Source organism: Akebia trifoliata, unplaced genomic scaffold (assembly GCF_017979445.1).
Source record: "Akebia trifoliata isolate Shusen 1 unplaced genomic scaffold, ASM1797944v1 Contig00131_ERROPOS169462, whole genome shotgun sequence".
Classification (NCBI taxonomy): Eukaryota; Viridiplantae; Streptophyta; class Magnoliopsida; order Ranunculales; family Lardizabalaceae; genus Akebia; species Akebia trifoliata.
Genome location: NW_028236850.1, coordinates 1 through 72,089, shown reverse-complemented (window position 1 = coordinate 72,089; position 72,089 = coordinate 1). Strand labels below are relative to the sequence as shown.

The 72,089-nt window shown below is 35.7% G+C and overlaps 2 protein-coding genes and 1 pseudogene across 12 annotated transcripts; 2 read left to right on the top strand and 1 right to left on the bottom strand.

Annotated features, from left to right (window-relative positions):
* Window positions 1–4,897: 4,897 nt before the first annotated feature.
* Window positions 4,898–19,229, bottom strand: LOC147381937 (U3 snoRNP-associated protein-like EMB2271). 2 transcript variants are annotated; one of them, XM_086429782.1, is made up of 7 exons: window positions 18,575–19,229; window positions 16,630–16,972; window positions 15,148–15,372; window positions 13,446–13,674; window positions 12,667–12,845; window positions 7,746–7,811; window positions 4,898–5,242 (listed from the first exon to the last, which is right to left on the bottom strand). In XM_086429782.1, exons 1-7 carry the CDS (start codon window positions 18,994–18,996, stop codon window positions 5,162–5,164), a joined length of 1,545 nt encoding a protein of 514 aa, XP_086285908.1. In that variant the 5' UTR covers window positions 18,997–19,229; the 3' UTR covers window positions 4,898–5,161. The 2 variants fall into 2 exon arrangements, with proteins under 2 accessions (XP_086285908.1, XP_086285909.1); XM_086429783.1 differs by having other exon boundaries at window positions 12,667–12,842; window positions 18,575–19,228.
* Window positions 19,230–42,328: 23,099 nt separating this feature from the next.
* Window positions 42,329–72,089, top strand: LOC147381935 (uncharacterized). 9 transcript variants are annotated; one of them, XR_015174243.1, is made up of 6 exons: window positions 42,577–43,163; window positions 51,692–51,907; window positions 55,698–55,792; window positions 59,382–59,579; window positions 62,830–62,894; window positions 70,402–70,529. XR_015174243.1 is itself a non-coding variant. In XM_086429780.1 (5 exons), the coding sequence occupies exons 2-5, from the start codon at window positions 43,103–43,105 to the stop codon at window positions 58,130–58,132; spliced, it is 657 nt and encodes a 218-aa protein (XP_086285906.1). In that variant the 5' UTR covers window positions 42,329–42,565; window positions 42,972–43,102; the 3' UTR covers window positions 58,133–58,195. The 9 variants fall into 9 exon arrangements, 3 of the variants coding, with proteins under 3 accessions (XP_086285906.1, XP_086285905.1, XP_086285907.1); XM_086429780.1 differs by lacking the exons at window positions 59,382–59,579; window positions 62,830–62,894; window positions 70,402–70,529 and adding exons at window positions 42,329–42,565; window positions 57,848–58,195 and having other exon boundaries at window positions 42,972–43,163; XR_015174242.1 differs by lacking the exon at window positions 62,830–62,894 and having other exon boundaries at window positions 70,402–70,533.
* Window positions 56,330–57,393, top strand: LOC147381936 (uncharacterized; annotated as a pseudogene). The gene is made up of 3 exons (XR_015174247.1): window positions 56,330–56,388; window positions 56,502–56,816; window positions 56,912–57,393. The product of XR_015174247.1 is annotated as an uncharacterized LOC147381936 (transcript).

The following is a 72,089-nucleotide window of genomic DNA, read 5'->3' as shown; positions in this document are numbered from 1 at the left end:
TTCAAACCATTTTCTTGTTTTGGCAACAAAAATGTATGTATGGCATATTGTAACAAATCTTACTGTAAAAATCTTGGCTAGAATAGATGTTTCATTAAATTTACACGTGACATGATGCAAATTCAAATGAATTGTATTAGGCTTAAATAGCTATAAACTAAAGCAGGTTACATCATAATGAAGACTACATGTTACACCAAACGAATGGTACTTGGTTTAATAACATTGGGGGGAACAGATTATTCCCGAAACAGATAATAAACTAAATTGTTTTCTTCTTGACTTCTACTACACCAAATGGTCCACCTCCTCTTGTTACTTATGCATCTGTCTATATTATTTGCTTTTCAGCACGTACTCGGAGATACAGTCCTGCGAGGAGGACAATCCACAACCTATGGTTGATAGATTTTTGGATTTCCATGATGACCTTACCCACTCTAGATTGATAGTGCAGTCATTAGCAAATATTAGCCCTCTTAGAACATCTGATACTAATTCAATTAATCCAGGCTCAATAAAGGAAATAGTGAAACTCGCGATGGAAAGAAGAAATGTGCTGCTTCATGGATCAAAGCAGCTTTGGCAACAGATCTTTCCCCGTTCTCTGCCCCAAACAAATCAATCACTCAATCTGTTGAGGCCTTCAACACAGCTAAGAAAAATCCCACCACTCAATGTAGTAAACCAAAGGGTGCTTGTACTATTAGTAAACAAAGGAAAAATGGTGAGATCGGATTTGGACTGACAACGTTAAAGGACAATCCGACAGATTGGGTGAAGGGAAGTAGTTTATATGCATCTGCTGACTGGCGAATAACTTGCAGGGTGAATGTAGGAAATGGTTTTTGACTTATATTGAAAAATTCTTAGATGGAATTTCGAGTGAAACGATTTCCACTGCGTCCGACTCCGAGATTGCTGGTGTAATGTGTCAGATTAAGAGAGTTGATGCTTGGTTAGATGTGATCATCGGCAAAGAGGGTAATTTGATTAAGGATGGAAGCGAAGATAGCCCAATTTTAGAAGATGAAGAAATAGAAGCGTGTGGGAAGGTGAGAAACAAAATATATGGAGTTCTATTGAAGCAAGTAGAACGCAGTGCGATTGCTCTTGAAAGCATGAGTGCAACATCTCAAGCTTGAAGGATTCCAAAATTAAATGCAAGTAGTATATCAATGTGGCCATTCTTGGGATCATATATAACACTTTAATCAGTTTGGTTGTTTAGTTGGTTTCATAGCAGTCCTATTTGGGACTAGAGAGTGAATAGTGTACCTAACACAGTATTTTGTATGTAATTAGTGCATGGATGTTATTGTTTACAATGTTCTTTATCAAAACAATTTTGTTCCTTCGCTGCTTATCAAAAATACCTGTTCAAGTCAGACTTGATAAGCTAATCACTTTTAATCGAAAATACATGATACATGTATCATATTTTGCATTTAATTTCTTTCTATTCTTTTTATATAAAAAACAGTTGTTGGATGTGACCAAAGCATACCGATCAAATTAAGGGGAGCTATGCTTTATGGTTAAAGGTGGGATGAGGATGCTGAGTTGGATGAGCAGAAAGACAAAAACAGAAATCAGCAACTTTAGAAGAATCTAAGAATAACCTTAGAAGATTATGAAATAATGAAAACTTGATTGAGATGTTTAATGAAAAACACCCTTTTTTAAAAATTATTGTTGGGTGGAAAGGCCAAAATGAAGTTTTTTTTTTTTTTTTTGTGTGGCTGTTGTTGATAGATAAATAACTTATTTATTGAAATGAAAAGGTGGTTGATTGACCAACCTACTAGAAAACAAAACAAAAACAAGAAAGGAAAAGAGACAATAAAGAAGAAATGAAAAACAAATGATCTAATCAATATACTATTCCCTGTTGGATCCCACCACAGATTCCATCTCACTTAAAAATAAAATCCTCAAAGAAAAGTTATTCAAAATTCTTAGAAGGCCGAGTTGCAAAAGAAAAGAAACCACGTAGCATTAGTAATCACTTGTTGAATTGGGCCCTCTTTCCCTTCAAAGGTAAATCCAACGAAAAACGAATGGGGTCGTATTGTACAAGCTCTTTTCCTTTGAGAAGAATGCCACCGAGTGCCGTGAATGGAAAAGTGACCCAAGAAATTTTGAACGAGGATAGAGAATGGTACCAAATTCCCAATGAGAAAGGGCAATGCCTTGATAGAAGAGATACATGGTTCGCCACTAACCCCAAGGGGGTGGCTCAATGGCAATTTCGAATCCAATAAGCAGTGAGAGTCCGTAGGTTGTGTGTTCAATACACAGTATACGCAATATTTCCTCGGGTCCACCCGCAAGGGCTTTCCCTCACTTACTGTTGCGTGTAAGCGGGCGTTGCACGTGCCTGGGGGAGGGTCCCATATGCCTTGGTTCTGGCCCAGCTCGCCACCCCCCCCCCCCCCCTTCCTTGTCTGACGTAAGTCCGGATGCCCCCATTATCCAAAAAAAAAAAAAAAAAAAGCATGGTTTACCCCTAATAAGGACCATATAGACTAAAAAAGATAGCATAAAGTTCCAAAGCCTGCTGACACATCATGGAAAATCCAATACAAAAGCTTACCTTAAAAAAGGAAGATATACATATTTCTCAAAACAAATATCCCCAAAAAAATCAAGTCAGGTTGTTGCCTAGGAAACCCCGAGATAAGGGCATTCTCCCCACTCCAGCCCTAATTCAAATAACAAAATGTGCAGTCCACTCTGTAAATTTACTCACGATTCAAAGACAAAACAGATTTTAGGTTGAAACAGCTTGTTTGAAACCATGCAAAGCCCACTGTTCTTTATTCCAAGAATCGTGATAATCTGACTGTGGCAAACTCAATTGACTAACCCAGGTGACAAGTTCGGGAACTGTAGATCTGCGCTCCTTGGGATACAAGGCTGCACTTCCCCCAAAAAAGTGTATCTTGAGGGAACGGTGTATCCCGAGGAGTACAGATCTACAGTGCCCGAACTTGCCACATATGGTAGTCGATTGAGTATGCCACATGGGGTAGTCAGATTATCACGACTCTTTTTCCAAACCTCAAAAATGTATTACTTTCTGACACTAGAAATTTCATAACCATAAATTCCAATTGGGTGTAGAATGCCACGTGGGCAACTTTTTGAGTTGCACAGTCCTCGAGATATGTGATACAACAATTAAAGTTGCCTTCTACGATGAGTCTAGCAGTCAATCATCTTCTTAGATAATAAAAAAAAGAGTTAGCTCCAGTCGTCTTTTCATGTAAGATACCTCCATTGGGAACACCAATGTGGTGCTTGCAAAAGGAAATCTGATGATCAAGTTAGGAGAGAACAAGTTTTACAACAAATTAATCGATAGCTAGAATCAAATTCAGAATTCCCTTCTTCTTTAATTATGCAAGGTTGGCAATTACGAATTTGGATGACTTTATCCAAGTTCATAACCATCTATGCCACTATTATTTGAGGTGGCATATCCGCCCATTTATTAACTTTGTAACTAATCTCCATATTCAATTTTGTAACTGCTTGGTGCAGTAATGGTCCACATGTCATGCCACATAGTAACGCAATTATCAAGTTTGATCAGTGCAGTGATGGAAGGGGGGTGGCGGGGTTGGTCGTGCCATGCCCTTGCAAAGTTATTGATCGGAATCCCTCGTGGAATTTACGTTGGTTTGGTCCGAGTCAAATTAGGTAAGATACCTTTTACGTAGGCCATACTCCCTTTGTTGGTAGGGAACTGTCATCTTGGCCTCTTCGCACTTCTTCTAGCGATTACATGGTTCCCAATGCAACATGAAGCAAATCCCGATGTTGATAAATTTTTCAATTTTACAGTGCAGTGCCCCTTCTTAAAACCTTGGATCACAAGATCCGATGTGCCAAGAAGAGCTTTCAAGTAATGCTACCACTTGAGAGATACATTGACATCTTGAACTTTTTTATTATTATTAATTTGTGCATTATGGCTTGGCTGATGATTATTTAATTTCAATGTTTGGATTGTCGATCTAGATAAATATACTGATACTTAGCTTTGCACAGTATTCGCTGCCCTTACCTCAAGGTGGGAGAGATGCAATCACAAAAAATGTCATTTTACGCAAAGATCAACTTCCACACAAACTCCTGTGCCCCAAGACAAAGAAGAAAGTGACTAAACAGGATAGAGTTTCATCCTTGGGGGTAGTTACGATTTTCTTCTTTTCTGATTCTCACCAACTTTACATGAATCACTTACCTATCTTTCTATTAGATTTAACCTATGATTCTCTTGTTTCAGGGAGACGACATTTTCATTTCAGATGACGTCTTTTGCCACAGTTCTGATAAAAGAGTTCCATTGAAGCCTCCCATAAGAAAAGCATTAGCAGTTTCCAATGGAAAAAAGAAACCCTAAAGATAATCATTTCTCTTGTTCTAAGCATTAGAGTGTGTTTTTTAGTAGAAGCTTTGGCTTATGAGTTACTAGTGAATTTTGACCCTGTAGTTTTTGAGAAGCTGGGTGTTAAAGCTTGTAGTATGACATGGAGATTGCTCAATCAAACATACTTTTCAGAATTTTAACTTCTGACAGCACCTTCTTACAACGGAATCTGACAGCAAATTCAAACAGCCGTATCAAACTGACAGCAAATTCAAACAGCCGTATCAAACGGGGCCTTAATATTTATAATGACTTAAGGGCGAAAGATCATTTTTGAATTTGTTTTATTTTTTTATTTAAAAAGTCTATCCCAAACTTCAATTTTCACAAATTAATAATCTCTTTTGGATAATTTTTCGACATGAACCTATTATCAAATTTTCAAAAACATTTTCTAAGGAAAAATCTATTTTTAAGTGCCCAAGGTTATCAATCAAAATCTCTCGAGATATATAATGGATTTCTAAGACATTAGAGAAACAAGGTAATATTTTTTTACGTTTCAAAAAAATATAATTTACTTATACATGATTCACTAAAGAGGATCCCTAGCTGAAGATACGGATCATCATCAGCATCATCACAATGCCTCACCTCAACAAGGAAAGGATGAAAATAACTCTTTATCAATTCCTATAGTTACATATGATCCTACAAAATTGAGGAATTCCTCCGCTTAATTTCGCAACGTTGATTGTCAAAATTGAAACCATGTCAAATACCCTATTCAGATAGCCCAAGCAACTGTACTGCAACCCCATTCCGAGAAGCTGGAATATGACCCCACCGCCCTAATCGCGGTTCCTGGGAAAAAGGATAAACTTTCAAAATATTAGAAGACAACAAAAAAACTAAACGAATGATATCCACATTCTTGGTTTTAAAATATGACTGAATTAACCCCGAATTTTAAGAAGCTTAAATGAACAACCACGCGTATCCGAAAGCTTTAAAAAAAAATTCCACCAATTACTGCAATTTTTAATATAAAAGATTATGAAATTTTAATGTAGTACACTCTTTTTCACAACTTGAACTTGGCTTTAGGAGGGGAGGGATTCACTGAAAAAAGTATAATTGCTACATTATGATAAAAAACGACACCTAAAAGCCCCTCGAACCAATGTGAAAGGTTATATGGTTCCCATTCTTCAACCCAAAAACATTCACAAAAAACCCTATTTGTTATTTTGTTTCGCCCGAGGCGTTCATATGTAAAATAAGGCACCACTTGATATTTTTGGGCATGGGCATTTAAAAAGCAAATATATATTTTGAACTACTTTTTGTGCCCCCACTAATAAAATAATATTAAAAATGATTTTATATAAAAACTAGAGAAATATAATAGGAAAAAAAACACTTATTTCAACAATCAAGTTAATTATAATAATTATAAAATTCGAACATAACTGTACAAAAATTACAAATTAAGTAAAAAAGAACCCATTTAAGCACAATAACTACAAATAAGCCTAAGAATACCACAAATATGTTCACAATTAGGTGTAGTTGTATAAATAAAAAGCAACAGAAAGCAGTCAAGACAGAATTCTGAATAGAATATTTGGAATACATCTTTACTCTTCTTCGCTTTCTTAATAACTGTGGGTATTTTGGTAGGTAGTTTCCATTAAAGATCCTATTATTCTAAAATATTGAAGCGCCTTACAAGGGTTGGGCCTATTAACATTAGATGGGTCCCTCTTAGATGATCTCCCATGCTGAAAATATACTTTGATTGGATGATTATAACCATCTAATTAATTTGTTTAAAGTCATCTTCATAGTAAATCGACACTTGAGGGTATAGCCAGAATGTAAACTACATGTATAAATCCTACTACGTTGAGAATGTTATTCTTCACCCAACTAGGATCCAGCTCAGCTCAAATTTGCTAGTCCATATTTAATCAAACTCAGGTTTCTTAATCAATCCTAACTATGTTAACCCAACTACAAATCAAGAATAATTTGGAGTTGTTACACGGAGATCTTGTTGATTTCCAAACCCATGATAGTCTCACTTTTCCAGATTGGAACTCATTAAAATGCAAATCAATTGTCAACCGAACTGACTGACCAGGCTGGTCCAATTGTCAGGTCAAACCAGACTAACCCAAAAGTGAAATATTGAGTTAAATATGAGGTTATGCCTTGTTTCTCATCTTCCCTTTGTTCTCTTCTCAATTCTTGGAGGCCAATGGATTATGCGTTCAGGGACTTTAAGAGGACAATGTGATGTTTCTTTCAATCTGCAGTTCAAGACATAATCATCTTGATTTTAGGATTCCTGATCTTTGGGTGTAAAATTTTCAAGGAGTTTAGGGGAATAATTTTTTGGTACTTCCTTTGTAGATGGGAGTGTCTGTAATATTACTATGGAGAAGTGTGTCTCTCTATGGGGTATTGGAGTTTGTAATGTTGTTTTACTAGTCACCTCAACCAAGTTTCTTTTAATCTAAATTTTCTTTTACATCTAAAAAAAATGTTATTCCAGATTTGGTACGAAACATTGCAAAGCAACTTTGAGGTCGTGGGTTCAAGTCCAGCCTACCCATCAAAAAATAAAAAATGTTATTCCAGAATGACAGTGAAAAACTTCTAAAGCAATGGCAACTATGAACATTCTAAAATTTACCATTTTGTACAACCTAAGGCCATTTAAGTGGACTTTGTTGAGTCACTTCATCTGGTTCAACATTGATTTCAAGTTTGTTTCTTATTAAGTCAATTTGAGATATATTTTAATCAACTCAAAGAATCTCAGCATGGTAAAAGAAGAGAGCTGTCATGGCATCCCTACTTTTACTTATTACACCCCAATTTCTTAATTATTTATCACACACCAATTAAAGATTAAAACACACTCTTTAAACATTACAAGGGTTTGGCTCAGATTATAATCTCAACATACAAAACATTATAACACTCATTCAAACAATTTCAAAGTTGTTTATCATTATGATTAGGCTCGTATAAAATCCTGAACCCAAAAAATAGAAATCTACCAAAAAATTTCTATTGCCACCCCAACTTTTAATTGCTCTCAACCATTTAGTAATTTTCTTTATTTTTAATTGGGGTGTAATAAGTAAAAGTTGGGTTGCCAATACCAGCTCTCTAAAAGAAGAATGTAAACAACTAACCTCTTCTGCAATTACATGAATATCAAAAGCTTAAAAGAAAAAGGATCAAGAAGATTGAAATACAGAAGCATGATGATAACTGTAAATAACTGAGCATATAAATTGGTCAAAAAGTAGGAACCATATTATATTATGAAATAAAAGCAACAAAACCTCACCTGCCCAACTCCAGCCACAAGGAACCGTCCAGATTTAGCAAATGCTAGGGAATTTACAAACCCAACCTGAGTTTCATCAAGCATAATCAGATCAGTTTCAAAATAACAATAATGGAAGCAATTATGTATTCATTTAAACAGTAAACCTCAAGCTATATAATAGGAAAATCTCCGTTCTACATTTCCTGTGACTAACCAGATCGAGGCACCCAACACAGAATGAAGCAGCAAGTACCAATACTAATGACTTGTAAGTTTCCAAAACCATCAAGACCTTGAAGTTCAATCATTCTCTACATCTAACTCTCTTCAAAAGAAAATCTAAAGAACTCATAGGTGTATCCACTACGAAGCCAAGCAACTAAAGGAAGTGTATAAACCACACTAGGTCACAAGACGCATGAGACATGGAATTGTAAAATCTGCTTCTTACTCTTCCATGTCACAAAATTACCTTAACAATACAAGACCCAATGGTTGATCCTATTAGAAGGAGAACCAGTCTAATTTGAATCTGTAAACCCCTCCGTGTTATGACCATTGGCTTTGTAACCAGGCCAAAGAAGCCCTTCAAGCCTGATAATGCATTGTGTCGAATGGCAATGAGGCACTCTAGGGGCTCCATAACCAAACAGTAAGTGTAAAAAAGATATCTAATAGGGTAATAGTGAGATAATTCAATTTCCATACAAGTCTCCTACTCTTGCCTCGATCATCTAACAAGTCTCCCAAACCAAAAGTCAACTGCTATGTAGGACCACTAAATGCAATTCCTTCATTAAGTATGATGGAAATGGAAGTCATTTGAACCCCTACATGTTCTTGGGAAACCTCACTTAATTTATTTTTTATATTTAAATGATGCTTTTCCGACTTTTCCCGATTTTTTTTTGAAGTTTTTATTTACCGAGTTATTCTCGAACAGCGACTTTGTCACTATGCTCAAACCAAATTATTCTCGATTCATGGAAAACAAAACCTTCAAAAACTACGAGAACAACTTTTTTGGTGCTGCTGAAATTGCAGCTCCAAAAATTGACAGAATCCCTAATGACAAAAATTGAGAACTTTACATTAATCAAAAAAAAATTTAGAGAATTCTTTAATGAAATTGCTCCACTTAAAAAATGAGAGATACCCAGAAAACAACAACTATTTTTTTTTTTTTTTTTAAATAGATAAAGGGAAGAAATACAGGAAGAGGGGAGGTCAAGATGACCCACCCCAAAAAGACAAGAAAATAAAACAAACAAGAAGCTAAACAGAATAGAGATTACAAACACAGTCCCACCGGACCAAAAAATCCTCAAAGAACACTCCTTTGAACACTTTGAAGACTTCGCACTAATAGAAAGCAAACCAAGAATCGAAAGGACCAACTCATGTTTTAAATGCCAAATTCCTTCAAAAGTTCTATCAAAATAACCCAAGCCATCAAAGAGCGTAGCATATTGAATATTCTCAGTATTTAAATAAATGTTTTCAGATACTAAGGCGTGTGGCAAGGTGCTCGACTGGCCAACGCCTTGAAGCGTAAACCTTGTGGTAACAAAATATCACCGACACTGACTAAGGTACACAGGTTACCTCGATAGACGAGTCAATTTAGAAATAATCACATTTCTAATCTATCTAGGATTAATATGATTTATCTCAATTCAAAATCTCCTCGCCTACGTCAGATCAACAACTAGATAGCATATATTAAATCACCTCAGCCATATTTATTTATTTTATGAACTCCTTACAGACAAGGCTAAAATAGCTCACCCTAGATATCTAATTTAATAGATCTTCGTAGTATACCCAACATATATAATAATAGTTTAATGAAGACTTGGATTAAAAGTTCCACCCTTTTTAAGTTCCAAGTTATAACAACATTGATGTAGCTCGGCCAAAACTCATTATGCAAAAAAATTATAATCACCTTGGAAATGTCTGTTTTCACTAGCTACATCATAATCACCTCGGAAATGTCTATATTCCCAAGCAATATCATGATCACCTCGGAAATGTCTATTTTCCTAAGCTACATGAAAATCACCTATGGAATATCTATCTTTCCGAGCTACATCAAAATCACTTGCGCTATTTTCCAAGCACCTCAAGATGATGACACATGTAAAGTATCTTGGGTTAATTTCTGATGTAGGACATCTACAACTCTTAAGTACTTTTCTAATTCAATTAGATTTTTATTTATATTTCTATTTCTAATAAGATTTCTATTTCTACTTCTAGTAGGATTTCTATTTCATAGTTATGTTAGGAGTACAATTCCTTATTAGTTTTTAATTTGTTTTAAATTCGTTTTTATTATTTAGACTATACTTAGAAGTGCTTAGAAGTCTCCAATTTGAGTTCTAATAGAATTAAAAAGTTAGTATTATATTACAGATATGTTAGGAATATTAATTTTTAGTATTTAGTAGGATTACAAGTTGTTATGATGGAGTTATCTATTTAAGGAGCTCCAAATCCAAAAATTAAAAATCAATTCAATTATCTTTTCTCTTTTAATTACTTTTTAGTTTTATGTTTTATTTTCTTTCAAACTATTGCTTATTTATCAATTGAATCTATTGATTCAAATTGATTTTGAGTGTTCCATTGAACACAATCTATCGAATCTATTGATTCACACGCTTCCGCTACATCAATTTCTAATAAAATCGATTAAGGAATAAGATTGAAATACAAGCTCGAACAAGATAATATTTGACTAGATTGAATTAAATATTCATGAGAAGAAACAAAAGTATCATATTATTCGAAAAAATAAATAACCAAGCACATCAAATGGAAGGATAGTTGAAATAACAACAATTATATTTCATCTCGGCAGAATAGATCCCTTGAATAATTAGAAAGGAAATATTTGAATGAACAAATCTCCTTTGAAAATCAAATAAGCTCGGAAAGTAATGTAACTAACTAGAAATACAGACTAAACCAATGATAAAAATGAAATCAGCTCAGCATTAAGCAAGATGCCTATCAACAAAGCTCATATTATGGATTAGCTCGAAAATGACAAATAAACACCTATCAAAAGAGCTCAGATTATGGATTAGCTTGGAATTGACAAATTAACACCTATTAGAAGACTTGGATAATGAATTAGCTCAGAATTTACAAATGTCCAAAAAGCTTGAATTGTAGATCTTAGACCAAATAAAACAAAAGTCAGACACCACTTTGTGCTCTTACACTGTTTTCCGTTTGAAGAACTTTGAAAAAATAAAATTTTTGATACTTGACCAAATTTTCACAATTTTCCACAGCAATAACTATTTATTGTTTTATCGTGTTTTCTGAGGTTTTTCAATCTACCAAGACCATCATGCAGAATTGGTTGATATCTTAGAATCACAAAAAAATTCATGAAAGATGTATTGTTATAGATATATAAAAGACTAAGACGATAGATAACAAATTCACAACAAGATGAGAAATCGGCTTGAGCAAAAAAAGCTCAATGACTTAAGTGTTCGTGTAATAGAATCAAAGATTGCACGAAAGATTTTTACAGAGGAAAGGGGCAACCGGGGTTCTACGACCCCATCTCCCTTGATGAGCTTAATGAGAATCATCTATGGATTTTCAATGCAATGGGACGAGCAGTATTCGAAGGAGAAGATCTCACTTGAGCACAAGTTGAGCAAGTTGTTTTTGCACCGGCACCCGATGAGAGCTCAAGCCAAAGAAAAAGAGGTGGCCAAGCGAGTTAAAAACTTCTTATGAAGAAGGCGAAATACAAGAAGAAGAAAATGATGAAGGTCAAGAACCTTTAGAAGTAGATGAAGTTTTGGTAAGATCAAATGAAGATGAAATTGAAGAAGATGAAGAATACATTGAAGAAGATGGTGATGATTCGGACGATGATGGAAATAGCGACGACGATAATGGAGGCGGTGACATCGGAGATGTGCCAAAATGGAGTAGGTATGGTTGTGTGGAGTATATGACGGATTATCATCAACATAATTAGTTTTTCACTTGTTTTGTATTTTGAATATTTCTAATTTCTGTGTATGACTTTTATTAGATATTTCATATTTGGATGGATGCTTCATTCTTGTGTTTTTTAGTATCTATGTATTTTTAGACATCATTTCTAAGTTTATCAATATATATTTTGTTGTTTTTCAAATTTTTTCTAACTTTTCTGATTTTTTAATCAATTTTTTAAGTTGTTGCATATGCCACTGCATATGCGATATGCTAAATCGCATCTGCAATCTGACCAATGCAATCATATATAGTTGCATATTCCATTTGAAAACAATATAATTTAAAAAGGAAAAAGGGCTTTACTAAGGCTCGCCCACAATCAAAACAAAACCTCGAGATTTTTAACAATCTCGAGGATTGTTTTGACGGTGGATGAGCCTTAGTAAGGGTTTTTTTCCTGACTGAATTAGTCAGGTGTTTGTGAAACTTTAATGGTGCTTACAAATGAATGACACACTTCTAATTCTCCTTCCACATCTGGTGATGGATAAAATGTACCAACTGTAAGAATTTTGTTCAATCCAAATCGTCTCAACTGGAGACCTACCTTTAGCAACTCGTGGAAAGAGCAGATGGAAATAATTTTCCTTTTTAGTAGTATATTTCCCAAAGTTGTTGGCACTGAAAAAGATTTGACAATAATGGGAAAAAAATCATGACTCCCTTTGTCATGTTGGAACCATTCTCTATGCAATCAACAAACTAACTGGTTCCTTCTAATATCAAAAACAGAAAACCAAAGAGTTCTAGTTATGGCTAGGTGATGGAATAGATATGCCTATTATGGGGAAAAAATTAAAAAAAAAAACCCGTAACAGCTTTACTAGTACTAAGCAAGCATTCAGGTCCATCAGAAAAGAAAAACAGAAAACTTCTACTTAAGATAGTAGATGGTAGAGCTTACTAGGGGGAGATCATATAATGGTCGAATGCTTTTGGTGTCACTTTCAATTGCCCAAAGACGAACAACACCATTGCCAGCGCCTGATGCAGCAAGATCACTGTTTCTACATACAGCAACTGAACTAACCCATGAGAGTGTTGTCGAACAATTGCTTTCAGCTTTCACAATGCCATTTTCTGCTGGGAGAAGAGAACAACGGAAACAAAAGAAGCAAGATAGCTCAAAATTTTGTCCAAAGAATTAAAGAATATATCTTTACCATTATAATGAGAGTAGGCGGAGTACAAAGGTTCAACACAAAATTTTGGATTCCAAAAATGCCCCTACCTTAACATTAAATTTAATATAATCAGGGCCATTTTGGTCAAAATCAAGAAAATTGCAATTGCATGTCCCTAAAGTCACATTGGTAAGTTTTGAAAATTACAAAATACCCTTACTACTATATAATCTTCAAAATGACCCTTTAATTAATATTTTAAATTATAAATAAGCCCTTTAGATACATGTGCATTTGTATATGCCACCTTCTAGCATGAAATAAAGCTCTATATAATTAAATATTTTTTTTCCTTCTTTTTCACTTCATGAACGAATCAAATAATAAACACAAAAGTAAAACAGAGGCTTGAAAAAAGATCAACTTTAACTTAAATAAAATTCATAGATTGATAATGATGATAGAAAATATCATTTTAAATTTCAGTAGCACCACAAGTTACACAAATGTTATGCAACAATTCCCAGCAATAATGAAAAAAATAAACAAATAAAAATACCTGTTTTATCACCATTAGGAATTCTATTATCATTTGTATCAAACTCTTTGTTAGGAGACAATATAGAATGCGCATTTTTTATAATGTATGCAGGCTTCTTCTTCAACATGGTCCAGAGCTCAATATTTCCATCATCCGATCCAGATAGGAATTCATCGTTGCTAATAAAACAACTACACTCTAAAGATGTCGACGGAGCACGGAAAACTAACTGTGATTCCTCCGGTACCTACAATTATTAGCAAGTGGAACTGTGAACTACACATTACGCATTAATGGAGAAAGAGTTCATAGCCTACAATACTACAATAAAAATAAATAAATAAATAAAAATGGGTACTCATATTAAAACAAATTGATATTGTATGGCATCCATCTCGGATGATTCAATCATAAAGCACAAATTGTTTTTTAAATAACTAAAAAATAAATAAATTGTGATACTAAGTTACAAACCATGTAACTAAATACCAGTATCTTGAAAATTTAGGGTCAAGCAAGTGCAGCCCTTGGCATACCTGTAATTGACACTCGCACCATTGAATAACATGCAAGCTCACACCGATCAAAAAAAAAAAAAAACATGCGAGCTCACAAAAAAAATGAGGAGATAGACTGTGTGTGTGTGTGTGTGTGTGTGTGTGTGTGTGTGTATGTTTGAAAGAGAGATTGTCAATGCATGCATTGTTTAACATATCCGCCTTAGGGCTTGTTAGACATAAGCTTATAAGAGATTAATGCCTCACCCAATTGAGACTTGTGGGATGGGGACATTAGAGTTCATGGGCCTAAACTATTTGGGTCATATTTTAGTTTTAGGATTATATCTTATTTTAACTATTGGACTTTTGTTATGGGTCTATTTCATTGTGGCAGAGGCTGGCCATAGAAGAATCAGGAATTAACGGTAGGGTTCCACACTGGTGAAGTATTGGAATAATCGTATTTTGACTGAGATGTTCACATCAGTCGTGACCCTCAATTCTCTATTATAGTACTCTATTATTTGATGTTATATCATGAACAATTGTTTCTTCAGATTTTTAATTGTGTTTCAATTTCCGGCTAGATTTTATGACATCGGTGTTCAATTATTTTCAATTATGTGTTGAATATCAAACATGCATGATTTACGAATTCCTAAAATGTTTAAACTGCATATAGGGTGTTATTATTTAGAATTGTAAGATTCCCCTACTGGGTAACTCCCCTGTTACTCACCCCTATGACATCACAAATTTCAGGCGCACCTAGTTTAAGTGATCCTTCCGAGAAGGCTCAGTACCATGGCCTTATAGATGATCAGTTCAAGCTTCCAAGAGTGGAGCATGGGTATTACTAGTAATGAGTCTTAAACTAGAGTTAGGTTTAAGTCTTTAACTGTTGTTTTATTGTCATGTAATTATGAACACCGTATTATGTCATTACTATTTTATGTATATATGTCAAGTGTACTGATGTTTGAGGATATGTATCTGTTCTGTTGAACAATGATCAGGTATGACATAGTTATTTATTTGTTGTTTATGCTTATATATTGACTGTCATGATATGGGTTTTATATCATGCCTCTGGATTCAACTTGGGAATCATGGGGATTCGGGTTGAGTTTTTGGGGTGTGACAATAATCATCTGTTATTTACAATTCCAAAACATGATTTTAAACAATGGGTATAACTCATAAAAGAATATGGCTCTCACCTTCCAGAGGCGCATTGTACGATCACGCCCAACAGTCAACAACCGTTCTTTCCGTAGGCAATCAATCGTCAATACTTCACCTTGATGGCCAAATAATGTGTCCATATAAGCTCTATCTTCAGCATTCCATAACTTTATAGTTCGGTCAAAGGAACCAGAAATAAGTTCTAAAGTTCCCTGTCTAAAAGTCAAACATGACACAGGTCCTCTATGACCAGGAAATGCCTATTAAATCAAAAGATAGGTGAGTAAGGTCATCATACAAGAACAATAAATCTAGACAGTTTTAATATGATAGTTAGGTGTAAAAGAGTTCATCTTAGTGTCTGCATGTGTACAATTGTAAAGGGCATATATGCCACTACCCTATAATGATGAAATCTAAGCTACTCAATGCTAGAATTAAAACATGAGGGCAATCTTCAAACAGTTTGCCAATATCCAGAAATATAGGGAAGACGAGTAGTTTGATGTGTTCATTCTTAGGTCTCCTATGACATAAGATGTCCAAAACAGTAATATACATTACAGATTTAACAAGGTCAGAAGATAGATATAGCAAAAAGCCCAAGGAATGGCCCATGATTTCCCAATCCTGTCAATTTTCTCTGCAGTAGAACCAGATATCTCAAATGGTGCAACCAGCACCCTACAGGTACACCCATGGTAACAAAATTTGAATTCAGCTATTTTTTCGGCGAGACCTCAATTCGGTTAATTCAGAAAATTTTTGCCAAAATTCAGGAAATTTTTTAGTGTATTTTAAAATAGGTGCATTTTCTAATACACAACAAATTAAATCCATATTAAAGAAAATGAATAAATAGTAAGATACATTTGAATGGTTCCAACCTTGAGGATTTGAGTTTCAACGTTTTATGGGGGCATCAAGGAAGAAATATTTATATGGGGTTGTTAAGAAAGAAAGATTTTTATAGGTTGTGAGAGCATTAAGAAAGAAAGGTGAGGGAAAAAAAAAATAGATTTTTTACCAACTATGTTGCTCAGACACCGCTCGAGAATCAAGTTACATTTAGAAACAAGTCCCACATCACGTCAAATTAGAAAGAAATCCTTAGCACAGGACTATTAAGTAAACTTCGGTAAGATTTATACCAAGGGAGATGTGTAGGACCGTATGGGAGTAACTTTACGAGCCAAATTAATCGGCTTTTCCCATTACAATCGGCGAATTTTCGATTTAATCGGTGATTCATCAATTTATGCGATTAATCGCCAATTAAATCGGCAGACCCTCAAATCAGTGAATTTTGTGACTATGGCTACACCAAGGGGTACAAGGTATATGTTAATCAGATATCTTTGTGTTCAACACCAGGAGTACACTATCCTTCACTGCAGTTGCACACATTCACAATGGCACCAAACAAATGCTCTTGACAAATAATATATGTTAAGCATGGCACTTGAAATTTATCTTACGTGTTGCATCCTCTTATGTAAAAAATAAATAAGATTAACCTGAATATGTTGTCGCGTACGTGCATCCCATAAATGAATGTGACGGTCTAGGCCTCCAGTTGCCAAATACCGACCATCAGAGCTAGCAGTTATTCCCAAAACATGTTTACTCCACTTTGTCGATGGATTTTGTGAATTTTTTGCACCATGTGAGCTCAGTATTTCCTTATCAGGCCATAAGTATTTTTCGTTTTTCCCACTCTCTACATCCCACTGAATAATAGTTCCATCTTTTGAAGCTGAAAAACCTTTCAAGTCGTCCTCAGCTAAAGCTACAGCAGTAACAGATTGTCTGTGCTTCACTAAAATTCGAAATCCGTCAAGAGTTTCTGGCTTCTGAATCCTAGAATATTTAAATAACCACATAAGAATCCAGATCCAATTAATGCATCTAAGCATGTATAAAAAATAAAATACAAAAGTATCATGTAGTTTACATACAATGCCCTCCCTATGAACAATATGCTGGCAAACTTGGTCACCAACCAAACCATTGAACTTGTAGAACAAAAATTGAATGGTCAAACTCAAGATGATGAACAAGTTTGCCATGTGGAATTCGTCCATGTCATATATTGCAAATCTTGAATTTAACAATTTTTGGCAAGTTAGCATAAATGCACCTCCTAGTAAACATAAGCATAGATGATTAATGGTGAGTACGAAAATCTAGATTTTTGTATAAGAAAATTTCATTGAAGCACTAAAAAAAGGAAGTTGAAATGAACAACCAGGAACGAACAAGGATTCAAATGCCCAAAAATACCCCAATAACTAAGCACTTGAAAATTGAAATGCTACACACCCAAACCACCTCCCTCAAAAGTCATCCAAAAATTACTTCTAAACATCTTGAAAATATTTCATCAAAAAAGAGAAAATCCATAAGATCCTAATTCTCCTACTGAACCACTTGCTTGCCTATGGTAAAAAATATAAACGATATTCAAAAATAGCTTTTGATGTGCAAGCACCACCCAATTGGATTGAAATGTGAACTACCCAATCACCTCGTCATCATCCATGGAATGGATAATTCTGAGTTATTCCTAGACTAGACACTCGTTTGGCCTTACACCAACTAACGTTCCCAACCTCCATCAAAATTCAGGAAGAAAAAGATCTAATGTTAAAGTCCAACTGGCAATCACTAACTTGGCAATGTATCCTATGGTTTTAAAAATCTTTCAAGACCAAGATGACTTGACCGAGTCATCTCAATATCATTCACGAATGAGCGAGATATTCAATGAGAATCATCCTTCACATTGACTCATTTGAGATTTAATGACTTATCCAATATTTTGAAAATATTGTCCGAGTCAAAAGGTTTTTGTATTTTTTTTATAAAATTAATTAATTTTTAATATTGTAAATACTTATTATCTTAACAAAATATGAAATCGTGACTAAGCAGTTTCTAGTCCACCTTATTTGACAAAATACATGGGTTCTGTTCGGCAGCCAATGTTAGGGAGCCAAAATTTGTCCTAAATGGGTTAGAAGTTTCGGAATGGGCTGATTTTTTGTGAGGCTGATCTCTATGGTGAGGAGATCATCGTCACAAAAAATCAGCCCGTTCCAAAACTTTTAACCCCATCAAAAGTGATTTACAAGTTGAAGAATTGTGGACCATCAATTTTTACCATTAATTTGTAAATCACTTTTGATGGGGTTTCGGAATGGGCTGATTTTTTTTGTGACAATGATCTCCTCACCATAGAGATCATCCTCACAAAAAATTGCCTAATCCGTAACGTTTAACCCCTATAGAACAAGTGAAGAAATAATTGTAAACCGAGTTAAACAGTTTAATAATCTCATCTAAGATGACACAAGGGCATCAACTCTGTATCCAATTGAGTCAGATTCAGTTATACCATGAGGGTTTAAGTCCACATTCATAGGAATTTGGAAATAAAATAATAAACGTGAACGTTACTACCTAGATGCAATCAATCTCCGGACTCGACCACTCTCCTCGAGCTGCTCTTGTTGTAGCATTTCTGCAACAAGTGAATCGCGCCTACCAATCTTCTCATCATCATCATCATCCATTTCATCATCCTCTTCCAGTTCCTCTCTCTTAGCCATCTCTCTATATTTCTCCAAATACGTCTTGGCGACTCTATGTCTCTTCTCGCCAACGGTTTCGGCTGCAAATTCTGATTCCTCTTCTTCTTTTGCTTCTCCTCCATTGGATAGATAAATTCTAGCTTCTTCATCATCCTCGCTTTCATCACTAACGATTTCCTCATCGTTCTTACATCTCCTCTTAGAATCGCGAATTTCTAGAGAAAATTTAGTGTTTTTTCTGATTTCCTTCGCGTTTGAAGTCTTCTTCTTAACGATTCTGTTCCTCATCATCTTCGACAGAGAGAGAGAGAGATGCTGTTTGTACGAAGGCGCCTGAGAGATCGATAGCTCAGAGATTTATCGAAGCTTTTTGAATTAGAGAGAGAGAGAGAGAGAGAGTTCAGTCTTCGTTTTCCAATGAGTTGGCGAGGCGGTGAGGTGAGGTGAGTGAGAGAGACGACTGAGATTGAGCAGCGGCTAGGGTTCTGTTTTCAGACTTCTTCGAACAGGAAGAAGAAGAAAGATATAAAAAATCGAATTTTTTATTTTTTAAATAATTATATATATATATATATAATTGGTTCGGTTTTCGGATTGGTTTGGTTCTATTATATCCTAATCCGGAACCGAACCAAATTAACCGGATTTTTTTCTTCGATTCGTACCCGAACCGTGAGTGTGTTTAATCTGAACCAATCCAATCCAAAAGCTTCGGATTGATTCGGATCTCGGATTTACCCAATCCAATGTTCACCCCTATGTAGGACGGACCAAACTGTAAAAATAATGTTAAAAGAAAATATATTTTAAGGTTACTTGGGCCCTATAATACAATTGGTAGCTTCTGCAACTGGACTATACTGTTAAAAAAATTTTGATTTTACCGTTGTTAAAAACTGCAATTGAGAACGAATTATTTGATATAACGGTGCAGAATTGTTATGTTGTTTACCAAAATCTGATAATTTATTATATAATAAAACATCAGATCGTCGTAAAATGAATTTTAATTAACAGAATCATCTTATAAATATAATAAAATATTAATATTTAATATTTAATTATTTTAAAATAAATAATAAATAATAAAATAGAACATAAATAATATAAAATTTACCAAAATTTCAATGGCATCTCCTTTAAAAAACGAACTTATGAAAATTTACCTAATAAAAACAAAATTACATAAATGATATCTTTAAGATCAATCAGTTTGGGATTTAATCACCAGTTATTATTAATTTCAAGAAGTTGAGTGGGGGCTATAGCCCCCACTGGTCCCTATGTGGCTTCGCCCATCTAGAAGACAATAATTTCTATTATGTGATCCTAACCATCTGATGTCGATTGTAAATGTAAGATGGCAACGATCAATAACACGGTTAATAGATTGTGTGCATAGGTTCACCAACTATGTTGGTCTTTGTCCTATGCAGCCATGTAGACGGCACACACTACGTCAAATTGCGATTTTCGCGACACCACACTTGTGCTAAAAACGACTGCTAAAGACTGTCGTTAATTGCGATAGTTTTTAGCTGTCAATTAATCGTCGTTTCTACTTTATTAAGTTACATCAACACCACTAAATCAAATCTCTCTCTCTCTCGTTCGCACTCAAATCTCTCGATCACACTCTTTGTCTCTCACTCTCAAATTAATGGAGTCTTACTATGAATCTCGTAAGTGGAAACCCTAACGTTATTCAGGTCATTAACGTTTACGAAGACGAGGATTATCTCCATATGGTTATTCAGCTCTGTGAGTCGTTCGATCTCTACGATCGCATCTCCAAACGGATATGCTAGAGAGATATTTGAGGCTATTCTCCGTGCACATCTTTGGTTTCCAAATCCAATCTTTCATTCTGTGTCTTCGTCAGTGAAAGATCTTTTGCGGAGGATTCTCTGTAAGGATGTTTCGAGGAGATTCTCAGTAGAAAAAGTTCTCAGTAATTAATTCTTGATGAAACCTTATTTACTCTGTTTAAATTTCCTTAAATGCCTTCAATGAGAGTCTTTCAAAGAGATTTCTCAATTTCTTGCTAGTTTTTAGGGTTTTGGTCACTATTTTACTCTTATAATTCAAGGTTTTTAAAGTGTTTTTTGTTTGCTTCTTTAAATTTTCCCTAATTTAGATTTGCAGTAGTTTTGGTTAAACTCGGTGAACCTAGGGTAAATGAACTCTTAGAGAATATTTAAGGACATCCACCAATGCAGGATATTTGACTTGTAATTAAAATAGTTTTAACTTTGTATTATAACGTTGTTTCTTGTGTCTTCTGTGACTTTTTAATTGGTTTGTCTTCAAGAAAACTGTTTTGTATTTTTGAATTTGTTCAAAATGAAAAATAATAACAATAATGATAGGTCCCAGTCAAAGCTGTTATAGTTGTTATGTAAATAGGATTCTACTTAGGGTGAAAATAAACCACAGCAATTTGTTAATGAATGAACTTACTTATTACTGCATAATACTAGAGTTTAAATACATAAGGAAATAACAAACTCTTCCTAAAACTAAGGGCACAACTACATGAAATCAGGACTCTAACAACTGATTCCAACTAAATAGCTAGCATTTATTCAAATAACAAAACACTAACTTATTCAAATAACAAAACACTAACTAACAAGACTTGACTCAGTCTTCTACTTGCATGTGCAGGACACCACCCACAGTGGACTAATTCAACTCCATTAAATCCTCCACAACTCCATGAACTTTGGATTCTTGATAGGCACACGTTGAGATCTTTTTGGTGGCTTATCAATACTCCCCCCATTTAAAGGAACCTTGTCCTCAAGGTTCAAGTTTATAAACCTCTCCCGGAACTCTTGAGTGTTTTCCCAAGTGGCATCATCCTTTGGAAGCTGTTTCCATTTGACAAAACTTTCTTCAACAAACCTTGACCCTTTTTTGATCCAACATGTGTTCAAGATGGCTTCGGGTTGTATGAGAATTTCTCCATCATCAGCAGTAGGTGGTAAGTCAACAGTAGTGGGGTTGGGGTCTCCCAGTTTCTTTTTAAGCAATGAAATGTGGAAGACGGGATCTTTCAGGAAGCTTGAGCTTATACGCCACCTTACCAATCTTTTGTTCAATCTGATAGGGACCATAAAAACGGCTTGCCAATTTCTGAAATGCTTGTTTAAAGACTATTTGTTGGCGATAGGGATGAAGTTTAAGGAAAACCGCTCTCCTTTTTGAAATTCAAGATCACGCCTTTTTGAATTAGCAACTTGCTGCATACGGTTATTAGCTGCATGTAAATTCGCCTTGAGCTGACGCAATATTTCATCCCGTGTGGCAAGCTGTTGATCTACTTCGTTCACTGGAGACATGCCCACTTGGTAGTCTATTGGTGGTAAGAGCCCATATAGAACTTGAAAGGGTGTCATTCCCGTGGATGAGTGATATGCCGTGTTATACCAAAACTCAGCCCATGGAAGGAGGGAACTCCATTGGCGAGGCTGCTGATGGACAAAGCATCGAAGATATTGTTCGACACATCTATTGACGACTTCTGACTGGCCATCCGTTTGTGGACGATATGCGGAACTAATTTTCAGTTGTGTGCCGGACAATTTGAAAAACACACGCCAAAAATGACTGATAAATATTGGGTCCCGATCACTAATGATAGATCTTGGCATACCATGGAGTTTCACTACACCTTCAACATTCAGCCACCATTTTTGCAGTGTAGGGATGAGCCAATGCCAAGAAATGTGCTGACTTACTAAGGCGATCAACTACAACTAGAATGGTAGTCTTCCCGCTGGATTGTGGAAGACCCTCAATGAAGTCCATTGTGATGTTGTCCCATACTTGACATGGGATGGGCAACGGCTGCAAGATTCCGACTAGAGATTGTGTTTCTGATTTAGCTCGTTGGGATACATCACAGGAAGAGATATATTCTTGCACCCTCCGATGCATTGATGGCCAATAGAACTGTTGGGCAAGCCATTTGTAAGTTCGTAGCACCCCTGAATGGCCACCAAGCTGTGAGTCATGGAATTCTCGCAATAACTGATGAATAATGTTGGATTTAGGAAGTACCACCACCCGGTTCTTGTAACAAACCAGTCCATTTCGCAAAGTATATGGGCCGCCCGGATTCTCAGTGGCCAACTTGCCAATTTTCTGCATGTAAGGATGATTATTAGCCTCTTCTTTGATATTATCCCAGATCTGAGCTTGTGAAACAAATAAAGCATCAAGACATGGGCTGCCTGTCATGCGTGAATGTGCATCTGCAGCTGAATTCTCCTTGCCCGGCTTGTAAATTATCTCATACTCATACCCAAATAACTTGGACACCCATTTTTGTTGTTCTGGAGTAGTGATGCGCTGCTCCAAGAGATATTTAAGGCTGCGCTGGTCTGTTTGGATAAAGAATTTTTGGCCCATCAAGTATGGTCTCCAAGTTTGGACAAAAACCACAATGGCCAGCATTTCTCTAGCATACGTTGACCATGATCTTTTTGACATCCCCAAACCTCGGCTCATGAAGGCTATGGGCTTTCCTTGTTGAGTTAGAACCGCACCAATTCCGTCCCCTGAAGCATCAGACTCAATAACAAAAGGCTCATTAAAGTTAGGCATTGCAAGTGTAGGTGTGGAAGTCATCGCTTGTTTAAGGCCATCAAAGGCAGTTTCGGCTTCATCATTCCAACCGAATTGTCCCTTTCTTAACAAAGTGGTGAGTGGCCGAGCCAAAATTCCATAATTGCGAACAAACTTCCTGTAGTAACCTGTAAGGCCTAAGAATCCACGCAAGTCAGAAATATTAGTAGGCCTTGGCCAATTTAACATTGCTTGTATTTTTCCTTGATCCACCTTTACTCCTCGAGGAGTAATAATATGACTCAAGTATTCCAATTCCTGTTGGCCAAATGCATATTTCTTGAGTTTGACAAAAAATTTGTGTTGCCTTAAAATTTCAAAAGCCTTTCGAACATGTTCAAGATGCATGGTCCAATTGGGACTATAAATCAATATGTCATCAAAAAATACTAACATAAATTTGCGAAGATAAGGGCAAAATATGGAATTCATAATGGCTTGAAATGTGGAAGGAGCATTACAAAGACCAAAGGGCATGACTAAATATTCATAATGACCATTCGAAATGCCGTTTTATGAATATCGGGTGAATGTACCTAAACCTGATGGTATCCGGCTGTCAAATCTAATTTAGTGAAGAAGGCTGCCCGATGAAGTTCGTCTAACATGTCATCTACAATAGGGATTGGGAATCGGTCTTTGATGGTTACAACATTAAGGGCTCTATAGTCGGTGCAAAAGCGCCATGTGCCGTCTTTCTTTTTAACCAATAAGACAGGAGATGAAAAAGGACTAGTACTTGATCTTTTAAGTCCCAATTTGAGCATGTTATGAACTTGTTTTTCAATTTTAGTTTTTTGAAAATAAGCATACCTGTAGGGTCTCACATTGATAGGCTCGGTTCCTTCTTTAAGAGTGATGTGGTGGTCAATCTCTCTTATTGGAGGTATTGGTTTTGGCTCTTGAAAAATGTCTTCAAAAGCCTTCAACAACTGCTGCATATCTGACTCAACCCCATTTTGAGGCATCTCAGCTTCGGTTTGTAAACAAATAGCAAACATGGAATTCTTTTGAAACAGCTTTCATGGATGCAGATTGAATGGGCTGAACATCTATCCCTTGCAACTTCTGAGCTTGATTATTCCATTGGAACTCCATGGTCATTTTTTTCCAATCACAAGTCACTGTCCCCAATTGCTCTAACCATTGAACTCGTAAAACCAAATCCAACCCGATCAGTGGTAAAGCATAAAGAGTAAGGGAGAATGGAATACCTTGAAGCGAGTCATGGATGTTTTCAAATCTTCCTTGGCATTTTAATGGATTCCCATTCGCCACCTTCACATTGAATGGCTCGGTTGGTACCACTGGAAGTTGCAGCCAATTAGCTATTCGTTCGCTAATAAAATTGTGAGTGGATCCGCTATCAATAAGGACAGTCAATTCATGATTCCCAATTTTGGCTGTGAGTCTCATGGTCCTCGAAGTTGACCACCCAGTTAGAGCATGTAGTGATATCTTGGGTTCATTGGCTATGGTGTCCTCGTCATCTTCATCGCTTGAACCACAATCCCCTTCTAGTAACAAAAGCTGGGGTCTTCGACACTTGTGAGCTGGTGTGAATTTGTCATCGCAATTAAAGCAGAGGCCTTGAGCTCGCTTTTTTTGTATTTCATCCCAAGTAAGGCGTTTCATGGGCATGGCGGTTGTTGCCTTTGACGGAGAAGCAAAGTCGAGTTGGTTGTGACTGAATTGTAATGGCTTTGTGATTTTCCATTGGGATTTGATTTTGTTATTCTGATTTTGTTGTCTATAATTTGAATTGTTGATCACGATGATAATCGTTGGAATGTTGAGATCGCAGAATGTAACTAATTCAATCTTAACAATTTGAACGTTGATCTTGATAATTTATGTTTAAATGTTGAGATCGATGATTTATAATTTTTTGTTTTCGATGATTGTAAAAGGTGATCTTGATGATTGGCATACACGTTAATCACAATGATTTGAACATTTAAGAAAGAAAAAGTTTACTACCACTTTTTATTATCTAGTTCAACATTTAATAACTATCGAGTTCAACAATATTTTCTTTAAAAAAACATCAATCTCAACAGTAATTAAATATTGAACTAAACAATAAAAAGTGGTGAATTAGACAATAAAAATGTTAAAATGGACAATAAAAAGCGGTGAACTCAACATTGTAAATGCGACCGAGATTTTTCGTTTTCTCTTTTTCTTTTTTTGTTTGATACTGGGTAAACCTCATCGAAAGTCGAAATATCCAAAATGCTAAATAACGGTTGCAAACAAAACATTCCAACATAATCACCAAAAATTCTAGAATACCAACTTCATTCTTAATATATATATATATATATGTTTAAATGTTAAAATTAAGAATATCATTCTTCATTCATCATTCATGATCAAATATCATTGAAAATTATCGTCATTGGAAAATCTAATTATGTGAAAAAGTGAGAAAATGGTAGTTTGAGTATTTTAAAGACATTATAAACATGAGATGAAGTAGGGGGACTATTAAGAAAAGAAATAAAATTTACAAAGTGAACTATCAAGAGACCGCCCAAAACTAAGGGATTATTTAGAAAAAAATCCTTCCATTAAGGTCTTTTATGTGATTTTTTATTTTAAATATTAACCATTATTTTGAAGATTACACAATAAAAAGATGTTTTATAATTAAAAAAAAGTAATAGCAAAATCCAAAGTGTTCTAAGTTAGAAAGATTATATATACCTAGAGGTGCGGTTAGATTGACCGAAGGGCCATGTTGAGCCTGGATCGAACAAATAAGGATGCGACACATGGATTCTAATTAACTAGAGACAAACCTACATTTGAAAATTTTCTCTTTACGTTTATAAATCACATTAAAAAGAAACCTCAGAGAAAAACCCCAACAGGTACCACAACCCAGTTAGTCTCTTAAAAAACATTTCCTAAAAATTTCATATTCTTTTGAAAAATGCAACCACTACTCTTTTTCATGCCTCTCAAAAGAGTTGTGTTGGAGTGATCTCAGCAGGGGACACTTGACGTGGTGGTGCGTGCATGTCAGTAAATGCATTTTACTCGTATCTCGGAGAAATGCATCTACGGGCATGCACGCACCACCACATCAAGGTGTTCCTCATTGAGGTCACTCCAACGTTAATCTATCCAAAAGTTTCAAATTTGAATTCGAATATATTTTTAGTATTCAAATATATTTCATATACAATATAATTGATACATCCAATCCAATCCAATCAAATTGGATCTAATTCACAATAAAATACTAATAATAAAGGGTGTTGTTAACTTGTGCCCTAACGACACACATTAATATGAATTAAATACACCTCCATAATTTATTTTACTACCAAGACTATCCTAATTCTTTTAGTTTATAAGAATTAATATTATATTAAAGTATTATAAGAAAAGTTTTTTAAAAACATAAAAATTTAATTTTCAAAGTAATATATCATTGGCATCCAGGCAAATATAAAGATATATCCATATCCAATTCAGATCAAGGGCATCAACACATATTTGACCCATTTTTATTCGGATATATTCTAAGGGTCCAAACCATTACATTTGGGTTCGGAACACTCGGTTTCGGTTAAATGCCAAACCATTTGTGCCCTATTAGGTCACAAGTTAAAACAGCCCCCATCAAATTTTTTATCTACCAAAAATACCCTTAAATGCATATTTCTCTAAAATTATAAAAGTTTATCCTCTCCTCTTTGGTTCTGATTCTCTCTCTTCCTTTTCTGCTCTCATCAAATTAGGTCTTGCGAGACCATCTTCTCCGCACAAGTTATTGAGGCAAGTCCTCTCAATCTCATCTTTAATCTCAAGCCAAAACCCTTTATTTTTCTCCCAAAAATCCGTCATCTTTCAGTTCTTCTAGGGTTCTAGGTTTTGCATTGAGGTTTGAGTGTTGGAATTAGATAAAATATTGTGATTGAAGATGACTAGTTTTTAAATTGAAAATCAAGTGGTTAAGATGACTTTAAAAATTAGGAAAAAATTTTAAAAATAATTTTTTTTCTTATAAAATTTATTTTTCAAAGAGGGTTTGAGATTTTATCCTTGTTTGTTCATGAAAGTAGCAATTTAATCCGTTTGTGCTTACTTTTTCTCTGCTTTGATCTTTATTACTTAGCCCACGAAAGTTGATGTTTCTCTAAGTTTTGGCGGAATTTTTTTTTTGGAAAAAACAACTTTTCGATTAGTCATTGTTGATCACGATGATAATTGTTGGAATGTTGAGATCGTAGAATGTAGCTAGTTCAATCTTAACAATTTGAATGTTGATCTTGATAATTTATGTTTAAATGTTGAGATTGACGATTTATAATTTTTTATTTCGATGATTGTAAAAGGTGATCTTGATGATTGGCATACACGTTAATCACAATGATTTGAACAATTAAAGAAAAAAAAACTTTACTACCACTTTTTATTGTCTAGTTCAACATTTAATTACTATCGAGTTTGACAATATTTTCTTTAAAAAAACATTGATCTCGACAGTAATTAAATATTGAACTAAACAATAATAAGTGGTGAATTGGACAATAAAAATGTTAAAATGGACAATAAAAAGTGGTGAACTCAACATTGTAAATGTGACCGAGATTTTTCGTTTTCTCTTTTTCTTTTTTTGTTTGATACTAGGTAAACCTCATCGAAAGTCGAAATATCCAAAATGCTAAATAACGGTTGCAAACAAAAAATTACAACATAATCACCAAAAATTCTAGAATATCAACTTCATTCTTAGTATATATATATGTTTAAATGTTAAAATTAAGAGAATATCATTCTCCATTCATCATTCATGATCAAACATCATTGAGAATTATCATCATTGGAAAACCTAACTATGTGAAGAAGGTGAGAAAATGGTAGTTTGGGTATTTTAAAGACATTATAAACATGAGATGAGGTAGAGGGACTGTTAAGAAAAGAAATAAAATTTACAAAGTGAACTATCAAGAGACCGCCCAAAACTTAGGGATTATTTACAAAAAAAAATCACTCAGTTAAGGTAATTTATGTAATTTTTCATTTTAAATATTATCGATTATTTTGAAGATTACACAATAAAAAGATGTTTTATAATTAAAAAAAATGTAATGGCAAAATCCGAATTGTTCTAAGTTAGAAAGATTATATATACCTAAAGGTGCAGTTAAATTGACCAAAGGACTATGTTGAGACTAGATTGAACAAATGAGGATGTGACACATGGATTCTAATTAACTAGAGACAACCCTACATTTGGAAATTTTCTCTCTATGTTTAGAAATCACATTAAAAAGAAATCTTAAAGAAAAACCCAACAGGTACCACAACTCGGTTAGTCTCTATAAAAAAATATTTTCTAAAAATTTCATATTCTTGAAACATGCAACCACTACTCTTTCTCATGCCTCTCAAAAGAGTCGTGTTGGAGTGATCTTAGTAGGGGACACCTTGATGTGGTGGTGCGTGCATGTCAGTAGATGCGTTTCATTCGTATCTTGGATAAATGAATCTACTGATTAAACGAATATACCCCAAGGGTCCAAACCATTAAATTCGTGTTCAGATCACTAGGTTTCGTATAAAAACCAAACCATTTATGCCCTAGTAGGGCACAAATTAAAATAGTGAAAGCGCCCTCGATCCGCGGGGTGCGCGGATCCGCTTTTGACTCTTGAGGTTTGGGAGTCGCCACCTAGTTATTGTGGTCTAGGAACCAAACTGACTCTAACATGGATAAAAAGAACTAATCTACCACAAAAAATCTGAATTCGGGGATCATGTTACGGGGTTGGAAGGTGTTAGGCACCAACCCCGCCCGGCCAAAGCCGGTCTCTACTAACTTCCCAAATATATCACATTGCTAAAAACCTAGATAAAAATAAAAAAATTACATACCTTTCCGATAGCAAGGATTTTGTTCCCTCAGATCTGACAAAAAGAGCTCCTTGTACTGTACTCCCTTGCTTCGTTCTGTCTCCGGATTTGACTTCGGATCTCCTAGATCAAGGTATCTCCTTGTTTTTTGATCTGAACTCTTCAAGTTTGTTGCGGATTTGGGGGTATTTTCGGAGGGATTTTAGGTGTTTTCTAGACTAAAAATTGAAGGAGGGATGTTAGGTAAGGAGTTGGGGCTCCAAAACTAGGATTTATAGGGGGTTAGGGGAGCTTCTAGACCTACTTCTCTTAGGATTTATGATTTTATTCGAAAATAGGGTGTGAGCACCTCTATTTATAGAATTTTTTTAAGGTTGATTTGGATAGAGTTAGTGTTTAATTAGAGATCTTTTAATTAGAGTTGTGTTTTAGTTAAAATTGTTTTAGGTAGAATTGTGTTTTAATTAGAATTGTTTTAGGTAGAATTATAAGTTAAGAACTCTATTAGATAGAGTTATTATTTAATTAGAATTCTATTATGACTTTTGGTCTTATTTGATTGACTTTTAATGTTTTGACTTTAGTCTTAATTGATTGACTTTTAATATTTTGACTTCAGTCTTGCTTAATTGACTTTAGTCTCACTTGATTGACTTTAATACTTTGACTACAGTCTTGCTTGATTGACTTTAAATTTTGGAGAACCCCCTTCCATTATTTCTTTAATTCTTTGGACCCCCAAATGGAGGGGTCCTTAAAGAAATATCCCACGAACCCTCAACAATTTTACCCGAAAGTTCGATTGATCGATTTTTTAGGTTCAAATTCTTAAATTAATTTCATCAATGTTTCACTTTAATTATTTAATATTTTATTTATTAATTTCGAATTTTTTAATTATGAAAATTGTGAAATTACCGTTTTGCCCCCGGAGAGGACTTTTCACGTTTCAAGTCAGTTTTTAATGTTCTAGGATGTTTTAGAATCGGTTTTTCGTAAAGAATTCAATGAGAATGTTGGTTTGTGCCATTTATGAAATTTTTTATGTGAAATGATTGTGAACTTTATGAGGGGCATTTTCGTAATTTCAAATTCTGTTAAAATTGGTGAAATGATTTATTTGGTTCCGATTTGTTATTTTATGTGTTCGAGAGAGTTTTTCTAAGCGTAACGTAGGCTCTAGGGTTGTTTTGAGGTTAGGGGTATTTTGGTAATTTGGTAATTTTTTAGTGATTTTTATCGTGAAGTTTCTTTTTGGTCTGCAATGATGATTTCTATGTTTCTGGGGTCGTATTTTTAGCGTAGCGTGGTTTCTAAGGTTTTGTCAATTCGAGATACCTCATCCGGATTTCTAAAGCAATGGAATACACATCCATCATTGGGAATCATTGCAATCGGATTGACGAGTTGATTAATCAGGCGAGTGCAAAAATAGGGTGTCTACAGATGCCCCTCTTTGGCAGAGGGTTGAAGCAAACTAGATAGCAAATCTATTTTGGTAGATAGTGCGATATCTGAATGCCAAAGCTAGTGACAGTTCATTTTGCAGCCTGATTTAGCAATTCGTCGGGGTGTTCGGATCCTTGAGGGTAAAGCTCTCCCCGAATTAAAAGATTGTCAGGTCCTTGAGCGAGAGCTCTCACTGACAGTATCAGATCCTTGAATTTTAGAGAATTCTCCCTGACTAAAAAAGTGCAAGTGTGTGCACTGTGTGAAATTGAGTAAAATCTGAGTAAAACAAAACTCGAGAAAATTTGAATGATATTTGAGACAAATCTGAGCAAAAGTTGGGAGAAAGTTAAATGTCCTACTTTACCTACTCTAGGTGAAAAATAATAAATTTATATTTTTTTTGAGAGTCTTATTCTACCTACTCAGAGTGAAAGAGTAATGCACTAAATTTTTTTTTGGGAAGTTCTACTCTACCTACCTGGAGTGAAAGAGTAATGAACTATTTTTGTTTTTTTTTTTTTTGAAGTTCTACTCTACCTACTCGGAGTGAAGAGTAATGAACTAAGCTTTTTAGAAGTCCTACTCTACCTGCCCAGGGTGAAAGAGTAATGAACTAATTTTTTAGGAGTCCTACTCTACCTGCCCAGGGTGAAAGAGTAATGAACTAATTTTTTTTTTGGAAAGTTCTACTCTTCTCTACCTACTCGGAGTGAAAGAGTAATGAACTAATTTTTTTTTTGGGAAGTTCTACTCTTCCTACCCGGAGTGAAAGAGTAATGAATTAAGCTTTTTAGAAGTCCTACTCTACTCGCCCAGGGTGAAAGAGTAATGAACTAATTTTTTTGGGAAGTTCTACTCTACCTACTCGGAGTGAAAGAGTAATGAACTAATTTTTTAGGAGTCCTACTCTACCTGCCCAGGGTGAAAGAGTAATGAACTAATTTTTTTTGGAAAGTTCTACTCTACCTACTCGGAGTGAAAGAGTAATGAACCAAGCTTTTTGAGAGTCCTACTCTACCTGCCCAGGGTGAAAGAGTAATGAACTAATTATTTTGGGAAGTTCTACTCTACCTACTCGGAGTGAAAGAGTAATGAACTAATTGTTTTGGGAATCCTACTCTACCTGCCCAGGGTGAAAGAGTAATGAATTAATTATTTTGGGAAGTTCTACTCTACCTACTCTCGGAGTGAAAGAGTAATGAACTAATTATTTTGGGAGTCCTACTCTACCTGCCCAGGGTGAAAGAGTAATGAACTAATTTTTTTTTTGGAAGTTCTACTCTACCTACTCGGAGTGAAAGAGTAATGAACTAATTTTTTTTTTGGAAGTTCTACTCTACCTACTCGAAGTGAAAGAGTAATGAACTAATTTTTTCTGGGAAGTTCTACTCTACCTACTACTCGGAGTGAAAGAGTAATGAACTAATTTTTTTCTTTTTTAGGAAGTTCTATTCTACTACCTGCCCAGGGTGCAAGAATAATGAACTAAGCTTTGAGGGAACAAACGGGGGATTAACCTCGCATTTGATTTTTTTTTTTAATAAAAAGTTGGATTTTATGAAGGTCTGGTAAATATTTTAACTCTCTTTGAATCTGAGGAGTTTTCAAAATTGCTATCAAGAGGGTAACCTTTAATGCAAAGTTAACCTTATCCTTTGGGGTTGAAATTGACCAGGCATCAGAACAAAAATGCCCCTAGTTTGACAAGGAACATTGCACTAGGGATAATTGAATATAATTTGAAAATAAATGCCCCTAGTGTAAGGGGGGAAACTGTACTCTTTAGAAAAAAGGAAGTGCCCTTGTTATGAAAGTTTGAAATCCTTGATTACCGCAAGCGCAATAAAGGTTTAACTTTTAATTTTGACTTTTTATATTGAAGATTTTGAGTCAGGCTCAAAGACATTGGAACAAAATATTTCTTTCTGAAATTCATCATAGAATTTGTTCTTTCTCCCCGTCGGTTCGCTTAGGGACATGAAACTCTTCAGATCAATCATAGACGAGATACTTGTATCCACTGAGTCTATATTTGGTTCAAACTGGGTATTGAAACTTGATCATTCGGACTTCTGATATTTCGGCTCGGGCTACCTTTTCAGCTTCTCAACTCAACGGAGATTTTCTTTTATTTTTTGATAGCTCTAAGTTTTGCCTAGATTGCCTATCCAGGTTTTCAATCTAGCGAGCATGCTCTAGCTTTTGCCTAGATCGCCTTTTTAGGTTTTCGATCTAGCGAGCTTACAATTTTTTTCTTTTTTCCTTGCTTTGATTGTTGCCAAGGTCATCCTTTCAGATCTTCAACCTTGCGAGCTTACCTTAATTTTTGCCTAAGCCGCCCTTTTTGGGTTTTCAACTTAGCAGATTTTTTTCTTCTTCTTCCCTTCTGAACTTCTGGAGTTGCTGTCTGATCATGCTTTGCTATCTTCCTTGACTTCTCGCACGGTACTTAGGAGGACTTTCATGGGTAAGCTTAGGACTAGGTATAAAAAAGAAGGGATTTTGAGGCTCAAAAACCCAAATGCCCCTTGTGTGACATTTCCTTTTAAATTATTTTCTTTTTCCTTGAATTTTCTTCCCCACTTTGACAATTTTTTTCTTTTGAATTTTTTTTTTTAGATTTTTTCTTTGTCGGGGAATCTATTTTTATTTTTTTTTTGATATGGTCGGGCCTGAAGTAACTTCTCAGGTTGCCTACGTACCCCAGAATTTTGGGATCAGACCAAAACGTAGTTCGAATATTTTTCCTCCCTTAGGTTAGGTGATCGGGCTAAGAAAGAAGAAGGCATAATTTTTTTCTTTTGAAAAGGCTGCGAAAGGGTTGAGAAAGGATATATTGAACTGGGTAATAAGAGAATTGATTCGGCCAAAGATGGCCTCCTTAAATGTAGTACCGTTTGATTTGTCAAGGTTGGTTGATTCTGGTAATTCGATTCCATCATGATCTTGAAGTCTAACAGTTTTTCCAGATAATATTTCCTTGATGATTGAATCTCTCCAATTGAGTTCAAACTTTCTATGATCGAGAAGAATACTCAAAAAAATTTTTGGGTAGTCTGATGCTTAGATCTTTGACTTATAAGTGATGAACTTTGACTTTCTTGTCAAACATGCAAGTGACTCCTCTCCATTGACAGACCCAATCTGTTTCTAACAATTAACTTCTATCAAGACCTTGAGATACAGGATTTTCCCTTTTAACCGGTAAGATTGCTTCCATATCATACTAGAGTGACTCTAGTAGAAGACTGTATTGAAGTGTAATATGTCCATAATGCGAATGGTAACTTTTCTGGCCAATCCCGGTGTGATATGTGATTGACACATTTTCACGATGATTGTCTTGAGATTTTTACTGGCTGCTTCAACTATTCCATTGATTTTAAAATTCCAGCACTGATACATTTTATAATCCCTCTTCTGACTATGTTAGTCAATTCTGGTTTGTATATGTGGTGTTCTCATAGGATGGGTATATATTTCATGTTGAACAACACTCCAAATTTAACTGACATATCCTCATAGGACCATGTAAGCAAGTCTTTTGAATTTTCTGAATCAATTCATCATCTCTGTGTGATCCTCTGGGGATAAGTTAGTTCCAATATGAATTTTTGTTCCGAGGTCAATGACCTTTAGTTCCTCGAGCAAGACAGTTATCTTCTCATTCAAGAGGGGGTTCCTTATTAGAGGAATTTCTCTTTGAAGCCAGTTATTAGTTAACTCGTTAATGCGCTCAAGGTATTCAAAATTTTTTCTTTATTCAATTAAATTTAGATGGGGCGACTGACACTATTGCAGACTCAACAAACTAACTTGACTAGAACAAAATAAGAAATAAAAAGACATATTTGATTACTAACTTGATAGAAAAAAACCGGACTCAAGACTCATAAACAACTAAAGACAATTACCTACAACGGGCTTGATTACAGACTAAGAATTCGAGAAACTATTTCCAAGCGGTTAGACTGAGTTTTCTTCTTCAGATTCTTTGCATTCTTCAGACTTACTTCTTCTCTCTTGGCCAAGACTGCATTTGGTGGTGAAAACCTCATTAGGGACCGTCACTTTGGTAAAAGGAGGGCTAGGAGGTTTATGATTGACTGATCGGATGAGAAGGATTGGGTCAAAACAGAGTTGAGTATTGGATACCATGTTCAAAGTCTGAGGAGGTTGGTAACTGGGTAGAGGGTTGGTAGTAACATTCGGTTGCTCAGGGGCAGGGACAGTAATTTTTTTGGCGTCGATGAGGTCTTGAACTGTTGACGAAGAGCGACACAACGATCAGTAAGATGACGGGATTTTGGTGAAACTCACAAAATAGGTTGGGATTGTGAGAAGTGGGGAGTGGATTTGGTAAAGGTCGAGGTTGGAGAGGTGCAATGAGCCCTTTACTTAATAGTTTTTGAAGGACAATGCTCAAAGGCATCCAAGATTGGTGAATTTCCTACGCGGTCGAGGTTGATTAGGGTTAACTTGGTTACTAGGCAAGATAGTAGATTGGACGGGTGTAGTAGACGTATTGGCTACATAGGCGTGATCAGTACTAGACTTAGAATTGGTAAAAGGCTTTTTGAACTTGTTGTCAGAAGGATTGGAAAGGATTCCGGAAGCGAAAGCATCTTCCAATTGGCTACCAGCTTGCAATAGAGACTCGAATGTAGGAAGGTATTGGGAAACTAGATGTCGGGCATACCCTTGCGAGAGGTTTTTTAAGATAATAGCCACTTGTTCTTTCTCTGAAGGTCTATCCCACATTTGTGCAGCCTTGGCCCTCCAACGACCAATGAAATCAGTGAATGTCTCCCCATTTTTCTGTTTAGTTGCTTCCAAATCCCTTCTTAAGGTCTCAATCTCAGTACTGTATTTATACTGATGCCAGAAGGCCTTTGACATGTTTTCCCATGTACCCACAGTAACTGGATCTTGAGACATTAACCAACGTAGTGCTGATCCCGATATAGTTCTTTAGAACAACAATGTCATTTGTTCGTCGCTGAGCCCCATAGTGCGCATGTTGGTAACATACACCTTAAGATGTGTTTTTACACACCCTGTCCTACTGAACTTGTCCATTTCAGGCATCACAAACTTCTCTTGCAAATGGATTATAGGGATGCGATTTAAAGCTTCAATGCCTGCTGCAATTTCATCAATACCCTTTATACTTTTCATCGATGACTCCAATTGAGACATTTTATTAGATAATGCCGGATTCTCATCAACATACTCTTCATCTCTGTCGAGCTCGAAGACTTCACGTGGACGTTTCTCTTCAACCTTTTTCCCCTTTAGGTCATCTAGGGGAATTCCCGTTGATTCCGAGGTCTGTTCTAACATTTCCACTTTGCCTTTTATATTGCTGATATCATTGGCAAAGGCTGCCAAGATCTTACGGATCTCTGTGAGCTCAGATTCTGAAGCCATCTCTGCTTGTTGACTTGGTACTGTGATTCTTTCTAACCGACTGGACTTACGACTCCAAGTAGGAGGTGGACGCTCGAGTTTGGGCGCAATGATAATCCTATATGACCCATCAAAGGTAGATTTAGTCAATTTCGGTATTAACCCCTTGATAACATTTTTAAGAATCCTGAGATTTTATTGAATATATCATTTGTAAATCATTTTTCCTTCATTCTCTTTTCTTCTAGAAAACATTTTTTTTTTTGAAAAATCTTTTTCTTATGGAAACACTTTTTTTATGGAAAATATATATATGTTTTAGAGAACATTTCTTCTAGAAAATACTTTCCTTTTGTAAACCATTTCTCTTCTTTAAAATGGGTTGAAACCCAATTTAGAAAAGAATTTGATTTCCATTTTGATTTAAATGGCCCGACCATCATGATTATTGGATCGAGATGGACTGGGTCATTATAAATTATTGCAAAAAATGGATTCTTTATTGGGTCGGTGCACCCATTTTAATTTTCAAAAAGAAATTTTTTATCCTTGAGGACAACCATACATTCTTGATTCATCATTCACATCACACATACATTCATCAATCACATGCATTCATTCAATAAACAACCCGGGAACACCCCGATAAGTTTGAGTCGTGACCTACTGGGAAGGTTTCTACTCTAAGCTTACTACGTGCAATGCATTTTTATCTAGTCCACCCTTGCCCAAGCACACCTATATACCTTTCGATACGTGGTGACTTGGTTTGATATACCGTATAGGTGATAATCTAAAACCTCAATTCACTCTTCTCTCTGAAGCCAAAAACAGCCAGTTTGATCTCCAGTTGAGGTGGCGTACAATGCTGAGCAAGGGCCCACTTAAATACCTCTCGTCTAGAATAGACGTAGTCTATCCCCCTCGTACAGTAGGGTACAGCGGGGCAAGATCTTGCTTAGGCACCGGTTTTGACCAAGAAGTGCAATTGATATACTTAGATTATCTTTTATACCTACGGGTACGAGTCAAGAGTTGTAGCTTTCATAAATGGTTGGCATCCCACGAGGGGACCGACCACGTACTAGTACTACGTTGGCAATCGGGACATGTGACTGTGTGGCTTACAATAGGTCAAAGGCTCAGGTCGCTCCAGCCTGGGTGCATCAACATACTTCTCAGAATCACCTGATCAGATGGTATTGATGCCCCCAGTTTGATATACCCTAAGGTACGTGACTGGAGTTGTGAGTTTCATGAATGACGTCGCATCTCCGAAGAGACCGGGCCACGCACTAGTGCCACGTTGGCTAAATGGGACGTGTAAGTGAGTAAAACAGTAAACGTGCATGTGGTGTGGTGCAAAACAGGGTGGGGTTGGCCCGGGACCTTTTTCAAACAAATGGGCCCATGCTCCAATCAAACCAATCATACATTTAATCAAACCAAAATCATTCAAATCATATGAATATTCAATTAAGATCACATTATTCATCCCTCACATAAGCACATTAACATTACGATCAACATCAATCATGTATTTCAAGCAAGATCATGGTAAATTAATCAATAAATATGGCATATGATAATGATCAAACAAACATTGCAATAGGCATAATTTTTATAATTTTTAAGGTCCAATCAATGATCACTTTTGGGTGATCCAAAATAAATCGAGATTCCAATAGGTGTCATTGATGATAGAATGACAATGGTTGAGATGAGCTCACTCTCAAGAACATTAATTGTGCCAACATTAGATAATTTAGATTTTCTGTGAATTAGGAAAATACAATCTGAACTTGCATCGATGATATCTAAGGCTCTCGATAACGAAATCGAGTGAACTCAAGTTCTAAATTAATCTACTCGATGAGATCTACATTTTATTAATAGGTGTCCAGACTTAGTTCTCACCAGAATGTTCTGTAAAAACGTTTTTAACGTTGCTATCCCAACTTTCATTCAGAAATAATTCTAGATTTATAGATTGAACTTGCATCGATGATATCTAAGGCTTCCGATAACGAAATTGAGTGAACTCAGATTCTAAATTAATCTACTCGACGAGATCTATATTTTATTAATAGGCTCCCAGACTTAATTCTCACTAGAATATTCTCTAAAAAAGTTTTAACATTGCTGTCCCAACTTTCATTCAGAAATAATTCCAGATTTACAGATTGAACTTGCATCGATGATATCTAAGGCTTCCGATAACGAAATTGAGTGAACTCAGATTCTAAATTAATCTACTCGACGAGATCTATGTTTTATTAAGAGGCTCCCAGACTTAATTCTCATTAGAATATTCTCTAAAAATGTTTTAATATTTCTGTCCAACCTTCATCATTCCATCATTTTCATAGGTCAATTTGAATCTTTTTTTATTTAGGGGTCATCAAAAAGTGATCCTTAATTGGAAAAAAAAATGTAATACCCAAAATCATTTACAATCAAGACAAAAAATAAATAACAAAAAAATAAATAAAATAAATCCAACTAAATAATAAAAAATATAGGTCATCTTGGCAATGCTCCCATACTTGGGGTTTTTCAAGTTTGATCCTCAATAGTCTCCAGCGGAGTCGCCACTGAAAGCGCCCTCGATCCGCGGGGTGCGCGGATCCACTTTTGACTCTTGAGGTTTGGGAGTCGCCACCTAGTTATTGTGGTCTAGGAACCAAACTGACTCTAACATGGATAAAAAACTAACTAATCTACCACAAAAAATCTGAATTCGGGGATCATGTTACGGGGTTGGAAGGTGTTAGGCACCAACCCCGCCCAAAGCCGGTCTCTACTAACTTCCCAAATATATCACATTGCTAAAAACCTAGATAAAAATAAAAAAATTACATACCTTTCCGATAGCAAGGATTTTGTTCCCTCAGATCTGACAAAAAGAGCTCCTTGTACTGTATTCCCTTGCTTCGTTCTGTCTCCGGATTTGACTTCGGATCTCCTAGATCAAGGTATCTCCTTGTTTTTTGATCTGAACTCTTCAAGTTTGTTGCGGATTTGGGGGTGTTTTCGGAGGGATTTTAGGTGTTTTCTAGACTAAAATTGAAGGAGGGATGTTAGGTAAGGAGTTGGGGCTCCAAAACTAGGGTTTATAGGGGGTTAGGGGAGCTTCTAGACCTACTTCTCTTAGGGTTTATGATTTTATTCGAAAATAGGGTGTGAGCACCTCTATTTATAGAATTTTTTTTAAGGTTGATTTGGATAGAGTTAGTGTTTAATTAGAGATCTTTTAATTAGAGTTGTGTTTTTAGTTAAAATTGTTTTATGTAGAATTGTAGTTTTAATTAGAATTGTTTTAGGTAGAATTGTTTTTTAAGTTAGAACTCTATTAGATAGAGTTATTATTTAATTAGAATTCTATTATGACTTTTGGTCTTATTTGATTGACTTTTAATGTTTTGACTTTAGTCTTAATTGATTGACTTTTAATATTTTGACTTCAGTCTTGCTTAATTGACTTTATTTTGACTTTAGTCTCACTTGATTGACTTTAATACTTTGACTACAGTCTTGTTTGATTGACTTTAAATTTTTGGAGAACCCCCTTCCATTATTTCTTTAATTCTTTGGACCCCCAAATGGAGGGGTCCTTAAAGAAATATCCCACGAACCCTCAACAATTTTATCCGAAAGTCCGATTGATCGATTTTTTAGGTTCAAATTTTTAAATTAATTTCATCAATGTTTCACTTTAATTATTTAATATTTTATTTATTAATTTAAAATTTTTTAATTATGAAAATTGTGAAATTACCGTTTTGCCCCCGGAGAGGACTTTTCACGTTTCAAGTCGGTTTTTAATGTTCTAGGATGTTTTAGAATCGGTTTTCGTAAGGAATTCAATGAGAATGTTGGTTTGTGTCATTTATGAAATTTTTTATGTGAAATGATTGTGAACTTTATGAGGGGCATTTTCGTAATTTGTCAAATTCTGTTAAAATTGGTGAAATGATTTATTTGGTTCCGATTTGTTATTTTATGTGTTCGAGAGAGTTTTTCTAAGCGTAACGTAGGCTCTAGGGTTGTTTTGAGGTTAGGGGTATTTTGGTAATTTGATAATTTTTTAGTGATTTTTATAATGAAGTTTCTTTTTGGTCTGCAAGATGATGATTTCTATGTTTCTGGGGTCGTATTTTCCTAGCGTAGCGTGGTTTATAAGGTTTTGTCAATTCGATATACCTCATCCGGATTTCTGAAACACATCTGGTAACAAAATAAAGCAATGGAATACACATCCATCATTGGGAATCATTGCAATCGGATTGACGAGTTGATTAATCAGGCGAGTGCAAAAATGGGGTGTCTACAAATAGCCCCCATCAAAAAAAATTCCTACCAAAAATACCCTCAAATGCTTATTTCTCTAAAATTCTATAGGGTCTGTTTGGTCATAATAAAAATTAGTCTACATATCCTGAATATAATTTTCCTTGATATTGCAGTGGAAATCCTTGGCATATTAGCTTCCATGCCATTTGTCTGACACTAATCTTGATATGGGTATAGTCTACATATTCTTTGTCTAATAGTGGTGGATCTCATTGGATTAGCAGTAATGCTATTCTTTCTAATATATATATATATATAGGGAAATGTTCAGCAACAAACATTTTGACAAACATTTTGGCAAAACATTTTTCAAAATATGGGTTAGAGGTTTTGGAATGGGCTGATTTTTGGTGAGGATGATCTCTACGGTGAGGAGATCATCATCACCAAAAATCAGCCCATTCCAAAACCTCTTACCCATCAAAAATGGCTTACAAAAAATGGACGGTCCACGATTTCCCAACTTATAAACATGGGGTTAGAAGTTTTGGAATGGGCTGATTTTTGATGAGGATGATCTCCTCACCATAGAGATCATCCTCACCAAAAATCAGCCCATTCCAAAACCTCTAACCCATGTTTTGAAAAATGTTTTGTCAAAATGTTTGCCAAAATGTTTGTTGCTGAAAGGGACCCATATATATATATATATATATATATATTATATATATATATGGGTCGGGTTCTTGCGACACACATATAGACAACGTGTTTGTCTTATATGGGCAAAAATGTTTGGAATGGGCTGATTTTTTTGTGAGGATGATCTCTGTGATGAGGGGATCATCCTGGCAAAAAATCATCCCATTCCAAAACTTGTAACCCCATCAAAATTGATTTACAAAAATTGGACGGTCTATAATTTTTCAACAAAAATTGGACGGTCTAGAAGTTTCATAATGAGCTGATTTTTGGCAAGGATGATCTCCTCACCACAGAGATCATCCTCACAAAAAATCAGCCCATTCCAAACATTTTTTCCTATATAAGACAAAACACGTTGTCTATATGTGTGTTGAAATGGTTGTCGTTTGAACCTGATCCTATATATATATATATATATATATGTATATTTGAAATTACAATTGAAATATATAAATAAATGAAAATGAAACGGAAGCTCAACTAAGTATATTTGAGACACTTAAAGATATCTTAAGGTTAAAAATAATGATTTAATTTGGATGGATTAGTGTGAAAAATGGAGATGAGCTAGGTTACTTTGACTAATTTAGTAAGATTTCAAATCTTAGTAGGCATCATGAGTTCATATTATGGCATCCGAATAATATGATTCGTTGTTACAAGGACTTAGAGGACAAAATTAATTTTAAGAATTTTGAAAAAAAAATGGAGTTATTTCTCACCATTGAATTATAATTTTAAATTTCATAAATTAAATATTGGGAGAGGGGGGGGGGGGGGGGGAACATGTTGGAAAATATTATGTCATCCCTTTAGAGTTCATGGCATCTATCAAATTTTAAAAAACAATTAAGAAAAAACTTGATCCAAGGTGAAAAAATAATATTTTTTAGTTTCACATTGTAACATAAACAAATATGATACGATACCACATGGATGTAGAGGACAACATTTTAAGGATTTGGAAGTTATTTTTCATCATTGAATTTTGATTTTAAATTTGGGAATTTGGTAGCCGTACAATTTAACACCTTGATGAAGTTCAAAACAAATTTTTCTTGTTGATTTTTTTATTTAAATATGAGTTTTTCGATGAAATCTAGAATGCTACAATGTTGGATTGTCAATGTAGTAATCCATGTCAGCCCAACGACCCTTAGTAATATTTAAAATCTTACTAAATTAGTGAGGAAAGTGTTTCTCAAATGAAACCGGTATGATAAGAGAAAGAGAGAGAGAGAGAGAGACATTATGTTGAAATTCCACTTTCTCAGATTTTATTCTCATGTGGGATACACAATTCTAATTACATTTGAAAACGTGTGAGACGAACAATAAAACAGCCGTTTAGCCAATCCGACCCTAGGGTGGTTAATTGTAATACCGTCTCACAAACACAGCCATAAGGCTGTACTCCTCTCCTCTCTGGGTTCTCTCTCTTCCTTTGCCCTCATCAAATTAGGTCTTGTGAGACCATCATCTCCGCCCATGCTATCCAGTTAAGTCCTCTCAATCTCATCTCTAATCTCAAGCCAAAAACCCTTTATTTTTCTCCCAAAAGGGTTTTCGGTTTTGCGTTGAGGTTTGAGTGTTGAAATTAGATAAAATATTGTGATTGAAGATGACTGGTTTTCAAATTGAAAATCAAGGGTTGAAGATGACATTGAAAATCAGGAAAAAATTTAAAAAATAATTTTTTTTTCTCATATAATTTATTTTTCGAAGAGAGTTTGAGATTTTATCCTTGTTTGTTCATGAAAGTAGCAATCAGTTATTTTTAATCTACTTCCTGATTTAGGGTTTTACAGATTCTAAGCTTAAGGTTTTGTTCTCCCTGGCCTTTCTAGGTTAGGGTTCTTCTTCTATGTATTTATCATTTATATGATTTTTGTGGAGTATTGCAGAATCTTTAAGGAGCAAAGCAATGAGGCCAATTCTGATGATAGGCCTCTGACATTTCTGAAGTGCAACAGAGAAGGCGATCTTCTCTTCTCTTGTGCAAAAGATCATACTCCAACGGTATGGTTTGCTGATAATGGTGAGAGATTGGGGACCTACAGAGGTCATAATGGCGCCGTTTGGTGTCGATGTTTCAAGTTTCAAGTAAGTTCGGTTTTTTTCTTATTTGTTTAAACTAAGTTTCATCTTTCTTATAGGGTAGTGAGATTGGATACAATTCCATTGCTATCGGTGAAGCACTTAAGGGCATTTTACATTTTAAACATCCCCCCCACAAAAAAAAGAAAAAAAGTATGCAGGCTCATGATTAATTTTTGTGGTCTTAGGGTTGTTTGTGATTTGGTTCATTAATAATATATTTGATGATAATGTCTTGATGTTGATTTTTTATTTGCATAATTTTTAATATATTTTTTATTTTATAAATTTTTTTTCTTTTTTTCTAATTTCTTTTCATTCTCCAAAGTTTTCCCTTGTTGTTTTAAACCCGTATTCCAACATAGTGACTATGCACCCATGTTACGTTGTGGCAACCCTCTCAGCAATCAGCATAGGAGGAAGTAAAAGAAAGCTGACCAAAAAAGAGACCTAGTTCATGGAGTCGGTTAAATTAGCGTTTTATTTCTCAAGTGTTCTATTTCTTTTCTGAAATAGGATTCGTTTAGGAGTAGTCTACCTATATGAGTCATTGTTTTCACTTTTAGAGAGACTTGGGCTAGAGTTCTCTAAAAATAAGGTTCATTGCATGATGTAAATATGAAATTATGGAGAAGTTATATTGTTGAGTTGAGTAGTTTGATTTGAGTGTAGATGATTTTTCTCCTTTGGTTAGTCTTCCTGAAGTTGATCTTCGAGACTTGTGCAGGATCAACCCGTGGTGGTTGCTCTGCATCAATTGGCATGTACTAGCCCGTGTTACTGGGTATGCTGATATAGTGCTGAACCACAAACCAGTTCGAGTGGGTTCATAAAAAACGGCAAAGTTGATTAACTCCCTTGTGTTGGTGAATTTTAGAGATGCCCCTCCAATTTGGTCAATACTAAAAATAACCCTTATTTGGGAAATCCCAAGATTTGGTCAATATTAAAGATACCCCTTTGTTTTCAAACTAATGATGTGCCCCCTTTGACCCAGGTCTCCTTCTATGAGATTTTTTTTTTGATAAGTGTAATATATTGAAAAAGAGAGAAAACAAAGTACAAGGAGGCCGAGAAGGCCTCTCAAAGAACAACAAAGCAAAGGAAAGCTAAAACATCAATCATTACAAAGAGAGTTCCATCTAAACACAAAGTCATCAAAAGAAGTCCCCTTGAAAACTATGTTCTGTTTTGACCAAAGATACAAGAGGCCCAAAATCTCGAAGAAACTGCCGTGAGCGCTTTTCATCTTATTCTTGAACACCCTGTTATTTCTCACTCCACACCCCCCAAGCAATAGCTGAGGGAAGAATAGCCCAAAGGAATCTTTTTCTTGAAGAGAAAACATTACTGGCCCACCCTTCAACCAACAAGGAGAACTTACGACGAAACACCCAATGAATGCAAAAAAGACCAAGAAACATTGACCAAATGTGATGAGAATAAGAACAATGAATTAAAATATGATCGACAGACTCCCCATCTTTTAAACATAGGGGACAACAATTAGGTGTGATCAAACTCCGAACAATCAAGTTGTCCATCGTAAGAATTTTCTGAAGGGAGGCTAACTAAACAAAGAAGGAGATTTTAGAGGGAACTGAACTGGATCAAATAATGGATCTTAGGAAGGATCGCTCGGCATAAGGGTTGAGCCACTTATGGAAAGAACTGACTGAGAATCTCAAATCCTTAGCCCTCATCTATTCCTACCTGTCCTGTACCCTTTCATCGAGAAGACGCAAATACAGGAGATCAAGGAAAGATGTTACGTCTGTTAGCTCCCAATCATTAAAGTTTCTCTTGAATCCCAAATCCCAAGTAGAGGTGGTATCGTTGTGTCTCAAACACTGCTGAATCGATTCATTTTTTTTCAGAGAACAAGCATACAAGGACGGAAATTGAGCCGCTAGAGGCGATGTGCCACACCAACTGTCTTCCCAGAATCTGATCTTATCGCCTATGCCCGCTTTGAATTTAATCACTTTCTCAAACGCCTCTCTCACTTTAAGAATTCCCTTCAAGACACTACACCCACACAAACCTTTCGCCCCGTTACTATACCATCCTAGTCCCTCTTCCCCATACTTTGCCTTAATAACCCTTTTCCACAGACTATCCCTTCCCTCCCCAAACCTCCACAACCATTTCCCTAAAAGTGCTCTATTCGCTAGTCTAAGACCCCTAATCCCTAGTCCCCCGTTCTTTTTAGGTTTGCAGATAACCTTCCACCTGACTAGGTGATACTTCCTTCTTCCATTCTTGTCATTCCACAAAAAATTTCTCATATGCCTTTCCAATCTGATTTCGATGGATCTAGGGAGCGTGAACAAAGAAAGAAAGTAAACTGAGATACTAGTCAAGGTACTTTTAATCAAGATTACTCTCCCTCCTTTAGACAGATACTTGGCCTTCCACGTACTCAATCTTTTTTCCAATTTCTTAGTCACCCCCTCCCAAATTTTTATACTCTTATAGGGTGCTCCCATAGGTAAGTTCAAATATGACGTGGGTAAAGTATCATGCCCACAACCCAAAATAGCAGCCATTAAATGAATATCACTCACATCTCCTACCCAAAAAAGTTTACTCTTTTGCAGATTGATATGTAACCCAGAAATAGTCTCAAAGTAACACAATAACACTCGACACGCCCTCACCTGATCCCTGGAATGCTCTAGGAAGACCAATGTATCATCCGCAAATTGCAAGTGAGAAATCAACGGGCCATCATTCACCCTAAACCCCGAAAGCTTTCCTAATTCCACTGCTCTTATGAACAATCTACCCAAAGTTTCTGCTACAATAAGGAACAAGAACGGAGAGAGCGGATCTCCTTGTCTTAACCCTCTCGACCCCCTAAAAAAGCCAGCTGGACTACCATTGACAAGAATCGAGTAGGAAATCGTTGTAACACATTTCATAATCCAACTGATCCACCTTTTCCCAAAGCCCATTCTCCCCATCATATACTCCAAATAGTCCCAACTCACATGATCATAAGCCTTTTGTAGGTCTATTTTCCCAATCATCCCCTTATTCTTGTCCTTAATCCTTGAGTCAAGACACTCATTGGCTATCAACACTCCATCTAGAAATTGTCTACCCCTAATGAGGGCCCCTTGCTCATCTCCAATAAGCTTAGGGAGGACTACTTTCAACCACGAAGCTAGCACTTTTGATATAATTTTGTAAATTGAGCTCATCAAACTAATGGGTCTAAAATCCCCTAACTTATCCGCCCCAACTCTTTTGGAGATCAAGGCCACGAAAGTGCTATTAAGGCTATAATCCAAGCATTTTTTCTCTTGCAATTCTTTGATGACTTTCATGAAGTCAAATGAGACAATTTCCCAGCAATGTTTGAAGAATTCCATAGTAAATCCGTCTGGCCCCGGAGCCTTATCCCCACTCATTGAAAACAGAACTAATCTAACTTCCTCCTCCCCAATATGTCTGTCCAACCACTCCCTGTCTTCTTGACTTAACATAGTAAACTCTAGATTATCCGGGCGAGGTCTTAAATGTTCTTTTTCTTTATACAGATCTTTATAGTAGCTTACCACGCCTTCTCTAATCTCATCTTCTCTTGTCACTATGGTATCCTTAATGGATAATTTATCAAGCTGATTACTTCTTCTATGGAAGTTGGCAATCTTGTGGAAGAATTTTGTGTTATTATCCCCTTCTTTCAACCACTTGACCCGTGATTTTTGTTTCCAACTTATCTCTTCCATAAGTGTCGTTCTTTGGTATTCCAGTTTCAACCCCATTCTTTTACCTCTTTCTTCAGCATTCAACTTCCCTTCTTCCTTCTTATTGTCCAAAATATCAATTTGAGTCATGATCTCCTTATTTCTCACTTTTATTCTCCTCAAGACCTCTTTGTTCCACACCTTCAACTTTTCTTTTAAAAACCTAAACTTGTTCTTAAACACCCAACCAAGGTTTCCTATAGAAGGGCACTCATTCCACCAATTACTGGCGAGATCTAAGAAGTTGGGTTGCATTAACCACATGTTTTCGAATCTGAACAATAGGGGGTATCTCCTCGCATATCCTGCTTCCAGGAAGATAGGTGTATGATCAGAGACTGGGCTAGGATTAGCTGTATGAATAACATTCTAAAACTTTTCCTCCCACGCATTATCAATCAGAAACCTTTCTATTCTGAACATTCTCGTGTTGCCTTGGTTTTTGGACTAAGTGAAACGTCTGCCCAAGAGAGGGAAGTCCATCAGACAATGTCTATTAATAAACTCATTGAAATCCCTCATGCCCTTAGAGATACTAGAACCCCTATTCTTCTCATGGGTAAACCTAGTAACATTGAAATCCCTACCCAACACCCACGGTTTCTCCCAGTAACCTACGACATCTTCAATCTCTCCCAAAATTGTGTTCTCTCCCTATTGCTGGTTGGACCATAAATCCCGGAAAACACCCATTGAAAATCTTCATCCCTTACAAAGAAAAGAAAAAGAGAAGGCCCCTACTAACTAATCTGTCACTTGGATCCAGTCTTTGTTCCACATCATTAGAATCCCACCAGCCGAACCTATAGCGGGGAGAGCTAACCAATCAATGTTTCTCCCCCAAATTTCCGTAATGAGCTTGTCATCACAATTGGTTAGTTTAGATTCTTGCAATGTGACAATAATGGGATTTTTATTTCTAATAAAAGCTTTCACATCCACCCTTTTTCTCCTATCACCTAGCACTCTCACATTCCAAGATAAAATTCTTAGTGTCATTGGAAACCAAACGAAAACCCAATACAGCCTAGAGCACCCTACCTCTATTCCTGTCTAACTAGAACCTTATTCACTCGTGGTCTAAGTAGATTCCTAGTCATCTCCACAGGAGCGATTACTACCAACTCATTATTCGTTCCATCCCTATAACTTCGAATTTCCTGAATATTCTCGGCTTCTAAGTGTTCATTCTTTTCCTCAAATCCATACTCTTTGTTGATATGACTAAGTTCCTCCTCCAAACTATTTCTCTCTCTCGAATCCCCAACAGCCACCCTCAAGATCAAGGAGAGCTCACTATTACCTGTCTCTGGAACTACACCAAACTTTTCTGCCATATTTAGAGCCTCCCTTACTAGCCATTCCACTGTTTCCAACTCTGTCCTCACAATCCCTTCCTCAAACATATCTGTTAGCGGCTCACCCATGTCTCTAACAACCCAATTTCCATCGTTATACATCTCTGTCCGATTAATAACTACCACCTCCTTGATTTCTGAGTGGGAATTAATGGTACAAGAGCTAACTGACCGGCCTCTTCCCTGTTCTCCCTTCTTCCTACCTCCTCTCTGACAAGCTCACTGAATTGACGGGAATCTTTGAGGGCTGCAGACAGATGAAACCTGTTCATAGAGAGAGTACCACACAGAACAAAAACCGAGACATCCAAGGAAGATAGAAAAGACTATAGCAGAATAAAAATGGACAGCAGTTAGGGAACCATGAAATAGGGAAAATACCTGTTGAAAAGTGGATGGGCCAATAAAATCTCTAACCTTAAAAGCTCTCGGGTTACCCTTCCCTCTATTCATGTTGCTTGGAGAGTTGTTGATTTTAGATCTACATGGGTGGCGCCACAAATCCAATCGAAATCTTTCCCAAATTCTAGTAACCGCAATAAGGTGGTGCTTGGGCTGCACCTTATTGTTTTTCTTCTGTCTATCAACTTCTGCTATCTTCGCCAAATGTTCCTCAGCCCTCAAAACCTCTACAACCTCCTCATCAATCTCCGTTACAGCCTTCGATGAGATGCCTAACGCTGAATTCCATGGCTTGCACATCTTCCTTTGTTGGGCAGTGCAACTGCCATGATCCAACAATTCGACCCTATGTACCGAATCACTACTCCTCTTCGTCTGAACCTTCAATCCCAAGCCCCTAACTCGGAAAGGTTTCCGATAAATCAGGCTGTCCTTCCCAGAGACTCCATTTTCCTTATTTGCTGGAATCGTGGTACCTTCATCCTCAACACTCATCGAATTCTGAGGCTCTCTCTTATTGTCCTCCAAATTTGAAACTTCCTTGTGTGCATCTCTCACCATAGAACGAGAGAGAGTTAACTTGAAAGCTTCTATTAGCTTCTGATACTATTATCACTATTAAGTTTTAAAAGCCTTAGATACCTCCCACGGGCCTGTTTAGTTATCAACCCGACTTTTTTACTTATAACGACTGGGCCGGCACGGGCCTTGATGGTCCTGTACTTCGAGTTGGACTTCCTTTCGTAGACTTGGATCCGGGTCCATATTATCTTCCAAAGGACCTTCGCTGCCCAACCCCGCAAGAGTCGGGAAATGGGCTTCTCTACCCTTCATTCTTACAGGCCCACCAACTCCACTATGGGCACCTGAGCACCTAAACCCCGACCCGGTTACATTGGGCCTACTCCACTCCACCTTCCTAATCTTGCGCAGCCACCTATTAAAATCTAGGTTCTTAGCTGCCTTATCTAACAGCTTTCCCATCCAATCTTTTTTAAAAGCCCAACGACGTGGCCTCAAGTTATTATTGCTTAAGGCACGTGTTCTGAATTTAACCCTGCATTTGAATTTACGCCAGCTCGATAGCTTGTTACCCACGCCTCTGCCGATTGGTTTTGATACTTCCAGGTCCATCTCTTTAACTTCAGGCATCATCTTCTCCAACTGCCCCTCTACTTCCTCCGACTGACACCAGACTTCAACCATCTGATCTACTTATTTGTTTCTCTTTGTTGTATCACTGCTAGCGTCGACAACTTCTTTTCTTGACTCCTCTACATAAATCTTCCTTTCTATACCATCTCTTTCCATCTCAATCCCTACCATATATCGAAAACCGTCCATCCAAAGATACAAACCCCGAGGCATCTTCCATGGAGAGCAGCCAACCTTGAGCCTCGCTCCATCCAATCTTGCACGGTGAAGGGTATACATATCCACCTCTAAGAGTCTTCCTAGCTGAGCCCCAATCTTTTTGAAAGCCTGGTTCATCCATAAATGGAAAGGCAGCCCTTTAACACAGACCCAGGTCCCACTTTCCTTCTGTTCTGGTTCTAATGAATTACAATCTGCAAACCATGGGTGTAAACTAAATGTGTTGTTCCCTACTGAGACTGTTCTTCTCGAATAAACCTTTAGGAATTCGACTCTGCCATTTAGCATCAGCATCCGAGTGGATGGTTCCCATTCCAACAGTTTAATCTTCGATGCTTGCGAAAGACCTAGCTTTACTTCCTTCAAAAAACCTTCCCAATCTGCCTCCAGAGAGTTGAACTACAAATATACGACCATCTCCATCTTCCGAACAGTATACCATTATTGTGTGCTTGCTTAACCACAGGCTTGTGGGCTTGCTTAATCACGGCTTGTGGGCGAGCTTAACCACCTCACAGTAACTCACCTCTTCACTTGTTGCAGCTGGGATTTCTATCTCTGCCTTTGAACTAGACGGTGTTTTTACTACCTCAGCCCGCGTGTAACACGTTCCTCCCTCCTCTACCAGTGCCTTCATCTTCTCGTCTTGAGTGAAAAAATTTCTAAAAGCGATGCTGACTACCCCCCAACCATTTCCTCTGAGACCTTCCGGGAACACTATCCCTCGTGAGCGTAGTTTTACTGAAAAACTATTGTAGCTTTAGGAATCTTCCATAAGAGTTCTGCTCTTCCTGGATCATAAAGATACGTCCATCCTTCGAGTACTTGGCTCTGAAAATACTCGATGAGGTTCGAGCTATGTCCAGTTGTTTAGAGGCCCATAGTGCTTCATCCTCCAACAGCTGCAAACTTGATTCGAACCTTCTACCCTTTTCCTTGACCTCTAACCCTCTTCTCCGTTGAACCCAAACTCCCTTAATTTCAAATACCTTACGCTCCACCTGCACCTGGACCATGTTTTTTTTTTTTTTTCGTCTCCTTCTATGAGATTAACATAAATGAATTAAATATCCTCTACAAACTGGGTTCATTCAAGAGTGGCGAACTGCGAACTCGAATTCAAATCAAGCAAACCAATGAACTAGGTAACATTGTCCTAATCCCTAAAACTTTGTCTTTTACATGGTTGATTTGTGATTCAATAGGATGCTTTTCTAATAGAGTCTAAAACTAAAGGGGTGCCTTCTACTCCGTATTAGAGTGAACCTGAGTTCTACAATAGTGGGTGGTAACCTCGGTTCATCTCCATTGGCTTCTATATCCGCTCCCGAGATACATGTCAGACTGGAGAAAATCTGAATGGACTTGCTACTCGAGGATGTACAATCCACTAGATATGACTTCAGTTTATATTTGGCTGAGGACCTATGCTTACCCTTAATGGACTTGCTACTTAAGGATGTACAATCCCGTATTTTATGGGTCTGATGATATTCTTATTTTGTTGTAAGACTTAATTATGTTCGTATATACTATAAGTAAAAGAAGAGGTTCAAACCATTAACTTTCTTGGGCTTATTGTGGAAAGAGAATTTCAGTCTGAATTGTGTCTTATCGTTTTATGTTTCCATTGTTCAGGGGACTCCATGCGCCTCATAACTGGAAGTGCAGACCAGTCAGCAAAGCTATGGAATGTTCAGACTGGAACTCAGCTCTACACTTTTAGCTTTGATTCTCCAACCAGAGCTGTTGATTTTTCAGTTGGTGATCACCTCACTGTGATCACCACTGATCCATTCATGGAACTTCCTTCCTCCATTCATGTGAAACGTGTTGCCAAAGATCCCCGTGAACGTATGTTGCTTCTTCTTTGTCAAGGGACTACTTTTTTTTAACTTTTACTTGTAAGGTTATACTTTTTTCATTCATCACTGATCTGTTCATGGAATTGCCTTTTGTAACTTCTATCTACTTTAGTTAATTAGTTGTGTGTGTTTTAAAATATGATGTTGCCTTGTTATTAATGATAGATGTGCAAGCTTTCTAGTTGTTTTTCTTTATGGAGCATCTTCTACGTCCCAATTTAACTTTTAACTTACTGTTTATGCAGCGTATTTTACTGTTTGCAAGCTGATATAGTGTTTCTTAACACTCATCTTTCGAATTATTCTTGATTTGCTTGATTGGATGATTCTGAAGGACTGATGTTCTCTTTTCTATTTTATTTGAGAATGGATTTGCTTAATTAATTGCATGAACCAGGATTGGTATTTAGTTTGGGAATGAGGAAATGTAGTTCAAAAAGGTTCCCAGGGACAGTTCTGATAAAATGTATCGATAAAATATGAATTAATATTTAATATAAATATTAACTTATTAAGTAATTTTATTGTAAAACTTTACAATGTTTAGAACCTGCTTGGTACCTTGCAAAACAAACACACACACACAAAAAAAAGGTTTTGTTGTTATTTGGCTTTTTTAAAGATGCTTGGTTATGATTAGTAAAGAAGGTCCCTGTGCAAACCTTTCGCTTCTATATAAACGATCTAAATAGGTTTCACGCAATGTTGTTCTATCTTTTTTTTGGTACTGCAAAACATCACCAGTAAAGGGTGAACGAGTTTGAAGAGGGAGTCCCTCTCTCTCTCTCTATCTCTATCTCTCTGTTTTTTGGTTTTCCTAAGTTGGGTTTTTTTAAAATTGTGGTTTTAGGGATTTTTTATGAGTAAAGAATACATACATTGCATGTGTAGATACACATATATATATTGATGGGAAAACAAGAATTTATTAATTAGACAGTGGCCAAGGAAGTCACTGACGCTGTGTTTGGATTGAGAGAAAGGAAGGGAAGGGAAGGGAAAACAATACCTTTTCTCCTGTTTGGATTGTTAAGTGAGGAGGGAAGAGAAGAAAATGGAGGGAATGGAAGGGAAAAACGTAAAAAAATTGTTCCCTCCTCCGAAATTGAGAGACGAGGCGGGAAGAGAAGCGAGCATATTTTCGATTCCAAATTTACCCTCATTCTTCTAAAATTTCCAAAACTTATTTATATTAACAGACCATATATTACTACTTACCCTCATGTAATAAATCAAATTAACTGATTTCAGAAACCCTAGAAATTTGCAAACGAAGGAGCCGAACTTGAACTGAACTCGAAGACGACCTCTCTCCTCATTCTTCTGATTTTCTTCAAGAAATCCTCTTCAACGTCACCCAAATTCTCTTCTTCAACCCCACACACCTTTCTCTTCTTCTTCTTTTTCAAAAATCCTCAAAAACAAATTTGATTTCAAAACCCTAGAAGTGTAGAACGAAGGAGTTGAACTCGAGTAGAGACGAGCTAAGGTCCTCATCTCTCTCTCTCTCTCATTCTTCTGGTTTTCTCCAAGAAGCCCTCTTCAATGGCACACACATTTCTCTTCATCTTCTTTTTTCAAAATCCTTACACCCTCTGGTTTTTTTTATTTTATTTTATTTTTGTAACAGTGGGAAATCATCATCTTCGATCTCAAGGTCATCAAGAAGGTAAATTTTTTGAAAACCTAGATCTATATTTTCTTGAAAATCAAGAAAGTTTGATATTAGATATACTTTTTTAGATAGCTATATTTTTCTGCTATTGTTCATGGATTTGTCTTAACATAAAATGAAGCATACTTTGGGGGAGTAGATAAAATGAGTTGCGAGTTACTACAGACTCAGATTGTTCCTTAAAGTAAAAAATGTAGTACTTACGCAGTAACTTTTGAGGCCTTTTCACTTGCATTTTTTATCTTAATTGAATTTGAATTTTGAGATGAAGTTAGGGACTGGTTCTGTTTTAGAATCTTTGGGAAAACCAAGTTCAATTTAAAGAATTGATTCTGGAGGATTGTTTTTGTGTCATAGATTTTTCTAGGATGCTAGAGAATTCAAACTTGCATTCACTCTTAAACAGTACTTTGGAATTCAACTTCCCATAAATCCCAGATGTAAACCATAGTTGGCAAGGATATGACATGGACATAGTGTAGACTGAATACTTAATTTAAAAAAAGAAGTGTTAGTGCAATAAACTTCAAACTTGTACTCCCAACGAACTGTATATTGAATTGAGTCTAGGTAAGTTATCATGCACACCTTGATGCCTAAGTGGTTTCAGTTTAGTTGGTACTTATCACTCCGTTTATCAATGATTTATACCTTTGAATGGTGGAAACTAGCTTTACAGGGGTAGTCACCTTATGTTCTCCTTCTAGTACACTTGTAATAGGCCCCTGTTTTGTATTATAAATGTGACGAAATTGTAGAACTTATTGCAAACCTTAAATTGAATCCCACTTGAATCATCTAAAAGTGAACACCATAGAAAATCCTAGCCATTGATCTAAATATATCACAGACAAACAATGGTACACAATTAGAGGATAAATTATAATCTAAGCTGTTCATCAATCAAAGTTTTTCAGGATCTTAATCATGTTTAAGTTTGTACATGTGTGCCCCGTGGGATTAGTCGGGTGCTCTAAAGAGCTCGGATACCCTAGTTTATTAAAATTTTTTTGAGGTATATTAAATATAAAGGTTTGAGCAAAAAAGAAAAAATTGATTATCTCCCATGTTTATGTTTTCTAATGATCTTCCTAGAAATGAACTTGACATCAACTCATAGCTTTTCGTGAAAAAATATAGTGTAGCTTCTAGTGTATTTAGAACTTCTTCCTTGTAATACACAAATTGAAGGACTTTAAAGAATAATAATTCCCTCATCATTAACTTGGATGACATCTTATTGATTTTTCTATTTTATTATAAAAGTGAAGTATACATTACTTGATTTTTGTTTCATTTTGTTAGGTAAGCGAGATTTGTGATCATTAATTAACGGGTGTATTTTCGTGGGTTTGAGCTCAAGTTGTTGTATCAACACTCACATATTTTAATTTACTTAAGAGGAATACTATCTCTTAAGATTGGTTAATCATTTTTTACATACCCAAACTCTACAACATAACATGCCTATTTGTTTTTTGTTTTTTTTATTTTTTATAACTTTTTTTAAGATGTAAGGTAAAGAATGGGGGTGGGGGGTTTGGTACCAAATTATTGAGTTTTTTTTAAAGATTTTTGTTGATGTTGTTTCCTTGAAATTCTTCTTCTTTGGGTTGTTGCAGTTTTTTCAATTCTTATAGGTTCTAATATTTTTCATATTTAGTTTTTTTTTTTTTTTTTGCTTTGGATCTAATTTCTTTAAGCTTTCAACTGTTAAACGTTAACTATATCTATTTGTATAGTGGTCCTCTAGATATAACTTGATTGCCTTGATCTCTGTTTATTAGTCTTGAACCTTCGTTAAATATTTATTTGTCTACAATTTGGCCTATGTTCAACATCTTGTTAGATTTCTAGCTCAGTTTCTATCATGTTTATCAACTCAATTTGTTCATTGATATTTAAAATTGTCTTACTTGTGTGTAGTTTTGTGGAAGGAACATATTCATTTTTTTGTGGAAGGAACCCAATGACTAAAGACAAATCTAGCAAAAAAAAAAAAGAGAGACCTTATTTATTGGTTATGCAATCGATTATGACACTGGATTGAATATTGATTGCCCTTAAACGGTTCACATGTACATTTAAACTTTTTTTTTTACAGTTCTTTGTGGTGTTATCGTGTACAACTACTTGAAGTTCAAGGAATCCCCTACATCTCAACTTCCTATTGAAAGTATCCCTGAAGGAGCAATAAAGGTCAGTTTTCTTTTTTATTTATATATTTCATTGAGTGTGTATTAGAAAGTTCATCCAATAAATTGGTTTTTATTTTCACTCCTATTCTTGCTGATGTCATACCCTCTATTAGTAAGAAGGCTTGCTACTTTTTTATTGCTAAATATAAAACATTTTCTCCTTTAAATAATGATTTTACCATAACCGACTAAACCCATCCAATAGTCCAATGCTTTGCATTATCGAATTTGGCAACCTTTGATGTAGGGGATCTTTGGTTGCTTTGGGTTTCTCTTTGATTGTATACCATCTTTTAATTTTCATTAAAAAGGGGCATAACATATAGATTGTACCTGTTCATCTCCACCTATATAGATTAAAAAATTTCTCGTGTTATAATGTAGACTATATGTGCACGGTTAATTACTACACATAGTTGTTATAATTATTATTGTAATTGTTGTAGTTTCTAGATGGATAGAGAAGAAGAATTGGATGATTCGTTTATGAAGATTTTTTTCATCCGTTGTCAAATTTGGAAAAAACTTGTTGTGTGGGATGGGATCGAAGGCGTCGTATGATGCGGCACACGTGGTTGTCTTGTGGCTGCCTATTTGGTTAAGCAGTCTAAGTATAGAAATTATGTGGATCGCTCTATAATACCGAACAATTTTAGAAAGAGAGTGTGTGAGACACGAATTGATGAACGAACTTAGGACTAATGAAAAAGTCGTGATATTATACGGATGGAGCCTGAGCGTTTGAAAATTTATGCAATTTGCTTCAAACTTCTGGTCGACTTACTCACACTCGACGAGCTACAGTTGAAGAGCAAGTTGCCAAATTTCTTCACATATTGTCACAAAATGTAAGGAACCGCACCATTTCATTTTTTTTCCGTCATTCTGGTGAGACTATAAGTCGTCATTTTCATCGTGTTCTACGAGCCATAATATCATTAGCCAAACTCTATCTTAAACAACCTGATGGATCAGAAGTTTCTCCAGAAATATTCAACAATAGTAGATTCTACCCATACTTCAAGGTAAATATAATTATTAATTCCTTTTATATAAATTTCATTTAAATAGTAAAAATATTATTTTCGTAATAGAATTTGATATATTACATTAATATCAGGATTGCATAGGTGCACTTGATGGAACACATATTCGTGTGAAAGTTTCTAGTACAGATGCACCAAGATATCGTGGAAGGAAGGAATATCCAATACAAAATGTATTGGCAGCATGTACTTTTGACTTGAAATTCACATACGTCTTACCTGGATGGGAAGGAACTGCATCAGATTCAAGGATAATTAAAAATGCACTAATCACAACTATTAATATATATTTCTTTTATCTAATTAAAAATACTATTGTAATAATGACTTTTAATCTTAATAGGTAAATATTACCTTGTTGATGCTGGATATATGCTTAGGAGTGGACTTATGACACCATACAGAGGTGTGCGTTACCACTTGAAATAATATTCTACACATGCGCCACAAAATCCTCGAGAGTTATTTAATCATCGACATGCCTCCTTGTGCAATGCAATTGAAAGATGTTTTGAGTATTGAAGAAAAGATTTCCTATTATAAGAAGCACGATAGAGCCCACTTACTCAATTGACGCAATCAGAGATAATTTTAGCATGTTGTATTCTCCACAATTTCTTAATGGGTGTTGATCCTGATGAGCGTCTTATTGCTGAAGTAGATAGAGAAATCATGAATGAGTTTGAATCTCAAGAAGATGTTCTTTTCGAGAGAATGATGATGAAAACTCTAGACTAGGAGCAATTTTAAGAGATAACATTGCAGCTACCATGTGGAGTGATTATGTATTGGATTAAGTGTGACTTTTTATTATTTTTTTTCTTTACATGCAAAATTATAACTGGATGATTGTATCGTAAGACTATGTTAAGTATTGGTTTAAATTTTGACTCTGAACTTATTTGATATTGGATATCCATTTTAAATGTATTATCTTGTTTGCATAATAACTTCTATGTTACAAATTATGCCTTAATTAATATAATTCTTTATTTTTGTATATATTATAGATGAGCAAGTCTTACAAAACAGATAAGGAACAAGCTTTGAAATGGAATGAGCAAATGGATGCGGTTCTCATTGACGCATTTGTTCATCAGAACGATAATGGAAACAGAGTTAATGGGACTTTCACAACCACGGCATATGACAAAATTGTGGTTGAATTGAATGAAAAGCTTGGGTATGAATTTAATAAGCAACTCGTGAAGAACCGCATGAAAACAATTAAAAAGAACTTCAATGAGTGCTATGATATTTTCAAGGGTGGCCTGAGTGGTTTTGCATGGAATTAAGAGACAAAGATGATGGATGCTGAGCCTGAAGGTTGGAAGGCTTTGATTGAGGTTAAATTTTATTACTAATTTAAATTATGTTACTTTAATTTATTATTAATATGCAATAATGTTTTAAAGTTTTTTTTTCTTTATTGTTGTAGGCAAACCTGAAGCAAAGAAGTGGATGAATACACCTTTACCTCACTATGAAAACTAACAAATTTTTGGAAAGGATAGAGCAACAGGACAAGGTGCTGAAACTGCATTCGAAAAGTGAAGCGATGGAATAATGAGATGCAGACAGGTGGGGGGATAGAAGGGAGTGGAGGGGGTGTTAAAACACTTTTTGATGATATTGATTATATGGTGATAAATGATGATATATGTTTGGAGGGCTTTGAAGGTTCACATGATATGCATGAAGAAGGTCGACCAACAACTCCTTATGAATCAGTTTCTAACAAGTCTGCTACTTCCCTCCTACCTCAATCCAAGAAAAAGGCATCATCTTCAAACAGATTATTTAGGAATTGAGGATTCAATGAAACATATTGCATTTGCAATTGAAAAAGGAAATGAAATTCTTAGCGAAGGAAATGAAATTCTAAAACACGGAATTCGTGAAACAAATAAGATTCTTCAGAGGACTCGAGCACGCGTTTACTTAGAGGAGGATGTTTTTGATGAGTTAGTAAGATTAGGCATTGATTCAGACTTACTTGATCGTGCCTACTCTTTTCTCATCGAAAACCCAAGAAGAATGAGGGCGTTTTTTGGTAACCCAGCTAAGAGGCGTGTGCGATACTTGATGACAATGTTGAATAGTGCTGGAGATTCTTGATTTAGTTTGTTAACACTTTTTGTGATGTAACTTGATTAATATTTAGAGATGCTTTTGTGATGTGACTTGTTCAATATTTTGGTGATTGACTTTTTTTGTGATGTAACTGATTGACACTTTTTTGTATTGTTTAAGATGTTAGTACCCATTACTCCTTTAATGTTATCTAAGTACCTATTTCGATTTTTTCATGATTTAAGTGTTCTACATGTTATGATTTTCATTTTTCTTTGGATTTGGTATCGTTTCTCCTGTTATTTGAGAATGCCCAAGTACCCACCTCTCCTTTAATGATAAGTCTTCATCATCATTTTCTTCTTTGTATGTTTGTTTTGATTTATTCTAGATTTTCTTCACATATGCTTGCTTGTATATAGATGTTATGATGCAGATTTTCTTTTCATTTTGTGATTTTGCATTTGGCAGAGAAGGGCTAAATAATAATGGTGAAAGATGATGATGGTGGTGGTGGTGCTACTGGAATGAAGGAAGCACTCCCAAAATACTATCCATACTTACCTCCTTCTCTGGGCATTTAATTATAGGATCCCCATTATTGGTGGAAAAGAATTAGACTTGCATCGGCTGTTTGTGGAGGTTACTTCTCGAGGTGGTATTGATCAGGTGAGATGATATAATCGACTAATTAGTAGTTTCACATTGTCTTTTCTCATGATTAGTTTGACTTTGTTCAATCCCCTCTCATATTTAAAATGAATGGCATCTGTAATTATTCCAAGATTGTTGTTGCTTTGAATTATATACGTATGTGACCATACTAGGTAGGATTGAATCCATGCTATGCTCTAGACTGGGTAATTTTCATTTTTATTGCATTTTAATGCCTCTCATACACACACACACACACACGCACACACATTTATATATAGTGTGTGTGTGGGTGAACATCGCTTTCGTTTGAATTTTTTCAAGTGTAAAGATAAATGTTCTTTTTGGTTGCCTATGATGATTTCATTAAGTAGATTTCTTTTACACAAAACATTGTTAACAAATTTAGGCAACCTGCTCCATGTCCGAGACATTTCCCTTACCCGTGCCCATGTTGTGTTACTTCAACATGGGCACCATGGGGAGTTATTATGGGCCTGTTAACATTGATAAGATGTGGTCAGAGCCTATAGATGCTTTAATAAGACTGTTTAAATGTTTATTGTTTGTATGATGGTAGTTAACCATCATCCTCTAGGACAGAACCTTAGTGTTTAAGAAGACCACAGGCCTTGATCAACTTGCAAATCCTTTCTTTTTCTTAAAAAAAATGTTTGACACGTGACACACTTCTAATGTTATAAATCTGTTTTTATTAATCTTTTTTTATTTTTTTGCTCTTTTGGAACAGCATATAAATAGCAATACATCTTCTTCCAATACAATATCTAAATGAGTGTCGATGTCAAAGTCCTCAAGTTCCTATCTCCTAATATTGAGTCATAATACATGGAGAAAATAGAAAATAAAATGGAACAACTAACCATTTCGGGTCTGTACGATTCTGAGGAGAACTTTTCAGATTTGGACGAAAACTGAAAGATAAAGAGTAATGTGCCTACTCTGTTTTGTACATATTTGAGTTTTGGATCTCTAATAGTATTATTTTCTGGAGTCAAGATCCCATACGGTGTCCCCATTCCTATAGATAGGAATGGTGTCTACGTGGCACAATTTGATTTGGAAACAAATACATTGGCTAGCGTGAATGGCTTGAATAAAAGCCTGAGTTGTTTTAAACACCAACTAAAATGTGCCACGTAGACACATATAGGTATTTAATAGGAATGGAACACTGTATTGGATCCTGAGTCCTATTTTCTATTATTATGCCTTAACTGTGATGAAAAATAATTGAAAGTGATCGTCTTGAACAACTGAGGCTTTTTAGACTTCAATGGCATCATGTTCATATTCATGGTTTCCAACCTTAGTAATTAGTTTTATGTTTGAGCAGATTTGAATTTCTCAGTTGGGAGTTGGACGCTAGCATCTTAATAGAAATTTAGAGGCTAGGACTCTTAAGTCCCTCCTGATTTGTCTCATTCACTTGCACCATTACAAACAATTCCCAAATGATGAAAAAAAACAAACACAAAAATCAAAGCATGGAGTATAGTAGAGAAGTCATGCATGGGTGACAAGGTCAACTTAAATCTTTGCTTAAAATAGATCTATCAAGTGTACTATTTCTACAGCAAACTTTCGTCTTGAACTGTCAAACTTTTATGTTGTAAACCAAGACAATGGATCACACACAACTCTTCTAACTCACCATCGCTCTTGAAAGTGTGCTCATTTCGGCCATGAGCATTCCTAGGCTTTCATGAGCATTATAGATAATCACCCAAAATTCACATCAAAAGTGACCCCACTTCTAGACTCATATAAGTGCTTCTATCAAGAGTATCACCTATTATAATACCCCATGGGACTTCCAACCAGAGAAAACATTAATAGTCATATAAGCTTATTCTCTCAATGATAAATGTGTACGACTATTCCATAGGGATGGGTAGTGTAGTACCACCACAAACTACTCTTACAACTGGTTTACTCCTTGAGCCTAGATCTTGGGATCTTCAGTGACATAGTTTGGGTTCCTGTTGGTGGTTTATTGATATATAGGCTTAAGCCCCATCTCCCTCAACATATTACGGACAAGCTCTCTAGCAAGTCTTTACTTGTGGATGTGCTAAATTCTATTTTGACCTTGCAAAGTCGATAGCAATGATCTCATCTTTTGACAACCATCACAACAGTGTTGTATTTGCGATAGACGTCTCATTTTATTTTTTCTATTGACTTGTGTGATTTGTAACATCTTCATCATAATTGTTACTGTCTGTCTAGTTCACTGTACACTCAAGTTGAAAGTATCTGAAGATGTGTTTCAGGGTGGTAAATTGTCCAATGCTATTCATTAGAAGTGATGAGCTCAATGCAACCTGGACACTTTTCACACCATTGTTAAAAGAATTAGAAGAGAAGAAGATTGCACCTGAGCTCTACCCATATGGCAGTAGAGGGCCAGTAGGAGCACATTATCTTGCTGTCAAGCACAATGTCCGTTGGGGAGATCTTAGTTAATGGTGAAAACTCGTAACAAGTCGGAATTCTGTTATAGAAATTCATGTAATCCAACCCCATCTTTAAAACTCATGTTCTCTATGTAGTGATCTATAAGAGGATGGTTTTGATTATGTTCTTTTTTTTTCTTTGTAAAGCTGGTTTGCTTGTTTTTCTTGGAATTAGAACTTCCTTCGATTGTCCCCGAGTTGTTCCTTTTGCCTTGTTTGATGCAATCTACCCTGTGTTAATTCACATTTTTGCCTCTCTTTGTTTTATTGTGTTTACTCCTAATCCTCAATGACCTAAGATCATATCCTAGTATAGATGGGTAGTTGGATAACGTCTAACTTTGGAAGGTTTGACGTTCAAAGCTTTTAAAAAAAAATCCTTCACAAACTCCATGGTTTGGGTGAATCAATAGAAAATTTTGTTTCTGTTGATAGTTTGATGCTTTAGATTAGGTGATTATGAGGAAAAAAAAAAAATTCCAAACACACATGACAGCACAACTAAGCTAGAGCAATCGGCAAATCAGACAACTAACTTTTGGCCCATAGTATGAAGTTCTTTCTCTGCTTCCATGATGTGTGAGCTCATTTGATAAACTAATCACTCATATTAAAGCTATTTCTCTCTTAATTGCACTGAGAATCCAGCAAATGCAGGACCAAGGACATTTCCAGTAAGAAACGAATATTTGGGGAGTTTATGTAATTTCATAACCAAGAATTCTAGTATATTGGACCTAAATTTTTTAAAGAAATCTTGATTTGTTTTCCTTCTGATTCAACAGGAATTGGATCTGCCTTCACAGTTTCAGGATGCGATGGAGTTGATAAATCTCAAGCTCACTTCCTGGTTGGCAGATATTCCCGAATACTTGTATTGATACCTTAAGTCCACAATCATCATTTTCATTTGGGAAAAGATGATGGTGCCATTGCTTCGGTGGTATCAATCACCGTAGTACACTAGAATCCAAGCCTGACACTCACATCATGGACTGCAAGCCGAGGCTTTTATTCCCATTGAATGTGCCCTGTGGGCCATGTTCCCCCTTTCATTTGAAAACTACCATAAGGAATATTTTTTGTGCATATAACAAGGTGGGCATTTTTGTGATGATGGCAGTTTCTCCTTCACGATAATGGGTAGCATAACAAGGTAGTTGTTTGTTCAGTCATTTGTAATAGAAATGTACATGAGCATTTCTTTTTGCCATTTGTAAGCTAAAAACTAATTTAGTTCATGAAGTCTAATCAGGCTGTCGTTGATTTGGTAGTTTGTTTTCTTTCCTTAAAGTTAGTGATTCATACAGGATAATAATTTAATTGACGCCCTGTAGATATAATCTCTGTTCTAGTGTTCTAAAACACGGAAAGACCTGCCCAGGTCTGGGAAGACCGATGAACTGGAGCTCTGCTAGTCCAGTTTTGTCCATTCAACTCAGGAAATGTATATGGTGTTTCGTTCTAACAGGTCGAACGTCAATTAAATGTGGTAGTTCTAGTTGCAATACAGGCTGTATTGTTGAATTGCTCCTGTGCACATGGATTGGAATAATCTGCTGCAAAAACGTCTGAAGGTGTTAGCTTGCCAAGTTGGTAAGTTATGTAGCATGATCCACTAACTTGCTTGCTGGTGCAACATCTCAAGATTTCGTTAAATCTCGAAGAATAAAATGAACAGGAGGATCAACAAACTCAAAAGTGTAGGAAATCATAAATACCCCGGGCAATCATACTAAACTAACTTGTAGAATAATCATCTTTGCATTTCCAAGTACTGATTTTATCTTGAAAGAATAGTTAGTTGTGAGGAGTGGACAATTGACGGTTATTATCACATAGTTTATTTTCTTCATTTTTCTTTTCGATTCATTATAGAGCACTAAGTTCCATGTGATAATAGAAATTTCTTCTCTCTGTGGAGAGGATTTTTTTTTTTTGCTAAACAGTCAAAGAAGGCATTTTTAGGAATCTTGAATTTGACCAATTACATGATGAGCAAAAATGCTTTCCTCAATGTCACACCCTTAGTTATTAGAAATACAAATTGGAGAAGAAAAAGGGCTCGGTGGTGATGAAAAAAAAAGGATTGGATATCTCCACCTCTTCGACCCTCATTGGTCAATTGATGTGTCATTAGTAAATATTGGTGTGCGATAGTAAAAAATTGGAGTTGGTTAACTACTTTACTAAATGAAGTACATGATCAACAGTGATTTTAAGAGGTATGGCTCCCATACTCTCATGTCATATAATGTAGGACAACTACAAGTACAGTATAATGAACGTGGATAAGGGTATTTTAGTAAGACCCCTTGTGAAATTAGCGAAATTAAGGTTACCCCTAATTCACTCATTTACGATTGAAAATAATGAAAACATTCTTAAAATTCACTCATTTACGATTGACATCGAAGAGAAAATTTTCAAAGGAATTGAAGTTTCGTTGTCCATTTTAACAATAAAGAATAGTGAGGACCCATGGGTTGCCTAAGTGGTAAGGGGGCGAGCACGTGAAGTGTGGGTTAGGCGCACGTCACGGGTTCGATTTTTCTCTTGGATTTTTCTCATGATTTAACTAGGGGACCATGGCGGTGGTGGGTTGTGGTAGTCCTTCCCGAGACTAGTCGTGGTGCGCGCAAGTTGGCCCAGACACTCGGTTAGCAAAAAAAAATAAAAAAATAATAAAGTAAAATAAATAATAATATAATAATAAATAAATAAAAAATAGTGAGGAAGATGAATGAGATGTTAATGATCAATCCTTAGTAATCTCTTTTAAGTAAGATATTTTTGTATCATTGTATAAGTAGAATTTTTTTTTTTAGATTATGAAGGTTATAATAGTCATTTGATAATAATAATTTCTCTTCTCTTCTCTTATGAATCCTAACCAAACAGGAGAAACTTGATTTTTTCTCTTCTCTTCTGTTTTAATCCAAATAGGGTGAAGAGAAACTAGTCTTCTCTTCTCTTCCCTTCCCTCAATCCAAACACAGCGTGAGAGAGGTACAAAGAAAATAAGTACAACGAAGGAACAAAAAACACAACATGGCAAAAAAACCAAAAGCCTCTGAAGTCAAAAGTGAAATTTTATTGACAAGAGGACAAGAAGTCCTCGAAGAAAACAAACTACAATCTCTCATTGCTAACAATATCCCATTTAAACAAAAAATCTTCAAAAATCAACACTCTAAAATCCTTGTGTTGCTTACACCAAGAGAACAATAAACCAAAAATGTTAAAAATTAACTCTTGCATAGAGCTTTCTTTCCCATCAAGTGTGCGTCTATTCCTCTCTTTCTACTAGCCCCAACAAATTGTGAAGGGAAAGTATCTTCAATCTGCCAGAAAAAGAGGTGGACTTCTAACCAAACAAGAGAAAAATAACCGATTGAGGATGACACCAATAGACCTTAAATAGAGAAAGAAAGTACGATCACATACCATGGGCCATCTCACGATGAATAAGAAATTGGTTCATCGACTCTCCACTCGCTCTACACAAACAACAAATAATCCATAAAAAAACTTTTACGTCTTAGGAGATCAATCATAGGAAACTTATTCAAAGTCATGCTGCCAACCAAATGAAAAAAGAGATTTTGGTAGGCACATCAGAAGACCAAATAAGGAAGCAGGGAAACAAGGATCTTGATTTCCTTCTAGCAAAGAATTGAAAGATTTAACGGAGAAGCTCCCCTCACGACTACCTTTCCAAATCTGACGATCTGCCTTTTTCAGGGAAGGGCCTATGAAAGCAAGCAAGTCAATGAGATCGGTTGCATCTTTAATCTCCCAATCATTTAGTCTTCTTCTGAGCCCGATATCCCAGGATACACCTATCTCATTTGGAACCAGGAAAATAGACACATGCATTTTTTTTTCCTCAAGGACAAGGAGTACAACCCAAGAAACAAACTCTTCAGGGGGTCTTACCGTATCAACAATCCTTCCAAAGTGAATACGGTCTCTTTTCCCCTACCTAATAATGAATATGATCCCCCAGAGCTGGCCCCAAATTAGAAATGCCTCTCCAAACTCCACACCCAAAAGGAATTCTACATGGCTTACACTTTCACAATTATTGTCCCATATATATATTAAAAATTGACAAGGCGATCATGGGGATCAATGAGAATAAGTGGATATCCAAAAGCTACATAGGCGAGACACTACTCTTAAGTATAAATTACGTACTCAATCCAATTTACCTATGAAATCTTCATAGAAGACTCCTCTAAATTCCTTAAAAATTTGACACTCAGTGGAACAAAAGACCCAAAATTGACAAGATAACTTCCTAATAAGGCTTTTCAATCTCTTGGAAGACCTCTTGAATCCTATCTTTCCAAAACCTTGGTTTTGCAGCCTAGAAGGCTTTTCCTAGCAACCCATGAACAACAATTGCCCCAATTTAGGCCTACACCCTACAATACCAAATAGGGCAAGAAAATGATTCCATATGTCCATTACACATCTGTAATGAATTAGAATGTGATCGGTTGATTCCCCATCTTCCTTACATAAGTTACAGAAATTCGGAGCACACAATTCTCTCATAAAGGAGTTGGTTCATTGTGAATCTTCCTAGAAGATGCTAACCAATAAAAAGATCTCAAATGATACTTTAAAATCCATAGGCCAATGCAGGAACAAATCATTGGCCCTTGAGAATACACTTGATTATATAAGAACATGCCATTCTTGTTGTCGGTCTGCATGTTATTGTTCTCCTCACTATTGAGGATAGGCATTGAAGAAATAATGCTAGTCAATAGTGCAAGGTGGTCCAATTCCCAATCGTTAAACGCCATGCACATTTATGAACTCCACAACCATATGATGCTTAGGGTTTGCCACTCTCCTATTCACATTTCCTTTCTCTAAATTATGCTTTAATCACCTTTTGCCATAAACTATCATGTTTTGAACCGAAGCTCCTTAACCATTTGCCCAAAGGTGCATAGTCCATCTACTTTAGTCTATAGATGCTCAGGTCTCCTTGCTTTTTATCACGACAAATTTCCTTCCATCTAAACCAAGTGAAACTTCTTATTCTTATCCTTGTAATGACTTAAGGATTTGGTTTGATACCGTAGTGGATTTGTTTTAGTGTCTCACCTATTTCATCAAGTGTCAGACAGAGTCCTGATGTTAATGATAAATTGATTTTAATTACAAAAACAAAAAGTTCGGGTTTCACGTTTTTTTGTTTTTTGAACTTTTAAGTGATGAGTGTTAAACTCTTTGCATTAGATGCCATGTTCTTTGATTACCCAAGTAGGACCTTCTTGGAATACAATAATTGTGGTTCTTCTGAACAAAGAAAACGGATGCAGCATGATAATTGTAGACAAAAATTAACATTTTTTCCAAAAAAGAAGAAAACAATGCAAATATTGTTGTGGTAGAAAATTGACGCAAGACAATGAAGGGAGATAAGAAAATGGAATTTGGTTTAGGATTGGATAAACTCAAAAGGTAAAATGAAAACAGTGATTGTAGGTATGACCACAATTCCAATGAAAATGATTAAAGGTTTGTAGGGTAAGGAAAGGATTTAGGATTAAGGGTTGAGGTTTATAGGTTTCAAGAATTAAGAAAAGGGTTTCAAGACTCGAGAAGATTAAGAAAAAGGAAGTAAAAGAAAATCAAGAAAAACAAAAGAATAGAAAAGAAAAATAAAGATTAGAAGAAAATAATATTATATTGGACTCACCCCAAAATGGCCTTACACACACCCATTATTGGGAAGATCAAGCTCAAGCTTTCCTTTTATTCATCATTCTTCCTTGTTAAAAAAAAAATCCTAATACAATCTATATAAAGAAAATAAATCTAAGAGTCATAATCAAACTAAAACACCAAACAAATAAACTAATTTTCATAACTTTATATGTCCTAAATTTTCAACCCTAATAAACTTAAATAAAAAATAAACTAAAATTATTAAACTGCCCCTAAATACTATACTAAGACTATGGGCCAATAAAACATGAAACTAAGCCTCAAAAAATAAAATTAAGGCCCTAAAACAGAAATTTAAATAAAAACTAAAATCTACTCTTCAAGATTTGATGTCTCCATCAATTCTCCTCGACTGGAAAGATTTTGTCACTGGCAAAATAAAATTGTGGTAATTATCATCATCTATTGCGTTCCGCATTATTTTCCTTTGATTGGAAAAAAATCATCAAGTTTTAAAATGCTTGAAAATGATCATTACACTGTGGCTCATCCCTTTCGTCCTTATGTCTTGATCTTATGCTGAACCAATAACTTCAAATTGTGATCTTTTATCTTTGCAAAATCTTCAATGTACCTATCTAAGATGATTAAGTCGGTTTGAGATAGTGATGGAACAACTGCATCATGAACAAAAACCGTAGATGTTGTCTCCAAAAGATGTTCCTTAGGCTCTTTTGACATATTTTTCACTTCATGATCTTTTTCCTAAATTGATTCTAGAACTGTAGGCACACCATCTTCTGAAGTTGATTTTGTATTTATCTTTTCTTCAATTTGCTCTTGGATTGATAGTACCACATGAGTTGATTTACATGGACATACCTTCAGTGGATATTGTCAGCCTGAAGTAACACGTAAAATATTTCGCTCCGCATCAAATGTAGCTTTTACATGTGAAATCCAACCTTAACTCAACACAATATGACAATCTTTTAGAGGAACCACCTTCTACTCGACCCTATGGATAAAATTTCCTTGACGGAATTGAATGACATAGCCGTAATCACGATGACCATAATAAGTTTTATTTTCAACATTCTGCAAAATCTTTTCAGAAAAACTTGTGGAAATCAAGTTTTCCTCATATTCATCACTACACAATACCCTGAATGACTGTCCGGAAGGTAAAACAAATCTGGTTTTAATTTCCAATACCATCTCTATCTATTCCAGGTTTAGCTCTGATACCAAATTCGATGCAGGGCAATGAAGGGAGATAAGAAAATGATGGGGGTTTTAGGGAATTTGGTTTTGGATTGGGTAAACTCAAAAGGTAAAATGAAAACAATGATTGTAGATATGACCACAATCCCAATGAAAATGATTAAGGGTTAAAGATTTGGAAAAGAGATGAATGAAATAAGGGTTAAAGAAAATGGGAAAATGATTAAGAGTAGAGGTTTATCGGTTTCAAAAATCAAGAATCAATAATCAAGTAAATAAAAAACAATGAACTAAAAGAAAATTAAGAAAAATAAAAGAATAGAAAAGAAAAATAAAGATTAGAAGAAGAAATAGAAAGGGATAAAAAGATAGAACCTTGGAATCATACTCAGGATTTCTTGGAATCACACCAAGAATGGTGGAGAACTTACTTCACTCCATGAAAAAAACTCATTCTTTATTCATCAAAACCTTCATTCTTCATTAATTAAAAAAAAAAAATCCTAATATAAGCTATATAAAGAAAATAAGTCCTAACAAACTAAAACACCAAACAAATAACCTAATTGTCCGTTGCATTCCACATTAAAAAATTTCAAAACTGTAACCAAGGACCAGTATAATTTTGCTGGTGCTTGCAGTGTAACAAGCAAGGTCTTAGATTCCAAAAAGGTGTCTTCTATATAGTATGATGCTCATAAAGATAAAAAGTAGTGTTAATTAAATCGTGATAATTGTAGTTGGTAGTGAGAATATAAAGAGGTTAAGAAGCAGGTGCAGGAATGAATGATCAAAATTGTGGAGGTGGAAGAGCACCTTGAGTGGAGTATTATTTTAACTTAGGCTGAAACTTCTGTAGTGCAGATTGAGTTGCATCTCAGCTGGTAATTATATTGCAATGTATTCTTTTAATTGAAATATTTCATTTTTCTTGAAGATGCCTTGAGTAGAATATTCTTTTTTCACTTAGGCTGAAACTGCTGTAACCCATATTGAGTTGCATCTCGGCTGGTTTTATATTGCAATAATTTCTTTTAATTCAAATTTGATTTTTCTTGGACTTGAAGATTCCAGCTTACTAAGTTGGCAAGGTTTGTTAGTGTTGATACCACAACTTGGGTTTGAAACCCGCCTTATTAATTACATACCACCAACCTTCTTCTGCTTGACTATTTAAGAAAAAAACACTACTCTTTAATACTCAGCTTATTTGTTGGTGCTAAAAATGTCACTTTTTCTTTCTTATATTGCTTTTGTTTTGGTGTGCTGTTTGAATGCATAGGATATTCCTCTGTAAAAATTCATTTCTAATGGGTTGGTGTTTGTGGTTGATTGATGGAATTAATGGATGATTAGGTGGCTATGTTCTTCCTATAGTGCCTGCTTATTTAAAAAATGGAAATTGAGGCCAGTTGTTAATACATTTAACAATTATTTTGCAGAGACCGGTGAGTCTGTGCTTACAATCAAGGGACCTCAAGGGAGAATAAATAGAGCTGTATGGGGACCCTTGAACACGACAATGATAAGTGCTGGTGAAGATGCAGTAGTTCGTATATGGGATTCTGAAGTAAGTAGCTGCATGGAACACTTGTAATAATCAATTTTTCCATTTATAGTATATAAAGGAATCGTAAATCGAGCACTAATAGAAGTTGTTATTGTGGTTATTTATGAATCTTGTCCAGGTACTTTTAAGAGGCAGTTTTAGTTCCTACACTTTATTCCCTTTCATTTTTGCATACATGGACGTATAATATTTGACATGAAACTTAAGTTTTATGCTAATTGGACTTGCAGACAGGGAAGTTGCTCAAAGAATCAGACAAACAAACGGGTCATCAGAAGACAATTACATCACTAGCAAAATCTGCAGACGGGTCACATTTCATGACTGGCTCCCTGGATAATATTTGCTTTATTATGTTGTTCTTATGAGTTCTTTTCACAATTGTGTCAGCTTTGGGACATCAGAACATTGACAATTATCAGGACATATGTGACTGAGCGGCCAGTCAATGCTGTTGCAATGTCTCCACTTCTTGATCATGTACGTATTTATGGAACTTCAACTATAAACACGTAGAAAATTTTGTGTGCATTCGTGTATCTTGCACCATACAAACTTCGTTTCTAAGGATATATAGCCAATCAGTTGACTTCATGAGAACCATATATTTTTATTGCCGAAAACAATTGTGGCATGTGGCTTTAAAGAACCAATTGGAGACTTGGTTTGGTATATTAGAAAAGGAAGAGACGTGAAATCAGTGTGGCACTCATCATTAATCAGACTTACTATGTAGATAAGTTTAATTTTTTCTGGTTCAACACACCATAAAACCTCATAAGCCCGTCACAACCTTTGATCTTTTGGTATCTAGTAAAGTTTTGATGGGAGTGAGCAAATTCTAATAGGCTTATAGATGACATCTTTGAGGAGCTCCACTTGCAGCAAGTTGTAAAGTTTGGATGCATAAAAATGATACTAATGATGATAGAAAGAGTTAGAAGACCAGGTGAATTAAAATTGAGAGCGAGAGAGATAGAGTAAGAGGATATGTAGAAACTAGAAAGAATCAATTCACATGACACAAAACTATATACTAGTGGAAATATATTTAAAACAAATAGTTTATACAATGTTCTTGGTACCCTTTAGAATTAAATTTTGGATTAATTACAGAATACATAACAATATTCCAATGGAGACTATTGGTTACAAATCTAATAAAAGATTAGTCCTCTCTTTTCTCATTTGCAGTTGTGTCGATGGCACGTTCTTATCTACCAAGGGTATCACAATTGAGGTTCTTTAGATGCATATCAGATGCTTTAAAGTTGTCTTAGTATTGTATGTCAATCTTGCAAAGAACGAAGTGTTTGGAATGTGGTGGGTAGGGTGATAGTTCAAAGCATTATAGCCTCAATATTGGGATTTCTATATAAATGGTACAAAACCTAAGATTTATATGGTCATAGGCATAAATCACAAGTTTTTAGCATCGAAGCATGAATTATGCGTGCTCTCAATAACCTCTTGAAGAGCTAATGCTTTTGAGCTGATGACAGGTTGTGCTTGGAGGTGGGCAGGACGCATCACATGTCACAACAACTGATAGGCGTTCTG

What these genes read in the sequence shown, in the direction of transcription:
- LOC147381937 (XM_086429782.1), bottom strand. Translation starts at nt 18,996, where the DNA reads ATGATGAGGAACAGAATCGTTAAGAAGAAGACTTCAAACGCGAAGGAA. An exon ending in GTACAATGCGCCTCTGGAAG is followed by an intron (nt 13,675 to 15,147) that starts GTGAGAGCCATA and finishes TAATAATTGTAG; the next exon opens with GTACCGGAGGAATCACAGTT. An exon ending in CATTATATGATCTCCCCCTA is followed by an intron (nt 7,812 to 12,666) that starts GTAAGCTCTACC and finishes GATGAAACTCAG; the next exon opens with GTTGGGTTTGTAAATTCCCT.
- LOC147381935 (XM_086429780.1), top strand. Translation starts at nt 43,103, where the DNA reads ATGGTGAGAGATTGGGGACCTACAGAGGTCATAATGGCGCCGTTTGGT. An exon ending in TGCCAAAGATCCCCGTGAAC is followed by an intron (nt 51,908 to 55,697) that starts GTATGTTGCTTC and finishes TTTTTTTTACAG; the next exon opens with TTCTTTGTGGTGTTATCGTG. An exon ending in TCCCTGAAGGAGCAATAAAG is followed by an intron (nt 55,793 to 57,847) that starts GTCAGTTTTCTT and finishes TATATATTATAG; the next exon opens with ATGAGCAAGTCTTACAAAAC.